The sequence below is a fragment of the Fulmarus glacialis genome, unplaced genomic scaffold (assembly GCF_000690835.1).
Source record: "Fulmarus glacialis isolate BGI_N327 unplaced genomic scaffold, ASM69083v1 scaffold18280, whole genome shotgun sequence".
Classification (NCBI taxonomy): Eukaryota; Metazoa; Chordata; class Aves; order Procellariiformes; family Procellariidae; genus Fulmarus; species Fulmarus glacialis.
In genome coordinates, this window is record NW_009187320.1 from 1 (window position 1) to 68,556 (window position 68,556).

A 68,556-nucleotide genomic window follows, 5' to 3' on the forward strand; every position below is an offset into this window, starting at 1 on the left:
ATATATAAAAAAAATACACACTGCCGGTCAACTTAACACACATGCGCACATGCACACACACACATATGTATATTGTACACACCCACCCAGTAGCAACATGTCTGATATCAATATTATATTTTGTGTACACACACCCTACATCTAGTAGTAAATAAGAAAATCCCTTTTATGGCAATTCTGCAGGCAAAAAAATCAATACAAAATACTTTGTTGTACAAAACTGCATTTTTACAAGATCAACCAACATTGTAACATACCCCTCAATAATGCACTACATCCCTACAAGAAAAAAGAATAATCAAATATTTATACAATTGTAAAAAAAATTGTAAGCTGCTCTGCAACCTTCCTTTGCTAAAAGTTAGATACATTACACCATTCTAGCAGCAGATTAATAAATAAGGATTAAATAGTCTATTATACAAAGCCATACTGAATGGCAGATTTAAAACCAAAAAGCTTTGCAGATACTTTCACTTCCTACACAAATCTTTTTTTTATTAAGAATAAGACTCAGTATAAAACAGGGAAACAGCCAGCACTGTATCTATATCTACAGAATATAAGGAAAATCCAAGGGAAGTAAAATATTTAACAGTTTATGGCACCTTTACTGCAAAACATTTTTTTAAAGGCTCTGTTTCCCTATAACTAATGAGTAAAGGGCTATTTATCTCATAGCTTTTATTAAGCAAACTCGATATAACCAACCACACAGTGGCAAGAGACAGAACCAGCTGTTCCCAGCTGCAAAAATGTATTGATTTCCACCTTAAAACAACATCATTTAGGTGTCAAGAAAAGAAACAGTAAGTCACAGTCCCGCTTGTACTGAGTTTCCTAACGCTTCTTTGTTCCTCGTGTGGCAAATTCACTCTGTTATTTGCGTTAGGTTACTGTTGCTTAGTAACTATTTTCATGTCCAGCCAAGATGTAGAGATTGCTGTGTGCAGTCGGATTTTCTGTTGGCCTGCTTTCTAACACTACCACTCTGCAATCAAACACAAACAGAATCCAAAATGGTTAGTGGCAAAATACAAAGCACATGGTATAACTACCAAGAAGGAACAAACTTGTTGGTCACAGGTTTCTACAAATTGGAGTGATGTAGGTTCTCCTAAATATCTTGGGTATTCTATTCTTTCAATCAGTTATCTCATTTTCCAGCATCACTTCTGATAAAAACACTAAAGCGGAATATACAACGAACAGAGGACTAGAAGCAGCTTCTTGAACCAGAACCCGCCCCTCTCAACCACAGAGCCACATGCAATGTGTTACAAACCTCTTCCAAACTGATACCCTCCACCTTGAAATAAGCTATGTCCTCTGCTTCGATTGGGAAGTTATCTCAGAGCCAGCGTTGTGAGGAGATGCAACCCTCCTATCATCTGCAGCCCGAATATGTTTATACCTCCTACATCTTGCGATAAGCATCAGCTACTAACCTAAACAGTTCTCCTCCCTTCTAAATATTTATCAGCTGATGGGTTCATAGGAACACTCAACCCCATCTCAGCCTTTGTCCTGCTGGATCATGTTCCTGCAGGCTCCTCTGGAAAACCTGTCTCTCCCTGTCTTGGCATGCTGACCGCTGTCTTCTACACATCTGTCCCATGCTGAACCTCAACAATCATCTCAGTGGCTGATATGGTCAGGCTTTTGACCTCCCCTCTCCCTTTGAACTGCTTAGCTCCTGCATTTCTCTGCACCAGTTCCTAGGACAACATCCTGTCATTTTTAAGATTAAACTTCTCTCTGCTTTTTGTTTTCTACCTGCGTATCAAATAAGCCAAATGTGTGACTTGAACTCTGAGTTGGATTTCTCAAAGGGAGCCCCTGTCTCAGGGTTAGCATTGCACACACTCCCCTCCCATGTCACATTCCTCGAAGAGTTTTCAAATGAAGTCTCACTCTTAACAGTCTCTGTCCCTGATCTTCACTTCTGCAACTCTGTAGTTCTTAAGGGATCCAAGCCAAAAACGTGCTACCAGATCTCATTCACTTGAATGGCAGAAAAGACTCCTGCTCCATTTGTACAGAGATAGAAAAATACAAAACAAAGGATTTGGCAGTTCAGTGAGATCAAAATGGAAGAAAATGGCTTCTCTGCAAAACTGCACACAGCAGAAGGACTTTTACCTCCAACCCCAAGAAGTGCTTTGTACTAAGTTGTTATTCAGACATGCATGTCTTCTATGAAAGTGCAAGCTGACCAGATGAGATGCTGCTTCCAATCCCTCTGTGTGTTTAGGATGCTCCTGTATTCACCAGCCCAACACAGAAATATGAGCCATTTAAAGGTACCAATTCCAGTACGCAAGAAAGATTCACTGATGGTGGCTCAGCACATACCTGGACTAATACATATGGCATCTGTACCGCAGTGGACCTTAGCAAAAGATCATTCTTGCAATAAAACGCCCCCTGCTCTGCTGGGAGTAACAGGGAAGGAAATTACCACTGCCTGTCTGCAAAAGAGGGATAACAGCCAGAAAAGGCAGAGTATGCATTGTCAGAGGTTGCACTGTGTTTGTATTTTTGAGATCTGAGAGTCAGCAGTGGCAAGGACCCTCCCTCCACTTCCAAGTGCAGGGATCAAGTACAGTGGGTCCTAGGTGACTCAGGTGCAAAGCAAAGACTTCAGCTGTTTCTTGTACAGGCTACCCCTCCTCTTCAAAAGAGCTAGCACGCTCTCACTCTCTTTCTGGACTGGGGATCCAAGAATGCAAGTACACAGAATTATGGATTACTTACAGAAAGCGAGTCAGAGCCAGGCTTCCCAAAGGCCAAATGAGGGAGCAGAAGATCAGGGATTAGAACTGATTTCTTGACTCATTACTATCTACTTCTACAGTTAGCACTCTGGCTATCTGAGAAACCACAAGTACGCATGTCCAAATCCGGAGACTGGGGTAGCTTCTCTGCTAAGGTTTCAAACCTGGAGGCAGCTGCACCTCTTCCCAGCCTCTGCAGCTGCAAGGAATCATCTGCATGTTATGGGTAATGGGTGAATTTAGACCACTGTGCATTGAAACCTGTATGCGATCTAGTTTGCTCTGCTATTTCCAGACCTCAAGGTCCAGAGCAGCAAAGATTTTTTTTAAGTAACTAACTGCCAAGATAATTCACCAGTTCACCAGAAAAATCCAAGCCAGAAGTAAGCTTTTCCAGAAGTGCACTGGGCACCCTGCTTACCACATGCCAAAGGCAGCTCTCATCTCTCCCTGCGGCTTATCTCCTCACACCATTTTTCTATATGCTTGTGTTTGTGTTCACACTTCTGTCTCTGCAGTGGAAAGTGGGGGAGGTCACAGGGGCTCTTAGTAATAATTTTTGACGCAGATGCAATCACTAATTAAATTTTTGGCTATTGCAGGCAGAAACAGTGTTACTGCCTCCCCCAGGACTGCCTACAGATAGATCTGTGGTGGGCTGGAAGCCAATTCCAGCTGGAAGCTAGAAAGCTGGTTTAAACAAAATAAAAGATTTATGTTTCTTCAAGGTGATTACCTGTCTGATCCCAGTAAGCGGAAAACCCTGGTTTCATCTGATATCTCCTGGGTAACCTGTAGAAAAATGGAGACATTTAGGTCCATTTCAGTGGCAAAATTAAATTTATTGGGCTGAGTTGGAAGGAAAAAAAAAAAAAAAAGAGATTAGTCTTTTGAAAAATTCAAATACAATTTAGTGCAGATTACAGGACTGAATCAGGTAATTTGATGCCAAGCAAAAAAAAGTTTTAAATTTCGTAAAATACAAGTTATTTAAAATAATTTTTGTATTGTAGACTGTTATCAGTCTAGATGACTTGATGGCACAGATGGAGTATGTTGATCAAATCTTTGTCAGCAGAGACTGACTAGCTTTCCCTGCATTTTCACAGAGGACGCCATCAAAAAGAACAGTGTTCTTTTTGAAAAAAGGACACTTTTTTTAAAGGGACACTTTAAATAAAAAATAAAAAAAAAAGAGTGTCTTTTTTTTTTTTTTTTTTAAAAGGGATGCTGCCAACTCGAGCTTTTCATCCAAGATCCAAGAAACCCAAATGCTGCTTACACCAGATCTCTACTGGCTCTGTGCAGAATGAGTTGAGCAGACTCTGATATTCTTGGGAACAGAGCTGGCTAAAGCATGTGAGCTTTACCAAGAGAAACATATGCATGCAAGTCAGAGAAAGCAACCAGCAAGCTGAAGGAATGACAACATGGAGCACGAGCATTAGCACTAGGGAAGAGGGGCCAAAGGATCAAGTGGTAAATAAGGAACAGGAAGAAATTAAATCTGGAGAGACTGGGAGATTACTTACTTCATCTGACTTAAAGCTTTTGCCCTGCATGCCATGTTTCCAGAAGGCCAGCACACTGTCTTGAAGGCACACTGCAAAGGAGAAACACAAAATCAGACCTGAGCATGGCTTATCTGAACCAGAGAAACCTGGGTTTCTCACTAGCAGTGATAATGGGAAGCATGTGGAGAAAAGTACGTGGTGAGACTTGGACTCCTGGTAGAAGAACCAAACTCCAAAATCACTGTAGAAAAACTGGATCTGAGACACACATTACTTTTTAAAGTGCAATTCAAAACATACCACTCAGACATTCCCTGTTTGCCAGGACAAGATAGGCATCTCTGGTTTTTCCTTTTCTCCCTTTCAATTCTATTCTCTGGATCTTTGTTTTCCTAATGATTCTGGAGAAAGCACCAGGAAGTATATAAACATGCTGCCAACCAAAACACTGTGGGTTGCTGGAAATTACAGATCGTTTGAGTTATTATATTTACTTCAAAATAGATGCAAGTATGAAAAATGAGGAGAGTCTTCCATTCAGGGCCAAAGAGAGAACACAGAAAGCTACCAGCTCCGAATGATTTAATTACCAGACTGCTGAAAATAATGGATGAAGAGCCTGGTGTTCTCTAAGCAGTGTTAGAGAAACATATTTTACACCATGTTTTATTTTCCTAAATCCTACTTGTTTTCCTTTACTATCACTTTGAGTCACATTTTGTATCTGCTTGGTATTAGCCATGTCCTAAATACACAGAACAAAGGCATTCAGCAGAGTCCTAAGCGCAATGTTTGTCACAACAGCCTTGGACTAATCTTCACCTGCTACTCCCCACTCCACCCTGCAATCAGAGAATGAAGAGTTGTTTAATACCCTGAATTCCCAGGAGACCACTTGGAGTGTAAAGAACCGCTTACATTATTCAATGTCAGCTGGTAAGTGCAAGACTTTGGGATAAATGCTTCTGTCTATGAATTCCTTCAGAGTTCAAGGAAAAGGCAATGGTCAAGTCATGTTATGCATGCGTCAGCAGAAGATATTGTATGATAGAAGTACAGCAGTTAATTAGAACATCTCAGAATTTAGGGAAGAATCACAGGCTTGATTAAAAATATCTTCCTTCAGGACGGGTCTGACATATCTAAATAGAGATGCTGTATGAAAGAATGTGCACTGCTTTACCAACTGCTGTTAAAATACAAAATACCTATGTCAAGAATCTTCTTCTAAAGGGAAGATGCCTGAGGAACCCAGAAATGCAAGTTGTACAGAACTGCTAACAAAAACAAGTTGTGTCTTTACTGATTTTGATTCCAGAAAGAAGTTCAGTTTCTGAGATACGGAATTATTAAACTTACATTAATTAGATACTTCTGAGAGCTTATTACAGCAGAAATACTTGCTTGACAATTACAATTCAAGTTTTAGAAGCAAGGCTGCTGTCCTCTAATAATCTAAAGACAGCAGCCTGTCCTCTAAGAATTAGATTCAAATACTATTACCCTGACTGTTAAAAAATGGATGTGCTATCACTTTAAATAAAATCTTAGCTTTTAGAAGACTACACAAATTTATGTATTACTAAATCATTTTTTCCTCCCCAAACGTTTTTCTCAGTGCTATGGAAACGACCAGAAACTAGTCAGCCTTTTTTTCAACTAAATCATGATACATCCTACTTATAAAACAGAAATGACACCAGATGGAAACACACGCAGATTTGACACACTATCTGGCCTTATTTTCTTCTGCATGTCAGTGGAGACAAAGAGACAGCCCACAATATCCTGACACATGCAATTTTTAGGGTCAGGCCCCACTGGGTGCACTAGACCAGTCTAGATTATTAAAAAACCTTCAACACTCATCTCTCTGAGTTCTTAGTCCTTGAGAGACAATAGAGAAGCAAATCACTTACCCACTGACTCAATGCAGAAATCAAAGCTCAGCTCGGAGGCCAGTTTCTTGCTTGACTTCAATTTCCCTTGTAAGTTCACAATTTTCACAAATTCTCAAGAAAAACAGAAAAACAAGTATTAAAACCCACTGCTGAAAAGGATTACTGACGTCTTTAAGTACGAAAAACTAATTTCATCTTTCAGGGACAAAAAAAATGCCCAAGCCTAACATCTACAGTATTTGCCTAAAATGAATCCAATAGTATCCTTCTCTCAAAATAAATATAGAAAACCTTCTTATACACTTTGTATGTTTTTAGACTCTACTGACAGCCTTCCTGCAAGTAACAAACAGTGCAGAAATGTGAATTCAACATAAAGGTTGGAAATTTAGGCAGACTAAGTCATTGCAAAGTTCTCATTGATGTATTTACCTCTGATGCATGAGAATTACGGTTATAATTACTGTGTATGATGGAGTGTTAGCTATTTGTCCTGCTAGCATATGCAACAGGCAAATGTCACTTTTTCCCAGTAAATTTTGAAAATTTCTGATTGGCATATATTTGAATTCTGATCTGTAATGCTGCATTACACTTCATTTTGAAAAGAAACAAGAATGATACACACACGAAGAGGGGAAGTGGAATCACAAGAATCAAAATGAAAAACCACTTATCTGAACTGTATCTGTTAGGAAATATTACAACACAAATTAGTAATGAAGGGAGAAAAATTAACTCGTGGGTAGAGTTAAAATCAACAACTGTAGCAAAACAAGTTTTGCACAAGGTGTAGTAAGTTGCCCAACAGAGACATGTTACTTACTGTCCAGGCAGACTAGGACAGTGTCTCTTTCCAGCTGTGTTACGTGAATGGCATCTAACTGCTGATTGCCTTGTGAAAAAGAAAACAGATTATTTTATATCACATCATAAGACTGATCGCAGTCTCCCCTCCCCTCAACGTCTCACCAATTGCTACAGCCTTTTCAGTACACTACGAGCCTTTTGCAATCTACAGTATTTGTTACTTTCTCAAAATTTTTTTAAGGCTATATGATCCCAGAATGTTCTGGGAGGAGTACAGGGCCTCAGGACAAACCCATCCGTTCAAAGCATGTATTTAATATGAAAGCACTACTGTTTATTGGCCTAAAATACATTTTATGTTACAGTTCAGCACAGCAAGTCAGCTTCCTTCATGAAGAGGCACAATAATGAATAAAAGGAATCATCAAGGGAATCTTCGCTCCCAAAAAAATGCTCTTTTCCCATAAATCCACATCTGGAAAGGTTATTTTGCTGATATTAAGCTAGATTTAATAGCTTTTCTAGTTTTTATTAATGAAGTCCTTGGTACAGCTGCTAAAAAGCAGTATTTAAATGTAAAAAAGTATATCCAACAGAGCCAGCAGAGAAAGGCATCTGCAAGATATCAACTAGCTTTTGAAGATAAAACAAAATCTTCTACTTATTAATAGCCAGCTGAAGATGACAAGCCTCCCCCAAGGGCTGGAGGACAGACAAGAATGCATTTATGTGAGTCTTTACAGAGGAGAGAAGGGGAAAGAGGAGTAAGCCTGCCCCCAGGAAAAAGTATGCAACCGCAAACGAGAACCCAATCAGCAGGGTCTGCATTACTATTTAAGGACATTTATAAAATAAAAGATGTGTCTAAAAATGAAGTCTTTTAAGAAAAAGAGTTTATACTGAAGTTGGCAGGTCATCACAAGAAGAACCTGGGATCAGCTTCAATATGCTTTAGGTAGAGAAGCTGCATCATTTTGCCTAGCCTGAAGGGTTTCCAAATGGCCTCTGAGGAATCCAATAGTTATCAGACAATAACATGGCTGCAAGATGGACCAACAGTCTTACCTGCACCAATTTCTGTAAACCACGAAGAAGCAGAGTTCAAGTTGATTGTCTCAAACTGAACTACCTGATTTGGTTCAGTACCCTTACTGATAGCTACGCAGACCATCGGGTACTCCTGCTCTGGTATCACTAGCATTTCAAACACATTCAAAGGGCTTGGCAAAGGAAAATCAAAGTGCTGGAAAAAACATAATAAGGCATTTGTAAAGTTTCCTTTTACCTTGGAAATAAGAAACCTAAAATAACATGCACGAAGTATAAAAGATATAGAAGAATTTTTCACTGCTACAAGAGTGCTTTTTTAAGACAGCATGAGCTGTGAGCAACATTATGTTGCGCGGAGATGTATGTTAGTCTGTTATTGCTGGTACTGGGTTTGATCCAACACTTGACTGACTTCAGTCACAAGATTTTCTTAGTCAAAATGTGTCAAGCCAGATTTTCAAGTGTTCAGAACCCACAAATGGGACTAGCCTGGGATGTACTTTCCATTACAAGTTCTGGAAAGGTTATTTCAATAAATATATAATGATTAAATGTTCTACACTAAAGTGAAATACTTACCTTTATTAACATGAATTTCTGCATTGGCTCATACCACTGTAGTAGAACAATTCCAGACTGCAATGCACCACACAGATATTTATGTCCTGTGTATGGATTTCGTACTATATAAAATAAACAAACAAAAAAAACAGGAAAAAAAACCCGCAAATGTTTTAAGTCCAGGAAGTTCAATGCATACTTGAAAAAAACCCTGCAGCTGTCTTTACAAATAATTTAAGAAATAGTATCAGTTTCACACTGGTAATAGCCTTCTGGCTTGCCATTCAAATGTCCACAGTGATTAATACTGTGCTACATTCCAGACAAGTTCAATTATACTTATAATTAATAACCACTGGCATTCTTTGAGTCCCAGTAAAAAGGCCACATGCTGAGCGGCCAGAAAAGCTGTAACACCTTCTTCCTGGGGCTGTGTGAGCAGAGGGAGTGAAAGGTCCAGGTCAAGTTGTGATTTAAATAAAAAAAATTCCCAAGCAGTGAAGATGCCCCATAACTTCTTGTGAGCTTTGACAGCTAATGCAATAATATGATGAAGGCTTTGGGGTTTGTTTTTTTTAAGCTCAGTTGGATACAAGACCAGCCTGACTTCAGGAATCATTTGTAAATACGCCTACTGTAGACACTTTACGTGAGCTAAATGGGATATCCCAAGTTTGAAAACTAGGTACTTTATACTCTGCTTAAGCATTTTTAAGAGTGTAAAGGTACACTCACACACAGCACTAGGGCCAGTTTTCAAAAGGACATGTATTTTGTAGAAAACACAAGCCTTTCTGAAAGTCAGTGAAGCCAAAGACAAACCTTGTAACTCCACAAGCTTTAACTCTTTTCTGGGCACTTAAAACTTGGGCGATGGCTTCACTCCTCCCCAGACTGGCATAATTTTTATTCATGTCCAGCCTTTTCTTTGTGGAAAATATTCTTTTCAAGTTAGCATCGCTAAAAGTTGCATCTAGGTCAAAGCTTGAGCCAAACTGACAAAGCAGAAAGGGTATTTGTGCATGTGCAACAAGTCTAGGATTCTGTAACAAGCGTTACACTCGCAGGCAGTCTGCAGGTCACAGTAACTAGTTGGCTTGGGTGCCTGCCTGAAGCCAGTGATCCCAAACATCGATTTACTCACTGAGAGCTTCAGCAGCTCTCAACGAGTATGTGCAACACCCGTCAGCTGTGTGCTACTGGCATTCTCCAGGGTTCCCCTTTGGATCTTGCTCTAGACAGCAACATTTCTAGGTTAAGAGCTGATATGAAAAATGCTTTTCCACTGAAGAGCATAAAGACCTCCACATTAATTAAAAGGAAAGCTATGCACCAGTTAGGCACAGCATTAAGAAATAATGTAGTCATACTGTTTTCTGAACAATGAATTAACTGTAAGTTTATTAAAAAGAAATGAGTTTAAGACATGCCATGCCCAACAACAAAGGCCAGGGAAAAAATTGCAAAACTGAACGCCTACTCACCTATACAGCATTTGTGGCATCCTTTTGTATCAGGGATCTTTGTTGTTAAGGCAAACTTCCTGGAATAACAATTACGGAAAAAAGGCATCAACAAGAGATGCCGAAGGCCCTTCATGCTACCAATTCAACAGCACAAACAGTATTTATGGGAATTTTCACTTGTTAATAATTGTCTGTAAGTGAAAGATTTGTACCTTGGTAATATTTTGTCAGGAAACCTATGGGTTTGAATATGAGCAGCTAATCCTGTTTTTTTGGCTTGTTCAAACAAAGCTATTAAATTATGGGAGTAGAGCTGGAATGTTTTCCCTGTAAGAGAGAAAAGCAGAATTGATATTGCAGCCATGCCTCCAGCAGAGAACTGCACATTTTACAAAAATGTATGTATAGAAAATTACCTTCTAGAGAAACAGAGCACGTGCGTCAGATATTTCAAGTCCAGTTATGAAGAAAAATAAAACAAGACAACAATAATATAGAGAAGACATGGCATTCAACTCAAAGTTCATTTCAGTAACATTAAAGCAGCTCTGAAAGTTAGTTTTATGTATACATTTTTAAAGGCTGTAATTATACACCAACAATTAATTATATCAGGACATCTTCTGTATCTATAAATCCATAAAAGTAGTGTTACACAAAATCTTGCATTTTTAAAAGCACAGTCCTACAATTAGTGTGCATGCCACAGTGCCTGTTTCCTACCTACAATGTCCTATTCCAGGACAACTCCTGAAAAATATTTTTTTTTCAAGAATCAGTCTGCTGGATTAGTATTATATTTCACAGCCACCTCATTCTCATTTAAATTGAGACTGGTTTTGTTTTAGGGTGGATTTATTTTCTGAATGTGGTTCATACCAAAGATGCTGCCAGGCTACAATACACTGAGAATGATCAAACACAGCATCTACATTTTGATAATGCACCTATGTTAAACCTTCCCTCATCTTGTTCGGACACATGAAAGCCATCCATATTCTGACTCTCCTAGCTCAGGGATCAAAGAAGAGGACACTGTTTAGATTCTCTAGGCATTTTCAGTCAAATTCCAGCCTTGGCAGAAGCAACTCTTGTCTGACAAATTCCAAGTGCTGAACCTTTCCAAACTAACTAAAAATAAATAAATTAAAAAAATATGGTGGGACACTGCAGACAACTGGCTCTACTACTTGTAAACGTCCAGTTTTATCTCTGAAAGTCTTTCACATTAAAACACTCTTGAAACAAAGCTTCCTACACAAACAGAAGAAATAATGCACAGTTTTCTACTTCAGTACAATCAAAATACGTGGTACTGAATTATGACTTTAAATACTTCTCTCTATTTGTAATTTTATTAATTTTCCCTGTATTTATACATACCTGACAAGGACATTAAGGTGTTATTGATAACATACAGCCAGGTGCACTTTCGGGGAAATAACTGAAGAAAGAAAACATTTCCATTAATAGAAACGTACAGGAATTTCTAAGCGTGGTTTTCTCTGCCTGCTCCACCTCTGCCACCGTTCCTGCAGGGATCAACACTGGAGAAAGGCCCAGCTGCAACTACATTTTCCCCTTTAATTCACTCTTTGGACCCTTGCTTAGCCCTTTTCTCTGTCTGAAATAGTTTTCATTCCTTCCTTCTTCTACCCCTGAAACTTTCAAACTTCCATTTTTCTTTATTTTTTAATTAGCAGCACAGAGCCAAAGTGCGACAACTGGCAAGACTGAATACCATATATAGAGAGATATAACTTGCTCAGGAATGACAGCCAGAGAAAGAAAGATAACATTATTTCAGAAACTTACTAAACCCCACAAAAGTCAGAAGAGGGGGAAAAAAGCATTAGTATTTTCTGAGCAACTTGAACTATTACAAAATCCTGTATTTTGTGGGACTTCCCTGCCTGGCTATTTGTGTTAGCCTGCTGCTTTGTAAACAGACAGTTCATGGAAAGTATTGGGACTTATTTTTGTTTGAGAGGGAAGAAGTGATTCACGGGGCAGCTAGTCTAGATTTGAGAAGATTTTAAAGTTAAGAACCACCTCTTGACAACCTGAAGGGAATTTTGATAAAAGTGATGGCAAATGACAGCATTCGGGAGTCTCAACAAAGGAAGGAATAAGGACAACAAAATAAGGACAAGGATTTTGTAAAAAAAAAAGACGACTAAATTTATTGAATAGTACTCATAGGTAAGTCCTCCCACAAGAAAAAAATTCCAGTAAGAAAAAAAAAGGAGTTCAAAGGATTAAGCTGTTTCTGAATGAGAATATTAAAAAAAGACAATAGCAGGTTGGTCCACTGAGGGAAGTTGTTGCAGAACACAGCAGAAGATGCTTGAATCAAGGCTCTGAAAAAGAATGATTTTACTGGTTCATGCAAATGTCCATCTAACCTAACATCTGTTTCCAACAGTCACCATAAAGTGACACAACTTCTCCTAAAAATGGTAAAAACATGGAAAAAAAGGTGTATCATACTGCATTTAATGCTCTGCCAGGCACCAAGTTCTTCAGCTCAGAAATCTGCTGAATCAGATACGGGCTTTATGCATTTAGTGAGCTTCAATGGATTTATCCTCCATAAATTTGTCCAGTCTCCCCTCTGATCTCAGGTAACTCCTAGCATTTGCAACTTCCCATAGCAAAAAGTCCCAGGCCAGCTATCCACTGTTTATTTTTAATTTGGCTCCCACTAGCTTCATTTAATGGTCCTACTGGAAGAGAAGGGGAATAGTTGTTCCCTATGAACCCTCTCCAAGCTGACCCAAGATGGGTAAATATTTCTTATTTCCCCCTCATGCCTTAAGTATCACAAATACATAATACAGAAATACTGAAACAAAGACACAACACTAAGGACGAAGAGGCAGTCACAAGATAAGCCTGAAGGAAGAAACATAAGAAAGGTTAAGATGCAAATCAAATTAACAACACAAGAGAAGTCGATAAACGTCGTAACTGGGAAAACAAAAACTGCATGACAGGAAAGAAAGACTACATGATTAACACAGTTAATAGCACTGGGGTGGGAACTTGTGCTAGAAGCAGAAGAAGAACACATTACACACTATTTCAACTAGATACACTCATGTCAGCAGGTCCCAACGAAGTTTACTTTACACTACTTAAGAACTGGCTCAAACCCCAAGGTCTCAGTAATGATTATATTCAAGAACTGATTAGGGCAGGCAACGACCTCAAGTACAAACACAGTACCTATGCCAAATACAAAGGGTGGTGGGAACTGCAAAATAGTCTGACTGACTGACTGGATATCCAGAGTAGTACAGGAGCAAGCCACATACTTTTTAATTACCCAGGGATAAGAAGAGCAGCTAGTGCAGACTTGTGCAGAACAGGCTGTATTTGAACATCTGAATTTCCTTCTTTAACAGGGTAACTGCCCTGCTGGGGACAGTGAAACAGTAAGATGTGAAACAGATATGAAGGACCTTGTCCTGCGTGCCATTTCCATGTGCAAAATAAGAAAATACGGGGTAGAAGAAATTGCAGAAAGAAAACACATAACTGGTTGGACATAAAAACAGCCTATCTATCAACAATTTGCTGTTTAATAGAGGAAAAAGCAGCCTGTAGATATATAGTGTCTTCTCTGGTCTGGTGCTATTCAGTATTTTCACTGAAAAACTAACAATGGAATAAAAGTATACTTCTGAAATTGGGAGATACTAACCTTGGAGAGACAGCAAGCACTCTGGAAGATGCGAGCAGAATTAGAAGTTGGAGAATGTTAAAAATGTTCATTTGGTGGGGAGAAGTCATGAAATGAATAAACGCAAAAAAGGAAACAAGTGGCATGGCAGAAGGACAGTTGTAAAGCCTCTGGGGTTTGTAGTGGATCACGCTTGACCTCTCCAAACTAAGGATGCTCTCACAGAAAAGGAAACTTTCATTTTGGGATACACTGGATGTCATAAGTAGACACTAGCAAGTTCTCTCTACCTACTACTGGCATATCTAAGCTTTCAATAGGACAAAAAAAACATGTGGACGAGTCCAAAGAAGACTGTTACATGAAATAATTTAGGAAAACGTACAAGGAAAGAGATTGCTTTGACTAACAGCGTAAAGAGAAAATTGAGGTAAGAAAGCCAGGGTGCCTTCAACAGCTGCCACCACAATTTTTAAAAATGTATTATAAAAGTAAGTAGTTGTTCCCCATGTCTACTGAGGCTACAGAATGATAAGCAACTTCATATTCAGCTCTATCCTATTGCACTCAGGTGCACCCTCAGCTCTGTTAACTTGAAAGGATCTTCTAATTGTATTGAATTCAAATTCCCAATTCTCACCATCAAGCCCTTTATAATCTTCTCTCGCTTTTGCCTGTGCCAAACTACCCCCTGACATGACCTTGCTGAACTGCTTCCCCTTTTCTTTTGTCCCTCTTGAGTTCTGGCCCCTAGCACAATACTCCCAGAAACAGAGGACTTTCTCCTCTTAAGCACAGATCTCTGTGCAGTGCCCGTTCTGTGAAATCATCTTTCTCTCACTATTACTCATGGATACACCCACCCTGCCACCTCTGCTTTCTGACCTGACCTGTGTCTCGACTGAATTTAACGCTCTTTAGAGGCCTGAAGTGCCTTTGTGAACTGCTTTAGAAACCTACAGGTATAAATCTCATTATCAGCATCCACCAACACTTCCAAGAATACTCTGCTACTCCTGATTCTAAAAAAGCAAATCTAACAATACTGCGATTGCATGAAGTGGCTTTGGAAAGGGTTAGAGAGCCCAAGAAAACAGAAGCAAACGCCTATTTATTGGTGATAACAATGCCAGCTAAATTAAATGGTTGACGGCTTTGGTAGCATCCAGTGGAGAAGCAATATGCCATCTAGTGGAGATAAAATGGAGAGAAAGGGCAGGTAATTGGTTGTCTCCAAGGAGCAGAAAGGTGTTTAATAAAATGAGAATGCCTTTGAAAGCAATGTTACATAAGCAGCAACAAAAAATTCAGGTAGGTAGGGGAACTATTAATTTTAGGACTTCAATTGCTTGTTTTGATGTGAATCAGTTTATGCCACAAAGCCTGGCATCCCATCTACTCCCTCTAACATCAAACTTTCTTGCTTCATAATATCCCTAAATCTATTCTGTGTTCAATACACCAAAAATCACCTGTTCCATTGTTGCTTCGTGAAGTTCATTCAAATTCAAAGTATAGATACCTTCTTCCGTGCCAAAGATAATGTACTGATCTAAAAATTTAAGAGAAATTGATTATTTCACAAGCTCATTACCACTTTGGCAACAGGCACGTTTAAAATACAAACCTAAAATAACTTTACCTTTAGTATCTGGATGTATCCATGATGTTGCACAATTAATCTTCAAAGGACAACCATCAAAGACTTTGGAAAAACACGCTCCCATCTGAAAGACACCAAAACTGAAACCTGAAACAAGCTTACAGTATAAAGTGTTTATTATATTCTGGCAGTTGGCCAACCTGTACACACCACTGCTCTTTTTTCAGACTTTCAGACAAACCTTCTCTAATATGCTTTGATGCAAAAACATTTTTATGTTCCCCAAAAGCTACAATGCAGCCTTCCAAACCTTTTCATAGACTTCATATACATTAAGAAATGCAAAGAGGGATCAGAATGATATGAACAATTTCAAGCACCTAGTGGGTAAGAACAATATTGAGTGCTTATATAAATGGCATATGAAGGGAAAAGAAGCAGAAATGTTGAAGTAATAACACCCTCTCGCATCACTATCACCTCTCCCCCTTTCTCTTTACTAAGCAGAAACTGCCACTGGAGATCACAATCCAGAGAGTCAGTGAAGTCTCCAACCCTTCACATCCAGACTGAATGGTGAAAGAAAGTTTTTAAGAAAAGGAAACAAATATAATGGATTCAGTACACGAAAAGTAACTGGCTATGAGATGCAGAAAATCACCCCAAGATGAGCTGGTGGCTTATTCTAGCATAAACCTTCTGACACTAGAGAGATGCCATGACAGCAGGCTTCCAATAACCCCTACTGCAAATGAGATTTCTTACCAGCACTTTCGGTGTTGGTGGTAAACCATTGATTGCTGGCTTCTGTGGGAAGAAAGAAAGATCATGAAATACCTCCCATGTACTGGTATGAAACTAGCTAGCTAACATGACAGCGAAATCTGACTGAGAGTCACAATACTTACAGGAAAATCTCTTTTCTCTTTTTTACGTGGCAGTTGAGGGATTTGTCCAGACCCTTCTGCATTTTCTTCAATGAGTTTTAGCATGCCATCCCCATTTCCTGAAAAGAAGCCCAGACACATTTTGTAGCTCACTTGACACAGTGAAATAGAAAATATTTTGTTGCCCTATTCTCTCTTCTCCCTTGTGTCTAGCAGGAGTGGAGAAGTGAGCTCTGAAACTTCCATATACACATCTCAGGTAGCTGAACGCTTCCAAGGACAGCTGGCCACTCTTCTGCGTGCTAAGCTACACAGTAATAAAGGCTTTCCATTATCAAAACAATCCCTGGGCCAAACACAACTGAGAATAAAGCCGTGGCAAGGTCCTCACAGATGATCCTCCCTGCACATTCGTTGTTCTTCTGCTATTCCTGCAGGCAACACAGGAATGGTATTGACTGGCTGAGTGTCCTTGTTTTGGGAAGAACATCTCCACCACATCACGGCTTGAATAATAGAATCATTTATGTTGGAAAAGACCTTTAAGATCATCAAGTCCAACCGTAAACCTAACACTGCCAAGCCCACCACTAAACCATGTCCCTAAGTGCCACATCTACGTGTCTTTTAAATACCTGCAGGGATGGTGATTCCCTGGGCAGCCTGTTCCAATGCTTGATAAACCCTTTCAGTGAAGAAATTTTTCCTAACATCCAACCTAACTCTCCCCTTCTAATAAGAACCAGCACACATGTAAAAAGGAAAGCTGCACCTCATGATCAGCTTGTGTTAAAAAAAGTTATCTACTGACAACAGCTGACTCTAGAACTGATTTCCTTTTACAGGATGCAAGTCACCTTTAGGAAATGTAATGAATTTACCTAAGTCACTGTATCTAGCCGTGAGCAATCCAGGGCTACTGATGCTGCTGGTCATACCAACAGGGGAAGAATCAGCCTGAGGTCCACAAACAGGGATACTCTGTCTCCTGTGAGCTGGCGGGGCTCTGTTCTGCGAGTCGGGGAAATGTTTTATTGTCTGACATTTCTCATCGTCTGGAAGGTTTTCCTCAGCATAACTGTTTATTCTCGGCTGCAACAAACCAAAGAGGTGAAAGTTACCTGGGAAATGGCACCTGGAAGCATAAACTTCAGACAAGTTTAATTCAAGTCAGACTGCTTCTACATTAAAAAAAAAAAAAAAATCAGCCTTTGAAAAAGACATTTGGCAGCAGAATAATCTAAGAGGTATTCCTTCTCTGATGGAAAATCACAGCAGCAGGCAGAATGCTGAACAAGAGGACATCCCACACAGCATGCTCTCTTTAGAGGGAACATACCTACAGGTCACTTTGTCTAGGGTACTGTACAAGGCCAGGAGTCCCCAGAGGTCGAGACCGTACAGACTGTGAGTCAGCACAAAATATGAAGCTGCACGAAGTCTGCTAGCAAATGGTATTTAGCAGAATTTATAACCTACTGAGAGCATCAGATGGAAGCACTGCAGAGGCTGCACAAGTGGGGTTTGCCACCTAAAACTCTTAAAAACCACCATCTCTTACCTTAGGAGGTAGCGGAGGTGGCCCTGCTCGCTTTAGTGTTGATCTACAATGAAAAGGTGCAGTAGTCGTCTTAGTCAAACCAACAACATAGACAGAATTACTGGAGAACACAGACTGTAAATAAGACAAGCTAGATGCATAGAAAGGTGGATCACAGCTTTGCATGAACAGGGTTAAACTAGAAGTCCAAGAGTGGGAAAAAAGCACGTTAATCTTGTTAGAAGTGTTGTTTTTTGATAAACTCATGTTCTTTCATAAATGCCAATGTTATAGAGGATTCTGTGGTAAAGGGTATTTGAAATTAGCAAATAAATATATGTTCAGGGACTAGTTCGGTGCAGTTTGCTCTGGATCAGACAAATGTTTGGGCACCAGAGGAGCTGCACATACCCCACCAGAGCTCTGCAGGAATACCTGCACCTCCTGTCACTACTGGGCCTGGCTCATGATTGATGGATTAATCAACACAAAATCTGCTTTAAAAAAGTATTAGGCACTTCCATATGCACTCAAAGATAACCTCAGGAAGGAGAGCAAGGGAAGAAAGCGTTGCTTTGCAGACATTCTCCTGACAATCAGATAAACAGTCAAGCGTGCGTTAGACCTTTGAGTGCAACCAGCCCTCACTTATTTATGAGTGGCAAAGCTGCCTGCAGCATTTTAAGGAAAGAGGTTTTGCCAGAACGCTGCCTGCTTTAGCGAGAGCCACACGGAGTAAACACAACTGTACATGAAGGAGGTCCACTCACTCTTCAACATCTTCACTCCCATCGCCAAATTTTGTAAGCAGTCCCCTAGGTAAAATGTTTATAAAATTAAGAGCTCTGCTCTAAGGTTGACAAGTGCAACTAAAACAATCGGTGATGTCATTTAGTTTCATAACAAGCATCTCCCAGCCCTTTTCAAAACAAAGTATTTCTCTTATTTACTGCATTAAGCCCTTTTTCATTTAGTATGGTCTTTTCCTTCCCCTCACCCCCCAAATAATCATTGAAGCTCTCTTCCATACCAGATACCATCAACTCATCTTTCACTTCCCTACCTGGTATTTTAAATATTGTTGAAATGCCTAATAACAGTACAATATAAAAGAAGGAAAAAAAAAAAAAAAGATGAGAACAGAGGAAGTTACTGGGAGACAAATGGAGAAAAGCCTTTACAAAGGGAAGTTTCCTCCTTTAGTGTTACATGCTAAAGACACAGACTGTTTCCCATTCCAGTGGGAATTCTTGTTTCAAAGCTACCCCAGGGTCAAAAAAGAAATTGTGACTAGAGGATCAAAGCAGCACTGAAAATATAATCCTGAAACAAACAAAAACTGATAAAATTTTGCAAAATGGCAGTTTTCAAGCTGTGTCTTAAAAAAAAAAAAAAAAACAACAAACTAAACTGCATTTAATGTAAAAAAATCTAAACCATAAATCTAAACCTAATAAAAAGCATTCCTTAGTGTGCTGTTGTGATGTTGTGAAGTCTAGGCTTCTGCATCTAGGAATCATGAGGTGGAAGAGGCAGTTCAGAAGCTGGCTGTCTCAGTGTTCAGCCAGGGACAGGCTCCTTCATGCTGCAGCAGCCCAGTGCAGTCCAAGTCTCTGCCTGCAGAGCAGACACCCCCGTACCCCACCAACTCACACATCCTTCCACAGCACACCACATCACCCACTGAGGAATGACCACAGGGGTAATGAACAGCACAAAAAAAAGCATATTATATAAAAACTAACCCAGCCAAATTTGGATTAATGTAAAATTTCCCTGCAAGTTACTTCTGAAGGGAAAGCAGCAGACAGTTGCCAACAGGAACTATTAAAAAATTTAAAGGAGAAGAAGTCCAACCATCAACAAAAACCACCTCCATAATACAGAAAATTTTAAAAAAAAGTAATTTTAAAATGCTACAATAAGGATGAGAAAAAAACAAGAAGTAAGTTCAATCACCAGGTACACATTCTGGTATTCTCTTTCCAGTCAAGTAATTCCCAAGTCGAAGATATCAATCACCATTCACTCTGATAAAAGGCAAAGGGCATGAAAAGCAAGGACCCCCCAGCACACATCCTCTCTGTACATCCCTGGTATTACTCAGAATTGCTGGGACAGAGCAGCTATGCGTTTCCTGTTTATCGTTTTAAACTGGAAGTGGTTTCCAAGTAAGCAGCACGGAGTCACCATCCAGAAACTTTAAGCCTGTCCTCCTTTCAATACTAAATCTGTATCTATTCACTGATTTATAGCCCTAGCAATGTTTGCTACAGCTACATTCATTCTGCTTTTAATACAGCCTGGTATAGACAATCTTAACGCTACAGAAACAGAATCAAATCAATAAGTCACTTTGCCGGGAGGAGCTTCCCTCCCTCCCTGCCTCTCGACCCCGCAGATTCCAGCTGTCTGCAGAAAAGCCAGCACTCACGAGAAGGGCTTTCAATCTGCAGCTCATCAGGGTCACACAAACAAACCGAGAGAGGAAGGAAAGCAGTCGCTGTCATTACTGGACAGGGAAAGGCAAGGCCTAGAGAGCCACCCCAAACTTTTACTACAATGGGAGTGAGAACAGAAAAATAGGTTGAACTTGAAAAGACCCCAAACACTGGCAATCTCCGTGACACGGCCAGCTTTCCAGGGGGCTGTAATGTCAGCTGACAGCTTATGCAAGACTTTATCTGCAAAAAAGCCAAAGAAATTCACTGTCTGCTACTCAGTTCCAAATAAAGATGGGAAACAGGCTCTTTTAGCTGAGCAATTATTTCAACCAAAACACCACCTTTCCACATCGGTCAGTACTACTGACTTTCCATATTCTTCACTGCAAATTCAAAGATTGCCTTTAAAGGCAGAATCCAGTATTTTGCAGCAAAAGGAAGCCACCTAATAAATTCAGTGCTAACTTGGAGAGAGTTGTGCTCCCTTCCTTCATGCCTGTTTTATCCCAGGGGAAATCAGTTATAGCGTATCTTTACCTAAAACATTTCACCCCAGAACACTACATGACTGTATTATAGATTACACTGATGAGACACCCACAGTAGAAGCAGTCGTGCCGTAGTACTGAACTTGGTAAAACTAAGTCTTCAGAACTGGTTTCTCCTTCCCTTTCTTGCACGGACCCAGCTGCAGGGCTGCGAACATGCTTTGCTACAGGATGTCACAACCACGGCCGCGGCTCAGAAGAGAAGTGCAAGACCAGCGGAGGATCCTGAACTCAGCCCTTGCAAGGTTACCAGCTTTGCTTCAGAAAATTGACTTTGGCTGTGTTATTTCAGTGTGCTGGCCATACATTTACACTTCACTTTCCATCTACAACTGGGGAGCTACAACAAATTTAAAACAAGTTCCTGCTTAAAAGAGATTAAACCCATTTCCCAAGAGAATGACCAACCAACTGCAGAAGGAGGACTGCATACTGGAGAAAATCTCCTTTAACTTTATGAATAGTAAAATGGATTAGGGCTTATGGTTTGATTTTCCACCATAGCTCAATTCTTCTTTCAGAGTGTATTTTCATATTAAGTCACAGAACTAAAAGATGTTTTTAAACTGTACTTACTTGCTGCTTCCACCATCAACAAAAGGATTCCAATGTGAAGCAAAGTCAGTGCCAGCTGCCACAACCTGAAGACAAAGAAATTTTAATTTTTCCCCTCCCTGTCAAACTGAATTACCTTATCCACAGCACATGAAGAGGCCTGGGAGATTCCCAAGCCCTGCAGAATGACCCATAAAAAGTAAAATAAAATTCCAAAGTAAAATCGGAATTTTACAATCAATTATAAAGCAACTATTGAAAAGCTATCTTCTTCTTCTACTCAGACTTAAAAGCAGCACCTGGAAATGATATAATGCCAGCATCGAGTGGCAATAAGTAACACAAAAGCAAAAATTTTTGGTGAAAACTCGTATTTTCCACTCAGGGCACTTCCAAGACACTCTTCCAGCAAAAGAACATACTGTAGCCGCCTCCAAACTCATATTAGATGCCATCAGCAGAGGCTGGGAGCGTTCCTGTCACTACGGCACCGAGGGGACCTCACCGGTAACAACATGCACAGATCTAATCAGTCACATTCAAAAAAGATGAACTCATACCTACCTGGTGAATTGGAGTACAGCTGTAAAAAACAGGAATGGGATTTTTCTGGAGTGCTGAGCAGTGATGTCTCCGAATCAAAATTAACGGCAGCTGTTGCTATTCACAACACTTATTAAAAAATGGAGCCCTTGTGTACACAGGCACATACTAATCCCAAAGAACGTTAATTAGCTGATCTGCAGTAAACTGCTGAGGGCTGGAACAAACAGCAGCAGCTCACAGGGGGCAAAACCGGCTGCGTGCGAGCTGGAGGCCTTCCAAAAAACAAGCAGCAAATAAACCCTGATGATGGGAAGATCAGGGACTCAATGCAGCACGGCCTCTTCACATTATCAAATTAGTAGGCACATGTCGTTTTTTTCGTCTGAGCACGACTCTCCGTACAAAGCATGGAGGGCAATTCGTTTGCTTAAAAATGTGGCAATTGTCTGGGGACCAAGAGTGGTCTTCTCATGACTTTATACTTCAGAAACATATTACTTAGAGCTGAACCACAAAACAACGAAGACACTATGATTTTAATAAATGAAGGAAAAAACCAAACTTGTCCTTACCATTTCATCCCGAGCTTCTGTTTCTTTCCGTAGAGGGGGCTCAAACTGCAGCTTATCAACTACAAAACATACATTTTCAAATTTAATACACACAACATTATACCAGTGCCCTTTCAACACTTACTACAGTGAAACGCATGTTGTAACAGAGCTAAATATTATGTACACAACACTTAATTTGCCTATAAAATATGATCATCACTTAAATATCAGAGTTATTGTCTAAATGCTTAAATTTGCAAATAAGAAAGAAACAGACCAAAAGTAAATATCGAGTCATTACATGAAAGTACACTAAAACATAACTACGTAACCACAGGTTACTTTTAATGCATGTGAAAGAGAAGAAAGAGGCTTTTTAACAGCAGGCTTCCCAGAAGTATGAGATACGAGATGCAGAGGAGCACATAGCATTTACACTACAGAAGATATTTGTCCAAACCTGGAGAAAGATCACTGCTACCCTCAAAATTTCAACTTAGACCCAACTGAGTAGTGTGTTAGTATTGTTTTTAAAAGAAAATAAAAGATTACATTAAAAGAAAATGCATTATGTTAACACGCACCCCGGTCAGGACAGCTATTGCAATCACAAGCGCTCCATCAGGGTCAAGAAAAGGTTTAACTTATGAACTTGAAACAATGTGCAGACAAACACAAAATGCTATGGTTTTTCTGTATTTTCTCATCACACCATGACACCCAATGTACTCATGTGAAAAGATGCCCTCCTAATTATCAACTCACTCTCATTTTTTGATGTTTGCATGTTATTAGTGTTTTTGCTATTTTAAGTAAGGCTGCATGGTCTGACAGAAATCACAGAGCTGAAAGGCTATGCTGGTCATGCAAGGTTTCCACATAAACATTACGATGCAGCAATGAGATGGAATGAAACAGCAGAAAAATATGCAACTTTTGATTTTGGTTTTGGAAAAATATTATTGAAGATTCATGTGTATGTGGCTCTTTCTTCTGGTTTTGTTTCTCAAATGTGCCAACAGCAGAAGAGACTTTCCAGAGTACACAACAGAAGAGTGACACTGACATCCTCCATCGGTAGAAGCAAACCAACACCACAAAATGGGCAAAGCACATCAGGAACTTACAGTTTATCTCCGATGCCGTTCTTTCTGCCCTAATGTTCCTGTTCGTAGAACGAATTGTATGGCGAATAACGGAGTGAGGCTGGAAGGGTTATAAATGGAAAAGCTGAGAAAAGTCACGTGGCTTTCTGTTGGATCTCAATCAACAATCAAACCAACAAGGAGAAAGAATAGCTGTTGCAGTCACACACTGCAACATGCACCGCGTTTGTCCTAGCCTTGCACAGCCCGTGCACCTATAGGATCCTTCTATACACCCACAGCATAAGCGTGACAAGCGTGTGGCAGTATTTCCTGGCTTCTCCTGCACGGTAACTCTAAAAATGGAGCTCTAAAAATGTTGGGGCAGTGCCTCTGTTAAGCTGCAATCTTACATTCCCAAAGCAAAGCAGGGTATTTAAACCATAGTTTTACCTGAAGACAGAAAATAAAATATGTTCTCACCTCAAAATCATCATCATCAACTTCACCGTAGTGTGTATGGTTGTCAGGATTATTAACTTTGTCCAACAGCTCAACTGCTAAAGATCTTGAAAGACCAGGCTGCCCTACAAAGCTATGCTAGAACCACAGAAAAGAACAAGTTATAATATGCAACTGGTATGTAACTTTCATTAATAAACATTAATAAAAATATAGAATGTCATTGAATTTTGCCTGCCTCCTTGGGGCTTGAGTATTTCTTTATGGCTAGACTTTCTAACACCTCCATAAGTATGGAAACACAACACTTCTGGTCACTTGTAAATTGGAAATTAAACTCTCAGTCAAACAAACATTATACCTCAAACTTCATTTTTTACATGAGTAGTTCAGTCAAGTTTAGGAAGGCAGAAATAGATACATGAACAACTGCTACATATATCCGTTTTCTCTTTGGGTGACTAGGAAGGGTCAATGTCTACACAGTTATATCTAAGAGGCTGAGACACCCACTTGCAGAAAGGACAAGGCTGAAGACAGAACATGAAGCAAATTTCTGTAATTGTTCCTACGAAAAACTGTATAAAAATCTTGATACTGAACAAAATCTTGCTACTTCCTACAGTTGACCAATGTCTCTTGCCTTCAGATTTCACCACCCGTGTTGTAAGATCAGAGAAAGAAAATTGTTCCAGTTTGGTTTCCTATTGATGTGTTGCTCACTTTGAAGCAAGAGATCTCTTACTGATGTCACTAAATGTTCCAAGCCACTTACAGAAAGGAGCCTGTCTGCTGTCGGTCTCTTCTTTGGATTTTTTGTAAGTGCTATTTTGACAAAATTATGGAATGTTGATGACCTTAAAGAAAAATGAGGTTTTATATTTAATTTTTCAAGAATATATTTTTGATTTTAACACAGTTACTAAACAGATCACAAAAGGGTGTGCTAAATTAGAATGTCGTCCAGGTACCTCATCTCAGGTTTGAATAACTACATTTCCAAGTTAACAAAATAGGAAAAAAACCATTCAATTCACGGAACTTGCATGGAAAACATTTTGGTACAGAAAATAAACCAATCACGTATGGTGCTATTTCAACTTTTTCCAGTTTCAGTTGTTACAGAATTAGGTATCAGAAATAAAAATTGTGAATTATGTACCCAGTAAACCCTCAAAATCTAGGCAAACCTACAAATTTCACTGTTCTTGGCTACAGGTAGGAAAATAAAATACAAAGTTATAGACAGAGACTCAACTTACTCCTAAAATGCTTTGTTGCTATTTCCAGAAGAACTAAGGTGACTGTGTCATACAACCTCTTTTTAGATCTGAATTATGACTTGATGTTATGACTGGACCTACAACTCTTCAAGCATTTGTGTTAGTATGCCTCTCTTGGGACAATATTAGCCCAAGTCTGTTTGCTTTCAAATCATGTTACAAAACACATTTCCTCTTCCAGTGTTAGCATCTGAGAAGGCGGCACTGGAGAAGTAAAGTGCGTTGGCTGGGGTTACACTGAGCAGTTTCAATACAGGAAACATGCACTTAGAAGTGTTTTCTTCCCTTCCTCTAGCACACATCTGCCCACCCAAACACCTCAAGGTAAAAAGATTGTACAGCAGCATCATGAGCAAAAAATCCTGCATACCGGGATTGCTTTGAGTCTCATAAATAAAATGTTAGTAAGTGTGGTACAAAATCCTGCAGGCAGTAGGAAGGTATCACAGGTTAAAGAAATCATGAAAGGATTAAACGATTACCTGTCCCATTGATAGAGGCAAATACCCTATAATAGGAATTAAGGGGAAAGGATAAAAATAATTTTTCTTCCTAGAACACACAAAGAGGATCCAAGGAGGGAGATTTCATTTCCCTCTGGATCACTGGCAGAGATAAATTTACATAAGTAGGACTGTCCTGTCCCTTAACGCTGGTTTTCTGCCATGTCAGAAAATGTTTGCTACTGGACCTTAACCCTCTCTCGTTTGCTTTCAGACACCTATAAAAAACAACTAGCTGTTTCTCAATGAAACTTCCTGTAAGCAAAATCACGTCTCAAGTTCCCGGGTTTAAAACTAGCAGACACTATTTTTCACTGCCTCTCTTCTTCAATAATGACAAGTACTATTTTCACATTATCTACAAAATATTGAACAAAGGAGAGGGTTTAACCTACCATTTTGCTTTTTCCTTTAGCTTTGGCGGCTGAAAATTACTTTTTGACATTAAAAACAAAGCCCTAAAGGTAAAGGAAGAATAATGTTATTATATGGTAAAAAATAATTAATTTCATTGCAATACCTAAACTTTAAATTAGTAGTTTATGGTAAGAATCATACCGGTGAAACTGGATTATAGTCTATACTATGTTAGAGAACAGACACAGTAAAGCTGCTGATTTTCTTATCTTTAAATAAAATCTTTTTCTTGCCATGCATAATCCTGTTAAACATAAGGCTACAGCTTCTCTAGTGATTTACTATCACTAGGTAGTAAATCTGTATCTGTTCTTAATCAGATTGTCGACGACAGTACAAAGTTTTTTAAAAAAAAATTTAAAAATTTTGGTTATAATTTCAATTGTAAATTTAAGACTTTAGCTTCAGACTGATGCCTTAAAAACAGACACGGCTCACGAAGAAAGTATGTATTTGATGAAGGAATCCTAGCGTGAGTTTCTAGGTCTGAGCTACAGAGAAGGTTGAACTATATTCTAACAGTCCCTGCTGGGACTGAAGAGGGTCCTGAAGATAAGCAAGCTCCCCAGCCAGCAGACCTCATCGGGTGAAGATCAAACATGGGTGGCTGAAGCTCTGCAAGTTCAATCGCTGTTATGCCAACTGCCCAGATATCGCAGAGCTGGTTATATCCACCGTTCTTTTCCACCGCTGCAACTTCTGGGGCCATCCTTTAAAAACAAAGACATCGTTCAATGAGAGCACCAGCCGCTTCTGAACAATCCCGCACGTGGGAGGCACAAAGCATGTCACATAACCCTGGAGCAGAAGTCCCCCAAAGAGCGTAAGTCAGGGAAAAGTCTGATGTCCCCCTCCCCTCACCCGGCATTAGGGGAGCGGAGAAGCACACAGAGGTGACGTGTTTTGCCTGAGGTCATGGGCTGGACAGCAGCGCTAGGAATAGAACCAGTCTCATGATTCCTGGTGAAATGCTTTAATGACCAGATAATCTTCCTGCCCTCAGTCCTCCTTCTCCAACAGGATAAAGAGGGCAGCGAACAATTAAAAGCCATTGTCTAGATTAAGCTGTACGTATGCATTCAGTCTATACCAAGAATACCGCCCTAGGCGTCTCAACTGCATCACAGTAATGCCAGAAACCAACAGCAGTTAAATTTACATATATAATCCAGTTCAAGATTTACAATGATATATTTGCATATTAAATGCTGTCTTGTACACACATTAATCAGTAGAGATGATTAAAAGACAGTTTAAAATCTGTTTTTCTTCACAATTCCTTCTGCACAGAAATTGAAAAGACATTGTTCAGTTTATTCACTAGAAGTGCAAGAAGTTACTAAGAAACTGAATGACCATTAGGTATCCAGAAAAAGGGGAGAATGTTCTGCATTAATACACTTGTGAGAAACAGCAATCCTGCCTCAAATATCAGGTAGCTTGTGTTACAGCAACAGATCAGCTACAATCAGTGCTTCCCAGACTTTTACCCTTTGGGCATTTTACTTGGAAGAAAGGGAATTTATGCAATTGCTATATATATTTAAAAATGTGTATGTATACTTCAGTGTGTGTATTTTAGAATTCTTGGCATAAATACAGACTTAGCTTTGCATACAATCAAAGCAATCAAAGTAGTTTATTACCAGTAAGGGGTACCAATAAATGATTTCCTCTTTGCAATGGTGGCTGTTATTTTTGCTGCTACACCGAAGTCAGCTGGAAAATAAAATTAACATAGACTTAGAAATCTCATTTTAAGACCCCAATTCTATTCTAGGAAGTATCATATTATGAAAGAACAATCACATTTCTCATCCAAATTAAAAATTCATTAAGCTTCCACTGTTAAGAGATTAATAATGAGATCAGCTCATGTCTTCACTGACATGACTTCAAACTGAAAAGTTTAGCTTCTACATACTTATTCATGATCCTGTTCCTCTCCTACCTATTTTTCCATCTCACATTTCAGCAACCAAGCAACCTCACAAAATTTAGTGGATATTCAATTTAATATTCAAGAGGAAAAACAGCATCATGCTTTGGAAACGGTACTATTTCTGTGTTACTTACGGAGAAACTGCGGGGGGCCATCTGTTCTCATTTCTGGAGACTCTGTCTAGGGGACAATAATCCCTTGCTCTCAGAGCTGCAGATAATCAGGTGGTCTTGCAGAGCCAAAAATCATTTAAGTCCTTTTTATTTTTATTGCATTTGTAGTATGATAGCTGGAGGATAACCGTGGGCAAATCTAACTAGCTTACCAGGCAAAAGGAAGGTGTCAGTGCATAATCGAACTTTAATGCAGTTAGTGGAATCTCCTATCAGTTTCAAAGTTTTACTCCTTTTTTTTTTTTCGTCTTCTTTAAAAAGCTGTACTTTCTTAGCCCAGCACTCCTGGTTCACCACAGCGGAGTAAACGTGTTGAACCACAGAGCTTTTCTGAAAAGCAGCGATGCAGCTAATGCACAACCGCCCTGATTCCAACACTGGACACAGCATCCCATTCCTTCTACCAGGATGGCTGCTCCCTACTTCCTGCAAAGCCCTAACTACATGTAGACTTCTGTGAAGTGAGGCATCAGACAAGCAGATAGGGGTTTTAAAGGCAGCGCAGTCAGGCAAGAGCCTGTTTGTGCTGCGCTAAATGCAAAGCGTCACTGTAGGAAGCCAGTAATACAGATCTCTTCTGAGTTTTCATCTGTAGACCTCAGAGCACTTGCAAAGGAGGAGAGATTCCTCTTCTCCACCTGCGTGGAAATGCCCAACGTCATACACTGGGCTAGAGGCACAGCCAGGATCAGACCCCACTTTTCCACAGGCTGCCAGGCTCAGGAGACGCTGTCTCACACAGTGGATCCTTGGAGGCTCTGAGGGAGAGCTGCCATTCAGGCTAGGAACAAACATGTTGATATCCAGCTAACCCCAACCTGGCAAATTCCAGGGAAACCTGGGCGGCTTCAAGGCTTGGTGGTTGAAAAAAGAAATTATCTGTAACTTCTTAATAGAATGCAAAACTTCTCATCTCATACGTACACAAGCCCATGGATATACACTTTCTATTGTCAACTATTGCCCCAAATAAGAATAAGAACATCCTGCAGTGCAACACCAAAAGGTTCATGCCACTGAGAACAGTATCTAATAAAATTGATTGCAACAATACAGGAGATGTGCTGTATTATGCTTTATCATTTGTGCCAAGCTCAATCTTTGCTGTGCATATCTGTTCAGCACAAAACAAAGCCTTACAAAAGCTGAATATTCTTCTTGGGAGGCATGGTCTCTACATTCTGGTTATTTTTTGTCTTAATGGAATGATAAAAGTAAAAGGCAACTTGCTAAATCAAAGTATCCCAGCTGGTACTGTAGCTTTTGATTGATCAAATTAAAACATTCCCATTTGCTTTCTGTCTTGTTATTAAACTCAGGCCGCTTACCTAGTTTGACATCTCCATGGTCTGTTAGTAGAATATTTGCACCCTAAAATATAATAAATAGAAAGTTAAAAATCTTTTATCAGGAATATTCTTCTGCACTAGAAAGTTTAAGGTAAGTTTCTTAAAGTTCCAAGTTACCTTTATATCTCTATGCATTTTGCCCTTCATATGCAAATAAGCAAGACCCTGGAAATAAAGAGAGACACAATGCGTCATTTTGCCATTTGTTAACATACTACAAAGCCAGTCCATTTAATACATTTAAATTACTCAATGTATTTTATTTGAAAGTGGAAAAATTTGAGATTTGCAGATAAGAGGTATGCTGGATTCTGTTCCTCATCTCTCCCAGCTCCAGCCAATACATGTGAAGACTCTTTAAACCAGTCATGGTGTAACATTTTACATAGATATATGTGTATTTTCAAAACAAACCTCAAGATACATCACCTTTTCCCTTCATTAAAATTAACTGTATTTTTGAAGTCCTGAAGGTTTCAACAAGCAGGTGTTTAGCCTTTAAGCTGCCTTTTCAGCAATATGAGTCCCTGCAGTAAGAAGTGATCAGGAACAGAACCGCCAAGCTGATTAGTTCACGGGTCTACACCCCTGCCTCTGGCAGTGACCAGTTCAGCCACCGCTTCAGGGAAAGGTGTGCACCCCCATGATTCTCTCACGAAATTATTCATGGAGCAGGGAAAGAAAAGTTCCTTTAAGGAACAAGCTGCCTACATCATCTTACCTTGTATTTCTACAGTTATTAGCAATCACAAAATGAAAGAGAATTTTAGTCATCTGGTTGCAGTATTTTTCCTCTACAAATTAACAGAATTTACTGCCACAGATCAAGCAGGCAGTTTAAAATATGCCTTTTTTTTTTTTCCTCCATTACTCAGCTACTTACCCTTGCTTACTAGGTATTAGCTGTTTTCTGCAACGAGATTCAAAAATTTGTCCTAAACAACTGCTGCACTGAATCACTGTGTTAGAACAATGGATGAAAATTGCCCAGGCAACACCATGGTCACAACCTGCACAGATCTGTCTTCCACAGTTTCCCTGAAACCAACAGGCTCACCGAAGAAACAAGAGCAGGACTGAGGTTCAGCATTTTAGTCCTGCAACGGGATCCACAGAGACGCCTACTCTTGTGTAAACTCCTTTGCAAATTACAGCAGAGAAGCGGCACTGCTCTGACAATGATTTTAAGCAAATATTTGCACTACGTTACTGGAGTTTCTTGCTAATTTTTATTTACAATATGGAAACTAACAGATTAACCCTGGTAAATTGGTTTCAGCCACGTTCCCAATGCTTACAAATATAAGTGATGGTAATGCAGCGCTTTCTGAAATCATCTTCTGTATCTACTTTCTATACAGGGAGCAAACACTTTATCGTATACCTGCAGAATTACAGTACCTGTAAAGTTTCTCTGCATACATATGCAATTTGTAACTCTGACAGAGGTCCTGTTACTGAAAACAAACATTAAAAAGTGCGTAAGTCTACAATACACAATACACAAATAACATTGTGAAGCAGCCAAAAAGTGGTATCTCCATGCAAAAGTTAAAGACCAATTTTACATGAACTGTATTTTACATTCAGCTGAAAAGAGGGTTTTGTTTGCTTCTTTTACAGAAAGGCCTTCTGTAAAAAAACCAGCACAATAACAGAAGACAATACCCACAGCGAGAAGAAAACCTGTTTTGACAGAAATCTAATTATCGTTTTACAAGTGACTTCATAGTAATGTAACATCCTGTATTCCGAGGAAGGTAAAAAACAATAAAAGTGACTTTTGCTAATTTTTTAATATTAGAAATGGCAATGTTCTATACTAGGTGCCTATGAGACTTTTAATTGTTTTAAAGCTATGTGTACTAACTGGCTGAAAAATAAAGCAAAAAGAGCTCTGGTATTCGAAAACTCCATGTTATCATTTAAAGGCAGAGCAAGTCCCCAGACTGCTTTTCCAACAACTCCAATAAATCACAGAATCATAGAATCATTAAGGTTGGAAGACACCTCTAAGATCATCAAGTCCAACCGTAATCCTTCTACAGAATCAACAACTCTAGATGAAACCTCAGAGAGGAAAATATTAATAAAAGAGTGGTACAGTACTGCACAGGAGCAAAAATAACAAGTCATTTCTACCCTTTAAAGATCAAATGTACAGATCTCCCAGTAAAAACTGCTTCCTCACACCATGTACAGTCTTCATATCCAATTAGCATGATTTCTGGTCATGAACTTTTTTCGAGGTCTTTTTTCCACCCCTTCAGAAAGCAGATTAACATGCTTCTGCATATGGCATTCAGAGACACGGGCTGAGAGAAGCCAAGACACAGGTGAGCTCCCAGTGTACAGCAACCGCAGCTACTGAAGAGCTCTCCACTGGAATAACTCAAGCTCTTTGGGTCAACCCCCTAAGCATCATGGAGAAAAATAAACAGTGTGATGATTAAAAAATAAAGCATGTTCCGCCCTAGAACGACAGGGTATTAGCCCAAAATGACGGTCACCATATTTGAGAAATGCTCTCAACAAAATCTGTTGACCGTAGCCAAAAAACACTGTTCATGCCCTAAGAAAAAACATGTGCAGTGCCTGGCCAGTACCAACCATTCCGCATTAGTTTGCTTGTCATTTATTTTTCTTCTTTGCAGAAAGCTTCCAAAAGGTACAAATAAGTTTCAAAGTACCATGGTAAATATCTTGGAGGGATCCTCCACCGCAGTATTCCATGCATATCCACAGCTTCTCTCGGCTATCAAAAGAAAGTTAAAACACAGGCATCAGAAGCTGATTGATCTGTATACAGAACAGAGTTAATAATGATTATTTAAAGTATTTTCTATTGGTCTTGATGACTCTTTGTTAAAAATACACATTCTGATACATGACTAGCAGTTACACGTTTTACATGTTATTAATAATCTGAATATAAACTCTCACCTATCAACAAGAAAATTTTACGCCAAAGTCACTGAGAAGTCTCTAAACGTTATCAGACTTAAAAGGTGTTGCTTTAACTCTGACCTAATTGCAATAAAGAACATGCAGAAGAAACACCTCAGGTTTATCTGCTATCAGCAAGATTACATCAGATAAGACTGAAACTGTGAGTTTAGTGTGTTAAATTGAAATTACCTAATTATATCTAAACAACTCTTCATGGCCTCCAAAAAGGGTGCTGGGGATTTAGAAATTTAGCCATTTTGTCCCAGCTGAAGTCCATGTGGGCTGTACTTAAGATGACTTAAAAAATGCAGCCCTCCAAGAAATCTAAAGATGAAGCCTTGTAGAAAAAGACCAAACAGGTGAAGTGGTGATATATATTCCCACAGAGCCAACTAATAAATGGCAGAGTTCCACAGAAATGGAAAATATTCCCCAGCTTTCTGTATAACATTTAACGTGTGCACTTGAAGATGCAGCCAGCTGGCATCACCTTGTTTCTGCCTCTCAGTATGTCGCATCTGTTACACCAGAATTATGAAAAATGTTATTACCAGCAGCTCAGATTTAGTGTCTTGCTCTTACAACTCACTGGCTATACTTCCACAGCACACAAGACTACCATTAAAGAAAATATCTAAAAGCAATTCTGCTCTAGATAAATAATGAGCTAGTTTTATATTAGTGATAAATGTTTAAAATCTGCCCCGCAAGTGAGTAAGATTGGATATGTTGCAAGAGTCTCTAGGGGAAAAATTTCTTTCTATTCCTAGTGATAAAAATGTTCCGGCCTTTTGGCCAGCAGAGAAAACAAAGTATTAGTCACTTTTCTCTCTTTTTTTTTTTTAAAAGCCAACTGGGAACCAAAGGGAATTCAACCTAGAGAAGAACATTGAGAGAGGATATAAGTATTAAACCAGACCGAGCATTGTCTTAGGAAAGAACCAGCAGAAATGCAGGTCTAAAAAGTAGGGTTTACCTGAGATAGCTCCCAAAATAGGCGACTATGTTGCAATGTTTGCATTCTTTAACCATATATATTTCTTGCTGTATCAACGAAAAGTCATCTCCTGAAAAACAGGAAGCAGCCACAGTTACATCACACACAACTGAACATTCAAAGAGATCTGAAGGTATGCACATAACTCATAAAAACAAGCCATAGACCTGGATAATTGCTAAGCCCTTCACGAGGGCTTTCCAGCACACCAGCCTGTTCAGCAAGAGTTACCTACATACACCATCCTTTCAGTTTCCATTATTTACTACATGCTTTGCATGAGACACCAATATTTCTTGAAGACCAACAGAGAAGTGCTGGCCTGGTGGCCTGAACATGATCCATCAGTTAAGACAGCTCAGCACGCACCGAGAGTGCTTTGAAAAAGAAACAAAGGGATCCCATGGTAGGATGGGGAGCACATGAGAAAACTCCGGAGCAGCCCCTCTATAGCCGACAGATAGCCCCAGCTGGAGCCGATTCGGCTTTATGGGGACACGGTGCTCACAGCACAAGGGTCCCAGCGACAGAAGGAAAAATCTCTGCAAACTAATTCCAGAGTCTCCTGCCTGAAACCAGAAGAGATCACATACCATAGGCTTTTTATTAAAAGTATTTCATTTCAAAACGACTCTGATAGAGCATATGGCCTGCACGCCCACTCAGCCACCGCTGACTCAGAAGAGAAGCACAGAGTCCTCAACACGGACTGCCTTGTTGTGAGTGCATTTTTGGATAAGGACAGCTACATAAGCACATTTGCACATCCTAAATATCCTTTGCAAAAAAAAAAAAAAAAAATCTACTGAAAAATATATTATGGCCAGAGCAATAGCCTAGTATGTTTCTGACTCTTTAAAAGGTTAAAAGCTGTCATAAATTAAAAAAAAAAAAAAAAAATTATAGATGCAATGAAGCAAACTAAACTATCTGAGAGCTAGGAAAAACACTGGTATACTTTTATTAAATCCCATTGAGAGAATTTCCAAACAGAGGATGTTCTCCCCAAAATCTAGAGCTCAAACACCGCAGCTCTGCCTCCCTGAAGCTTGGGGCAGGCTCACACCCAGCCCAGCGCCGGGGCTCCTACAGAGGCACGTATCAGCTGGCTTCGGAGGATCAGCCTGAACAGCAGTGACACATCAAATAACATCAGCACGGCCTGACAGCCTCCCTCTGAAGAGCAACATTGCAAAAATCAGCCTATTAGGCCATCCTAGACGTGTGCCTGCTTTGTGATCGTGCATACATATACATTACTACCTTTATTCTTCCTTTGGCATGAACAAAACTTCTGTAACAGCTCGCAAGACACGAAAGACTAGAATTTAGATAAAGGTTTTAGGTTTTAGATACAATCCTGCTCCAGACAGTATGGTAGATATCATGTTCTCTCAAGGAAAAAATTGCTTTGTATGTTTATTTTTGTTTTAAGTTTCACTAGTAAAAGTTGTCTCCTACTCTCAAAGTCAGGGATGTGCAACCCAGAAAACACGTACTGCTTTGTACTGCCCCCCTTAATTTGTATGATTTTGACACGTCCAAGAGGTCTCAAGCACTGCTGTAAATTCTCTTTGGATTCTTCACGTGTTCATTTAACGAGTAACAGCATAGCTAATATTCTTAATAGCCCTTTAAAAATAGATGGTTTTATTTGCTATGCTTTGAAGCAACTTCCCTGAGCAACAGTGTCACTGGCACCCGCAGGACCCACAGCGGCCAGTACTGATGTACAGCCCCACGGCATTTACAATCCCTTTGGAAACCCCCGCTCTCCATACATACACCGGTACGTAGATGATGTTTACAGATATAGCAAAAGAAGTGCCAATTTGGTATAACGATTTCCAAATGATCACAGCCTTTATGTCTCAATGATTAGCAGACTTTTACTTAAGAAAATAACTACGAAATACAAGGGTAGAAGGGAACACACTTGTATGAATAGAGACCTGACTGATTTCAGTAAATCCTCAAGGGCTTCTTGAAATTGAATTGTGTGGAGAAACACTTCACCGGGGCAGGAAAACATTAGTAGAAGAGTTTCAAATGTCAAGAGTCTTTTTTTAAACATAAGTAATTTTTTTTTTTTTTAATAATGAAAAAAAGAAAAGGTAACATGATTTCCATAAATTTAGCACAGATTTCACACTGTGCTTGCTTTACGGGCTACCTTTCAGCTACAACTTTGCTTGAACTCATGCACCCTGCCCGTAAGTGATAACTATGAACAAAGGATTTTTGAGTTCAAATCAGATGGATTAATTCCTCCCATTTCTCTGACAAACTTCCTAAGGGAAATTGTTGAATGCTCACTGATAACTAACTGGAGCACTTTAAAACTACGGAAGTTTTTCAAGAAAATCAAATCTAAGCAAGTTTTAAGGCAAAAGCCTCCCACCCCACACCAAAGAAGGTACTGTCTGTCTCTAACGCTACTAGCTGTCCATGAGTTCAGAGTATCGAATGCCAAATATCCATGCTCTCGTCTTGAACTGCCATCTTCAAATCAAGCAATCTTTGATTTGTCAGAAGCAGCATTTCAGAACAGCCAGATACTGTCACATGTGAAAATCATGATCAAGAAGCTTTCCTGTAACAGGAAAAACTTGCAGGCAGCAGCCGGAATTGCCTGTCGATAGCACATCGACTGGGCTGCCTAGCGTGGAGCAACAGGAATGTCAGTTCTAGGAACCGTGGCTAATGGGGAAAAATTGAAGGAAATACGGTGATTTGGGCTAGAAAAAGACTGACAGTAGAAAAGATAACAACCTTCCTGCACATAAAAGATATCAGGGAAGGGGGGAGAAGGGATAATCCATTCTCCAGTTTTATGATAGGACAATTAGCAATGGGCTTAAATTGCCTTAACCTACATTCCCTGTACAGATGAAAAGCTTTTCCTACCGGAGTAACATCGCAGCACTGAACCCAAAAGCATGGGAAGCTGTGAAATTTCCCACCAGTGAAAAAAATGGAGAAAACACTCAAAAAGTACCCATCAGGAGTGACTTAGGCTGATCCTGCCTGTAGTAGAGGAAGACAGAAAAGATGATCTCTTGATTTGCAATTAATAAATGGAGAATCTATGCAAAAAATGGGGTTACCTACAGAAAAAGGACAAAAAAAAGATTTGGAAGAGGAAAGGGGGGTGCAAGCTGAATATAGACAGGGAGCTGACAGAAAAGTAGCAAACAGATGGGATGAAGAGGAGTAGTATCCATGAGAAAAGTTTGGCTAAAATATGTAGAAAATGATTCTTGAAGATCAGACACAGAGATAGGAGAGAAGCTGTATAGTCGTTCAAAGACGACAAGAATGAATTCAAAACAAAGGAATTCAGAGTTTCCAGGCAGCTGGAGTATTAATCTTGGCAAGAGACACTGGAATAGGGCAAAAATTAAATATCCTTGGATAGCATGAAAAAAAAGAAGACAGTAAGACAAAGAATTTGCAGAAAATACTTCATTGAGAGGGAGGCAGCAAGATAAAAAGAATTAGATCAAAGGTGACGATATATCCATACAAAGAGATTTTCATCTGTTTTAGTCATCAGAGATTGCTTGATGCTAAATAACACGGAATTGGAAAAATGTACTTTTTGTCTACTCACATGTTTGCAATTATGGGTTATGTGGCATGCTGAGCAAAAACGTCGTTTAGGGAGCTGCTGTAAATCACACAAGCAGCGTGGTGAGTCACTGCAGCTTGCTACTATTATGTAATTTTACCTCTGCAGCGAGACACACAGGACACAATAGAGCATTACAATGGAATATTCTCCTCCGATCACAGCCCGTGGTCGAGGCTGCTCTGCTTGGCACAACCAGCTGCTTGTTCTCCAGCACAGCTGGCAGGGAGGAGACTGCTGAAAATTGCAGCCGTATCATCGTGTGATGCGATCAGATCAGATTTCAGAAGCTAAGCAAGGTAAGGCCTGGTAAATGCAAAATAAATCCGTATTTAAATGGGAGATCATCAAGAAAACTGACAGCCCATTAACACTAGTGAATTATTCTACTTGCAGACACTACTTCTCACCTACGTGGAACTGGCACGTATAGATGTCCTGCCAAGTTGTCCTAGATGGAGAGCATGTGTATGCTGGATCCACACACCCCGCTCTGCAGCATGGGAAGGCTCTGATGGCTCTAGTGCCTATCACACAGCGCTATTAGGTCTTCTGAGCATGCCTGAGCTTGATGGTTTTTAAGCAAGTTTACTCCTGGTCGTATTTTCATGTGCTCCACCGACTGCTTTGAGTGGTCCCATCCTGCAAAAAGAGCCAGGGCCACTTTTCACAACTCCTCCTGGGTCAGCTGTGAATCACTTTATTGTCCAAAAGGCTCCTCAGGGGAGAAATTCATAGTTACTGTTTTAAATCGGTTCATTCTGCATTACTTCAGTGCTGCATCACAGGGCTGATGCTGTGCGGGAACAGAGGGAGGGACGGGCATGCAGCGTCCAGGGCTCGCACGCAACTGGGAGGAGGGAACTGACGGCATTCGGAGACATTCATGGTGTCACCAAAGGGTGGGATAGAAGCACTTATTAAGAGGCCATATCTTCAAGGTGCCAGCCAGCCTGCCAGCACTCCTGCCCCGAGCTAGTGCCCTCAGCATGCAGTCCTCACGGGCCCCAACACACCAGACGGACACGTCAGGCTGCCTGGCAGGAGATGTGACGTGCACTCCAAAGCCTACCCGCCCAGCCTCTCTGGGGAGCTTGACTGTAGATACTTTGCAGACCTGGGATTTTTAACACTATAATTAACATTTGTTATTTAGAAGCGAGATGCCGTTTAGCAACAGGACTGGGTGGACACTGCTGTGCGGGACGCTGAAGGATGAAGAGCAGGGTCACACCATCGCTGATGAGCCCAAACGCTCTCACTGTATTCGCAAAACTCACCAAGAGATGCCCGCCTCTTGAGTTAGCAAAAGCAACTATTGCCTCTGCTGGGACCATTCCTAAAATGTTTTTTATTTCAACAACCTGAGTTCCTGAACAAGGAGAGAAAGCCCCACAGGAGTGACAACTTTGCAGAAAACTTTCACCCCATTACACAAACTCCACAGCCAAGCAATATCCACAGGTCATCAGCTCCTCTGCATTGACTTCCAGACATCCCCATGCTCCCCAGTTCTCAGTCACTCACTCCAAATCACTTTCCTCAACCTCGTGAGGGTTCAGTCTCTGCTGATGAAAGGGATGGCTTTCCCAAAACACAGGTTTTTGCTTAGATTGGAGTTTTGCTGCCAGTCTTTCCCCTCTATCCTCATCAAGTTTAACTCCCGAGACATTTTCCAATCCCCATTTAGATAGCTTGACACACAATACAACTGAACAACAGCCCCAAAATATTTTGGGGGAGGTGGAGAGGATGCAAGGCATTACTGTAGCATCCCAAACCGTAGCTCTGACACATACAAAACTCCTGCTTTCTTCACCACTCTGCAGACCTGCATTGCTCTTTACCAACCATTTTGAAAACTGAGAACAATCCTTTTGAAGTTTCACATCTTTAAGAAGGGGAATAATTTAAACTGCACTCAAGCATCTGAGCTGTTTTATCCATACTTCTTTTCTCAGGATTCAAGGAAACCTGCAGTCTGACAGAAAGAATTTAAATTCCCCAAACTTGAAGCTCAGAAACTTGATTCCAAGCAGGAAACAGCTATTTGGAAACAATGATGTTTCCACCAGCAAATTTTATTGCCAGGCATCTAGCTGCCAACTGCTAACCACTGATGGTACTGATTATCTCTCGATTGATACAGAATATTGCTGATGGCAATGCGCTGCCACAGCAGCACGAGCTCTGCAATAAGTAGCACACAAGTGTTTGGAGTGACTGGTCTAACACCAGAATCAACTTCCCCATGTACGTTCTCTTCTGCTCTGCTTGGATCCTATTTTTGAGCAGCCATCTCAACATATAATCTATATTCCTATTCCTTAACACTTTCATCTCTTTTCTTCTCTCCTTGCCTTATCTACTTACTGTTGTACATTTCAGCCTTTCATGATCCCATATTTACTCTCCCTTCTCACCTCTGCCATCTTACTATTGCTATTTTTCATGTACTTTGTCAAATGATGTGTCCTCCCAATTTACCCCTTCGCAACCTGCCTTCACCCCAAGTGTCACGCTCTGCCTTACCTTCCAACTAAAATGTGTGATCTTTCAGCTTCTTTCCCACTCCTAACACCTCCTTCCCCCACCACAACCCCTTCTGCTGGCCTTCTTCATCCAAGAAACTCTATGTTGTAAGTGAAACACTACATGGAAACATGAGCTCACCCACTCTGGATACATACATTTCTGAAAGAAGAATAGCAGATCATAAATGCACTAGAAGTATGCAAAGTAAAATTAGACCAGGTTTCAAGAAGTTAAGTTTAATTAAAATGCCGTGCACTCTACATTAGAAGACCACGCTGTTTCTGTTTTGCTTTGTGTACGCTCCACAGGCAGGCTGAGCAGCTGTGCGAGCCTGCGGCAGTACCACCCGGGACATGGCACGGCACAAGGCAACGTCCAGGCTTTAAGAGCACTGGCACACTTGGAAGCTCAGGCATTCAGCTCTAGCTAATTCCTAGACAGATGCAGCGGCAGTGTAATGAGCTGCACGCCCAACTCTCCCAACAAAACGGTGTTGGTGTCCCCCAGGCTATAGTGATGCCAGCCCGATGCCACGGGAGGTGACAGCCAGGAAAGGAGCAGAGGAATCAGGAGCAAGGGCTTCCAGCAGTGTCTGACCAGCCACTGTTCAGCGCATAAAACCTGTGTCTGTTTAAACCACCATGCACAAAGGACACGATCCCAAGCCAGGTTACACAACACAAGGCTGTGAAGGTGTAAGCGGCACTAAGAAGTTATTTTCGTATTTCTTCAACCCCAGGCGCTGCCAACAACGGTTCAACCCCTGCAGGCTTAGTTTAAATAAGGCTCAGGCTTGTTCTTCTCCATAGCTCAGAGCATCTCTAAGGAATTTATTACACAAAGAATAAGGCTGCATTGCTGCATTACCCTTCTCCAGTCCCTAACGCACCCTGGACTGACAGCGCAGCTCCGCTGTGCTGCAGTCGTGGTCCAGAGAGGACAAACCCCCATCGCAGCCTGACTCAGCCCCACGGCTGTGTTCCTATGCGGAATATGAACCTCCCCATCTGAACCACGAGATACACACCAAATGTAACGAACCAGACCTGGATTTGAATGTACTGAGCACAGTACCACACACCTTTGGATGACTATTTTCCCTTGTACAAAGTCACTTGAACAGTTCTACCTACCAACCTGAAATAGGTAACTGGCTACTTCTGGCCTTCACAGGAATCTCACAAGGAAAGCACAAACATTGGACCAAACGAAAACCAGCAATGAGATTCCTCTGTAACCTTGCAAAAGATACAGAGCATGAAAGATTACTGCCAGCCCTCAGAGTGTCAAAGGTCTCTGAGGGCACTGTTTATCATTACAGCAGTATTTACAATAGACATTAGTAAATTTTAAAATATTTTGTATATTACATTTTCCCAGGGAGAAAGTTCAGCGGCAGAAAACTACACTGGCAAATAGTTACCTCTTTGTATTGACTCCCCTCTCAATTCATCTGCTAAACCCATAGAAGGAAGTGGCTTTAGTGTTTCAGATGGTTTTGGCTTCTACGCTGCTGAGTACAGTTGGATTAGTTTCTGAAATAGAATTGGCTCCCAAATTATTTGAAGCATTTGCACTCAGTGAATGCTGGGAAATGTCATTAGCGTGCCATAATACTTTTGCCTAATGCTCTCCAAAGTCTATGCCAAAAAAAAGTGAAAAACACTGTCTATTTTGATTTTAGCAGCACAGCTTAAGTAACTGTGGTAGCAGATCTAGCGTACTGCCCAAAAATTCAAATAGATTAATGACAGTAACCTTCTAAGTAGAGAGTTTATTTCCTTTGTCTGGAGAACAGACAAAGGAAGGTAATAGCAGATGAAATAAAATAGGTATTCATGTTGAGGTCTCGGCTGCACGTTGGAGTCTCTTTACCTACGAACTCACTCACTACCTGCAGTAGTGAGTAACACGAACAAACCACAATTCATTCCCACCCGCCATTTCAGCAGTTTTGCTAGGTCTCCCAAAATACTGCCATCTTATTGTGTGCAGTTTCTTGCAGCTTTAATTCAACGCATTCCTCACCTCCTCTGGGGCACTCTTTGCTTCAGAGTCTTTTGTCTTCTGTTCCCAATTCCCCCGTCTCTGTATTAATCAAGTGTTGAGTTTGGAGCTCTTATTTTTCCATCTGCTAATTAATTCCTATCTATGAGCCACCTCCTCCTCCTCTCCAGAAGATGCCGTATATAACTCACAAGCCTTTTTCTCTCATGACTAACTTACGGCATTCATTACCAATCTTTTTGTAGTTGTGCCCTACGGTCCGACAGAAGCTTGTGCTGGTGCTTAGAGAGGCTGCACTCCCCGGGGGACCACCACAGCTAGCTGCAACAGCTTCTGACACCGGCCTGGTCCAGGAATTGATGGTGCTCTGCAAGAACAGTCCTACAAAGCTATTCAAAACCCTTAAAATTAGTCAGAACATTGAAGCAGGGAGCAGCTGATTTACTTTTTTTTTTTTTTGATCTGGAAGATTTTAAACAGCCATGCCTTCCTGCGAAGACAGTAAGCTGCTGCACAGTCCAGCCACCCTGCAGAGGCAGCAGACATCCCAGAGAACTACAAAGAAATAAGTAAGTAAACAAATCCTGTGAACCCTCCTTAAAAACAAAACAAACCCGCAACAAGATCTCTGCCAAGAGGCTGTGGGTGTACACGCCATGGATGGAGATCAGGCTGGCAATATTTAGAAGAAGATGTATTAAAAAAAACCAAACAAAAAAACCCTAGAAGAAATCACTTCCCTGTGGCAAGTCGGACCAACAACATAATGAAACATGTAAGACATGGCCATCAGTGCTAATTAAAATGGGATTCTCAGTAGTGGTGACTTTGGGCCAGAGCCTTGCACTTTTCACTGTAGTGCTTAGGCAGCACCAAGCAAAGGTAGGGGTTGCTCAGCCTCCGGCGGTTCCTGCTCTTCCCTCACCTCTAACGGCAGAGGATTTGGCCTCTGCTTCAGTTCAGTTTTCAAAGCAGTTCTTCAAATTCACAATAAAAATACACCTACTTCATTTGGATCAGGTGCAGCGACATGAACACTCGAGGAAGCCTCTTACTACATTAGCAATAGGTTAATACCGTCCTTTTTCCGTCATTAAAGCATTGCTCTGCCCCACTGTAGACCTGCTGGGAGATAAACCCAGCAGCGGCTCGCTCTCCTCAGCACCACTGCCCCGAACACTGGCCACAGCGTTTCATGTGCTGCTGAGCAGGGGCTGAGGGATCCCCACTGTGGTTTCCACTGCATTTAACATTGCCTAATTAGTCTTATCGCTGCAATCCACGTACATAAAACCAGCCCTGGTTTGTTAAGGAAAGGTTAGTAGTCACAATCACCCAAAGGCAGTGGTTTTAGCTTCTCCCCTGAGCCTCGCCACGCTTCTTCTACCTTCAGCCTTCAAAACCACCTCTTTGGTGTTTTTGGAGGATGCCAAAGAAGTATTTAAAAACAGACCACACAGGGATGCTTCCCCCAAACACCCTCCCCACCTCCAGAGATTTATGGCTCAGAAAAACTTCTCAGTCATAGATGGGATCTTTGTATTTAATAGTTTTTCATGTATTTTTCTCTCATGTAAGTTTGTACAGTTGCTTTTTGTACCTATGTAAACACAACTTAATACAATGAGGAGTTTCACAGATCTTGCAGAGAAAACCACATTTCCTTGTTGCTCGGAGCCTGCGATCCGTTCGCTGCACCCGCTGCCTCCAAACCCACTGCGAGCTCCGTCCCCTCATCTGCTTTCACCTAAATGCACATTCCGGTACAAGGGACGCAGTAGCATGGGGATGGGACGAAGCATGCCAAGGGCCAAGAGAACTATCCTGCCCATTGCTGCCTTTCAGCTCATAAAAGCAATCCCCAAACAAGAGGAAAACCCACGCTATGCACTGCATCAAATCATCACAGGGCAATAGGCAGTTCTGCTCCAAAGAGGTTACCGCCTAACAAGATCAAACAGCTGAGGATTGAAAGGACTGCTGAAGGAGTCAAAATGGCTTGTAGAGGTCATGCTGGTGGGAGTTAAGGCCATGCCCGAGGTCTTGCCCATGACCACCACTCCCTAGGTCATACGATCATTAATTCTGGTGTGAATAGGCAGGTTCAGAAATTCAGGACATTTATGTAATAGAGACTGAGCCGCAGCCACTGACATCTGAACTGTGTTGTGTGCATGAAGCTGGATTTGCAGAAGACCTTGCTGACTCTAGAAGATGAGAGCTGCAACGGAATCAGCGGCACCACCAGCACAGCTTGGCTGCTCTTTCCTTGTTTACCTGCGCTGGTACACTTCAGTGGAAACTTCAAGAAAGAAGGAAAAGAAAAGCTAAAGAATCAAGCTGAGCCTATATTTTCATTTATTGACCGAATTTTTTCAATTTTTTCCAACTAAAAAGAATGTTCAGATTGCAGGAACTTTTAACTGTTAAAAAGGATAATAAAAAAATCACTTGGAAATGAACAGCTAGGCTCATGAGAAATCTTACATCAAGCAGTCCAGAGGGTAACTACTTTTCTTGGATGTGGGAAACCCCAAATTAGTTTTTCTGTGATCCCTTTACAAAAGAGACTAGCCATCACCATGAAGACAAGGCAACAGAGTCACTCTCATGTGCTGTCTAAATCAATTCACATTTAATTTATACTAAAAGCAAAAAAGTATATGAAAAGTTTCAGCTGAAATCCTTAAAACCACCTTGGAATGCCTTACAGGTTAATAGGGAAACCAACATCCCATGAGGAGGGAGACACAACTGCTGGTCTTCATTGTAAATAAGACAAAGATGGATCTGAACTCCTCTTCCCCTATATTCTCTAACGACGTGATAGATGGGGACTCCTGCTGCCTTCCTCTCCCACTTTATAATCGGCACTTCAGTCTCCCTGATAATCTAGCTCGAGAGGAAGAAAACAAGGAGTGAAGCCACAAAAGCACTCCATTTTAGAAATGTTCCCAGCCCTTTTCCCCCACACCCCATTTTTATTTTGGTAAAAACTACTTTGGTGAGTTAACCCAAATTCATGCATAGTTGATTGACCATTTCAAAGTGGCTGAAATAGCAAAAAAAAAAAAATTTGAGAGATTCCATGCAAGATTGTTATCTTTTAACAAATGTTAAGGAATTTTTGGAAGATAAAAAAACCCAACTGTAAAGACATTATCACTCTTCCCTCAAAGTTTTGATCTGGAATTTCACAACCAAGAACTATGGGGTGAGGCACACACATTAAGAGTTGATCCTCCTGTCAAAGGTTTGAAAATTATTCTTCAAGGGTAACAGACATGTTGGAACAATTTAGCTGGCCTAGAAGTCAGCTGGACAATACTAAACTTTCATGAAAAATGAACATACTTACTATTTAAAAACAGTCTCCTCTGAAACTTTATTCATACGGCTAAAAGAAAAATTTAAACACATTTGGTTTCTAAGACTGATTCTCCAATTATATACCACTGGTGAGAGTCCTCAATGGGAGAGGTACAAGTGCTCAAGCTGGTCAGATGTCTTGGGTAAGCACCGTAGTTCTGAAAAAGTATTTTTCAAATACTTTTCACATTTAATATAAATACGGATTTAATATGAAGCTGGAGGAACTACAAAATACAACAACTGAGACATCGCTCAGGGCTCAGTTCCTGAGGGATGCATGTTTGGAGAGACCAGGAGAAGAGAGGGCAGCCCTTCCGCTTGTCAAGGACCTACAGACATTAGCAAACCCTTCGTGTTTAAGAACCCATGATACCTCTCGACCCAAGTGACTGAACAGAACCAAGCAATGACAAGCAAATGACACAAGGTATTTTCTTAAGCAAGAAAGAGGAAGACAGCACATCCACCTCACTTGCTAGCAATACACTGACACTGTGAGCTCCTCATCAAAATGACAGTCTTTTAACCCGTCCAGTCACGAACAGATGCTGGTGTTTAGGGATCGGAGCCATTTCAGTGCCGGTTGTCACAACCTCAAATCATAGGAGACAGGTTGGCAGGGACCTCCAGAGGCCTCTGGTCCAGCCTTCTGCTCCAAGCAGGGCTAACCACAGAGTCAGGTCGTGTTGCTCAGGGCCTTACCCGGTCAACTTAAGAAAATCTTCAAGGACAGAGATCCCACCACCTCCCTGGGCCCTGCCTCAGAGCACAAACTCTCCTAGTGAAGAATCTTCCCCATGTCCAGCTGGACTCTCCCTTGGTGCAGCCTGCGCCAGCTGGCTCTCACCCCTTTGGTGGGCACTCCTGACGAGAGTTTGGCTCCAGCTCCTCTTCCAGTCCATCGTGGAGGATGGCGGTTAGATCCCTTATCAGCCTTCTTACCTCCAGACTAAAAAACACTCAGTTCTGTCAGCCCCTCTTATGTCCTGTGTCTTTCCAGATTTTCCTCCATTTTTCCTGCCTAAAAGACTCCCTGCATCATTCCATGCAGCACTCCAGTCATGGAAGCTATCTCATCATGTCTCCATAAATACTACTACTTTGTAGCTCTGTGACTGTACGCTAATTTTCAGTGTCCCTTAATTGCTTCATAAGCTACATGTGTTACTCCACAAGCACTGGATGAGCACACATTCACAAGAGGAGCCTCCCTCATCCCCTGTCCCAGAGAGCCAGGACCCTGAACAGGGACAGCACAGGAGTTCAGGCAAACCACAACCATGGAGACTAACGTGGCAAAGAGATACAGAAGAGGACTACACTAAGGAGGGATTTGAAAGGTTTGCCAGCGACCAAGTAATGAGAGATTACTTCTTCGAACAAATACAAGATCCTCAGGTGGGGCTGAGTATGACTGAGGAGATAAAAAGCTCCTCTCCTCATTTCCACTCAGGACACAATTTCTGATTTCAACTCTCTACGCAGGACTTGGATTAGGCTTCAGCTCAGCAAATCTCTCAGGCAGCAAGTGAGCTTCTCCTGCGTCCCCTGCTTTTAGGAGTGGCCGAAAATGCATGGGGAAATGATAGTATGAGCTATCTTCCTCCCTCAGCACAGGTTAGAAAAAAGATGACACATCAAAAAGCACAGGGCTCTGTTTTTTCCCAGTACACCTTTGGTGGGCATTAGCATCACTGCCTGGTCCCTTGCCCCTTTCAACTCACACAGCCTACCAGCTCCCTACTGTCTCAGAGCTCACAATTTACCATCTGTACTTAATCTTCTCTTTATACTAACAACACACTGTAACTGCAACATCTTTCTATGCAACAATCGATAAGGCAGATAAGAACAAACAAGGAAATAGTGAGCAGGACGTGGCCAAAAGTAATGGTACATACTGTACTGCTTCCTGTCATCTAACCGCTGAAACTACAAAAAACCCCAACACTTCTTTTGTCTGGAGCTTCACAGCCTTGTGAAAATAAACATAAGGAAAAAATGAAAATGCAATTCAAAAATACAGAAAAGAATGTAAAACTTACCAGGCTCTAACTTGATTATTTTTACAGCAGCCAGTTCTCCTGTATGAAGATTTCTAGCCTGAAATGAGAGAGTTAAGACATATTTAATTACACTGCAAAGGCATCTCACACAGTCTTGCAAACTGTGAAAAGATACGCTATGATGTCATGTGTTACAAATATGGCACAATGCAATTAGCTGAGTGCAACCTGGGTGAGGATTATCTGGTTTTGGTATTAGCGCAGCATCAACCTAGTTGGAGTTGTAAATTGTTACTGGCAGATCCTTTCGAGACTTTAAAAAACCCCAGCTATCTGCCAGCAAATGAGAGTTCATGCCTCTCAAATACCATTTTTAAGGGTTGTTGAAGCTGAGAAGTTTCTGCCATCCGTGCTCTCTGGGGTGGTACAAAAGCTGTGCTGCTACACGACTGTCAGATCATGGAGCACGCAGTGCTCAACCACCCATCTCATGGTGCTAACGGATGGGTCACAGCTCCCTGCGAACAACTTAACCCTGAAAACAAACTCCTTCCAGCAGACCCTGACAGAGGTGAGTGGTCCCCACGACCCTTGAGAAGAAGAAGGGGTAGGGAGCTCCAAATAAGCCTTTACAGAACTGTCCTCTCCGGGTATGCTGTAAACTTCACACTGAGAATTCAGTGCTGGAGGAAAATGTTACAGGAACCTCAGATATAGAAAGCCTTAAGAGGGGAGTTCATTAACACTTTTAATTCTAGTAAAATGAGCTCTAAATCACTCTGGCACCATCACCAGAGCTAAACTGTATTATTTTTGACACACAGCCTGATCCAATTAGGCACTGTGGCATTCCCCTTTTTCTGATCATCCAAAAGTTACAGGAGTCTAAACCCAACTGTTTCATTCTTACCCTAACAAACACGCAGAGTCTTCTGAACATAGGAAATCTGGCTAAGAGGTAGATTATAGAAAATTGAGGGAAAACTGGATTAGGTGAAATCGATTTGGGCAGTTACTTAAGATGAGGACGCAAAGCAAATTTGCCCCTGTGGACTGAACTGAAGGAAGCCACTACGAAACAAAACACTCTTCTCTTGCATATGGACAAGAAGTAGTCTTAATTTAACAACAGGTAAAGCAAGAACTTGAAAGATGAGTGCCTCAGTTTCCTCAACACTTGGTCAACCTTCCAAATTGGGAAAGGCTTTCCAGCCAGGGAAAAAAAACCCAACCAACAATAATTGCCCTTTCAAAGTCCTGTAGTGCTCAGCCAAGAGATGGGAGTCAAAATGCATTCCAAGGACATAAATACGACTCAACTGAAGTCAAAAAGGACCTGAACAACGGTACAACAGAACCAAACATCTGAAGCCAACAGACTAAATCACCGAAGACAGAGAGAGATAGTTATCTGTTAACCACAAAGGAAACGTTTACCACTTCTTACCTTCCTACCAGAGGTGTTTTTAGACCACAGCAAAATCACTGGTATCCTTCAACATCCAGAAGGAGCATGCATCCAGGCATGAACAAAGGATTAGGACCTCTCTGGTACTGTTACACCTAACAATACCATCATGAAACACAGATGTTCCCATAAGAGACCAAGCACTCTATCTTGGTGAAGCCAGGGCACCTCCACTATCCATGCTTCTATCTACAAGCAGCTAAGCTGTTCAGATAAAGGAGACGGCACAGTTTCCAGAAGATCACCTTCATTTCTGAAGTACAAAAGAGATCATACTCCTTACAGATATTCCTTTTCCATATAAGCAGTAACTGCCACTGCTACTGTTATGCTGAAGCCTGAAGGAATGGATGTAGTCTGCCAAAGGTCTTTGGTACACAGACTGCTTGGCAGGGACTCGAAGGTTCAGGCTGGAGGAGATCGCTGCAATTACTGGCTCTCACCTCTCACACACGACAGGCCATACAGCCTACCAAACTGTGTCCTGCTGCTATCCAATATTACCATTAAGCTTTTGCACATAATCTATAGCCTGGACATGGACTATTTTGGGTTCAACCATCGAACTTTGTCTGCTGGAATGGAAAGCTCTCCACCGGGTTGGTATTTATGAACTAAACACATCAAGTCATCTGAGCCACTCGCCTTAAGACCGGTTTTCCGGTCCTACAGTTTAATCTTCGAAGCGAACACATTCTCGAGTTGATGACACCAGGATCAGACATGCTCCTTAACTCCTATCGTGCCAGCACCAAAGGCAAAAATGCTGAGTATTCCCTGATCCTCAATACCTTTGTTTGGAGGCTCACGGCTAGAGGAACTGTATTAGATGTTCAGTCTAGACAGTCGTATTGCAAGCATGCAGCAAATTACCCAAACTGCTTCCCAAGAGATTGTCACCTGCCCGCAAATGCGACTGACGGCTTTTGTTCCCTCATCTTGGATTGCACCAGCTTTACATGGGTGCACACATCTCTCTCTGCTGTCACTCTTGTTTTTTAAACTCTTCTCTTCCACACCTTTCTGTCAGCTAAAAACTTGATCAATAATGAATTACTGTCAACTTGCACATCATTAAAAATTTAAGGCAGCGAGGGCTCAAAACTGGTTCTCTGTGGTATATAGCTAGATAGGAAAACTGTCAAATAAGGATTCCTCAAATCATTCTGAGACATATTACTTAAAGAAATTCTCAACTCATTTCCTATGGGTGACTACAGTTTGCATTGTTCTACTTTTTTAAAAACAATTGTGTAGTATCAAGGAAGTCACAGACAGGAATGCACTACATCAACATTGCTGGCTTTGTGAATCAAACATGAAATTTTACTACAAATGATATTTGACAAAAATATAAGTTCTCCATAATTTCCCTGATGTGAAGAATCAGTTAATGATCTATCAATTTGTCTTATTGATATACTTCTTCACTGGAGCAGGGGGAATTGAAGTGACGCTAAGAATTTATAGTTCTCCTAATCATCTTACTTACATTTTTAAAACCTAATAGCAAAATATCTGCCTCCTTCCCGTCCCTTGAAATTTCCACAGTATTTCAAGTCTTAATTCAAAATTAGCTGAAACCAACCAGACGCCAGGGGAGCTGTTTTTCCCTGCACACCAAGTAATCCAGACCTGCCAATTAACAAGTATAGCTGCTGTTCAGTATCTATGAGCTATTATTGACACAGCAAGTTATCATTTATATGCATTTATCACATAAAGATGACATCTATATCATGAACTTTGATGGTCTTTCTGAATTCTAGTATTTCTAATATTTCAGTCTAATGAAAGACAAAACCTGTTAGATTTCTTATTGTCTTTAATTCTGCTGGCCTTGATTCCGTCAATATGTAAGGAAGCCTCCTAAGAACTCATCTGGGCACTGAAGGCTAAAAGACAAAGCTCAGCGTTTGCAGAGCTCCCTCCTGCGCTGGAGCCCACATCCCCATCAGCAACATGGTCCGCTTCCCACATGAAGAAGTGGAGCCCAACTTCCACGACAGATCAGGGGGCTTGCTGTAAGACTTTCCCCGAGAGGAAGACAGAGCTTTTGCTATCTATTAGTGCTGATCTTAATCTTATTTAATGAGACTCAAAACTGAAAATTATGTTCCACATTACTCGGAATGAAAATTAAAACTACAGGATCTTGGCAGAAGGATTGCAAAGCTCTAACAGAAAATTTTACCTACACAAGAATGGGACCAGAACAAGGGTATATTTGAATGAGGTGGGCCACACAGTCAAATTTATTTTGCTCAGTGTCATATACAGAGTATATTTACTGAGAAAGAAGAGCTAGGCAGTAGTCTTTTGGTCACCTCTTCTTCAGCTGTCCTATAGCCTGCTATAGGATGAGTGACAGCATCCCACTGAGCACAGCTCTTCCAGAATATTTTAACAGCTAAATACTAATACTACAGAACATCACACAGAGTCTGTGTTCAAAATAAAACAAAACACAAGTAATCCTCTTTTTCTGAGTATCCCGTTGCATAGTTGTAGCGACCTAGGAGACTACATGTCACTAGTTTAATGTGTCAGCACAACAATCGTTACACTTTTTTTCCCCAGCATTATGTCAGCATAAGCCAACACAACCCAGATTCCCTCAAGCATACACACAGCTGTACCAGAGCAGATTAAAAGTTCCTTTAAACCCATGGTCCTGCCTCAAACAGCGGATGCTTCAGAAAGCGGTTAAGAGCAGACCAAGCAAATGGTGACACTTTCCTGATGCAGTCTCCCAGCAACTGAATCGGGATCTGCACGGTGCCTTCTGCAACACGGACTAACTGCAAGCAGAGCCCGCGTTAGGCTGTCAATCCAGGAGCAACACACGTTCTTCCAATCTAGGCACAACGTCAATGGCATGTCCCAACGCCACACTCAAAAATGAGAGGTGCACTATTAGTAGGACTGGGGTTTTGAGGAATTAGGAGAGTTTTAGGATATTACACACAAAAAACCATCGGGTTTTCCCATCGAGACTTAACTTTCTTCTCAGAACTGCATCAAAAAGCTGTCGTGGGACAGTGGAACCCAACGTGACACCCGTGGCAAGCCCTGTGTACGGTGTTTCCCACCACACACCCAAGCAATGCATACGAGAAAAAACATTTTGGGTAGGACACTTTCTGTAGCTAATGACCAGAAGTAACACAGAAAACTGGTTTTAGAACCAGTTACACACTCTGCAATTTTGTTTTATTTATTTTTAAGAGTGCAAGCCAGACAATTCCACCCCAGGGGGTCCACAGTACTAAGCGGTGTGAGATGGACAAAAATTGGAGAATCATTTCACTTGGACATCTGAATACAAGTTTATGTGCTCAGACTCCTTGTCCAGCCACTTTCTCCTTCAACACCGAGGAACAGAAGGGGAAGATTAAGACAGCCATATCACTCTCACAGCCTCCAAATTAGTATATTCAATTTCCATGGTGAAATCCCCTCCTCACCCCAATGTAGTTGTCTGATCTCCAGCCTTGGATCAACAGCCCAATTCACCGGAAGAGCCGTTTGTTCGACCGTGTCTTCATTTAATCTAATCATAATTGCAGCTCCTGTGGCAACCCTCCCATGCATCCCCATCTTATTCATTCCTTGCCAAGCTTCACTCATCAGTGACCATGACGTTTTGCTGTTTCAAGTGCTGCCTGCTTCTCCTCAGTTACTGTATATACCTTGAAAAAGTACCCTAACCTCCTGCCCCACAACTGAAGTAGAAGTTTCTCATCTGCTTTCTAGTTTCTGACGTCTTACATTTTATAACTCTTAACCTGCTCTATACGGTTTTGGAATTCCCATTATGCTGCATCGTTCTTTCAATATCTCACAGCATCATCAAACAGACCCCTGAATTCACCTACCTACATCTCTGAATTCACATCTACCACTACCTAGAGCTCTCAGCCAACTAAGGTGACCCAAAGAAATGTCTCTCACTAAATCCATGAAAACAGATTCCTTCCTTACACGCAGGAAGCACAGTAAGTATTTTAGTTGTGATTAAAAGAGAATCCAAAACATTATGGGCGTCAGGAGAATAAAAAAGAACAGGATACCTGAACAAACCAAGACTAGTGCGTATACGTACCAGAAGGTAGGAGCACAGAGACCTTGAAAGAGAAGATGGGATCTTGAAGATGCCACCACAACCAGCCCATCTGTGGAGTAAAACTTCAGCGAGCAACTGCCACAGCTTGGCACAACCACCAGATCTTTCAGCAGCACTTCAGCGGTGAGCTTTTCTACATGAGGATTTGGGTTTCACTGCTCAGTGTAGTATCCCTCTCCCACACAATAGAAATACTCCCATGAACATGCCACATTCCTGTATGTAACCCCATTTCAACTTTTTTATCCTATGCTCAAACTGGTCACACATAGAGGTGAGACATTTCTGCAAAGGAAGGACTTATTTCTCAAGATGAGACCCGTGATTCCTCACTGCTGTTCCCAGCACACAAGGAGAAGCCCTCAAGAGCAACTCCAGGATCCTGAGGTCTCACGCTACGTTGCAGCCTCAACAGAGAGACCTGCCATGAAGGACAGCAAGTCCTCAGGGGGCCTCGGTAATTCTAACACAACAATTACTTTTGGGGGTTTCATCATTTGCTTGGGGTTTTTTTGTGAACACACAAACAAACATCCATAAAAATCAGTACCGAAGATGCAATATTAAGAAATCTGACAGGAACTGCCAGACTGGATTAGGTTTCTGATCTGCTAGTTTACCCTTTATCCCTCAAATAAGCAGCAATTGATGTGTTAGAGAAGTATTTGACCTTGGTGGATGGCAACCTGTTGGTCTGTAACAGGCTTTGAATTGTGTCCTAACGCAGAAGTTCAAGGAAGTGTTCCTAGTGTTTATCGTAATTAACTATACAATTTTGCTTACTCTTATGATTTACATAAATCAGTCTGTCAATTTTAAAAAATGCTCTGCAAATAGAGCTGGAAATCAGGCAGCTAAAGCAAAGAACAGCAATGCTGGACTTACTCTTAATGAATGGAAAGGAGAGGCTTGTACTTCTGAAACACCATCTCTACCAGCTGAGTTTAACACCCAGACTGTAGAGCTGGGGATTCATTAAAAGTCAATACATAACCGGAAAGCTTCTCAGAAAACCCAGCCTAAAAGCAACAAGAATTAATCCCCATTGTGTGAGCCTAGAATTGCTATCCTTCACAAGGATACCGCAACCTTTTGCAGTCCTGTACAACGTTAGGAAAGCACTTTTGTAAAAGAAATCAAACTCTCTGAAAGCTCTGAGAAAAAAAATCCTTGAAAATTTGCAGGTAAAGGTTAACCCAAGCAGAGAGGCCAGTTCTGACAGCTCACTGCTGAACACAATCTCCTGAAATGCTCACCTGAGCAGCACGCTGCAAAGAGAGTAAAAGGCTGCCGTTTGCTCAGAGCAGATGCAGACCTTGGTGTCAGGATGGTGCACAAGCGGGAGAACTGCCTGCACTGGCCACAGAGCAGCTGCAGAGCTCCTCTGCCTGGGCTCCAGCCAAAAATAGTAGCTCCCACTATTGCTTTCCAGTTTCAGACTGAGTAGAGAGCGTGCTGGTTCCTGTCCCAGTACCAGGCAGCACACCTCACAAGCATCCTCAGGAGACTCGCAGAAATCGTATACGACTCATGTATTTTTTCCTGCATTCCCCTGTATCTTACCTTCTGATGGATGCATGTACCAAGCCCACACAGGTGCAATTACTGCAGAGTTTTGTGGGGTTTTTTCTTTTCTTTTATATAAAACAAAATAAGCAAAACCTACCCAAAATTCCCCACAGCCCCATCCTGAGAAAACCTAAACAAAGTACTGGACTGAATAAAGGCCACCCTGCTCAGTGCTGAGAGCATCTCCGCAACAGACGCTGAACACATTTTTCTCCTTCATGCGGGAAGGTCTATGGATGGATTAAAAATGCAGAAGAAGGAAGAAAAGAGGCTAGCTTAAAAAAGAAAAAAAAAAAAGGTGGGACTACTCTTGTCAAATATTAATGCAAATCTTACTGAATGGGCTGAGATTTGTGCCAGACAGAAACAACTGCCTTTCCCATCTCGAGTCCTCACAACGCTCCGTTCATCACCCAAGGTGTGCCAGGGCAGCTCACCCTGATGCAGATGTCCAGCTAGTCTTCGCTGCTGGAAAAAGACACCTAACAGCAATTTCTAATTTTCAGGGCTGTTGCTCTTTTGGGAGATAGAAACACCTGGAGGCAACTGTTCACTCCGCAACCTTCCAGCTGGATTTCCGAGATGGACAGCAGTACCACGCTCCTTTATAGCGAAGGGCACAGAGGCTTTCAGAAACCATTTCCCTAACCTATTTATAGATTCAATACACCAAAAGAGAACCGTCTCTTACAACCATCACTGTTACTACTTTTCGGGATAAACCAAAAATAAAGATTCACACGCTAATTTTACTTTTTCTATGTATTTCTGAATTTCTTGTGACAACTAGTTTATACTGCAGTGGCACTACGACGAGAGCCATCGCTCTGGATATCAGAGCTGAATATTGTACAAAAACAAATATTGATTTTGTGGGTGCTCTCCAGATGGGCACTGCTACTCCTTGTCCTTCAGACGAGGAACACGCATCAGTACAAAGCAGGAGGCAAACTTCACAGCTGTCACTCCCTATTTCCACATTTACAGCACTTGCAGTTTTCCTTATTGAAGGAGCAGAACCCAGAATACACAAAATTACCAGAGTTTAAATAAATTCCACATTAAAACCTGAAACCCAGTGCAGCAAGATCTGCGACTGGCACTCCTAAGCACAGCTATAATGCAAATAAGGCTTAAATGTATTTACTTTTACTGGCAGTTGGTGAAATTTAGATAGTGTATCTCTTGCAGATAAAACTGGGAGGAGGGGAACCTACCTTTCACTCATGGACTTCAGACACTTTCTTACTCAAGGCCAATTAACTCAAGCAACAAGGGATTAAAAGCTCATTAATGATGTTAGGCCAACTCCTTTTATTCCAGCACAGAAAACTAGCAAAGTGGCTTTACAGTTCTGCTATAGATCTCAGCGGCCACTAAATCATTTAATTCTCATTCCTAGCAATAACTACTGAAGGACAAAGACCTACGGCAATAAGGATAACAATAATAACAAAGCAAAGATTAGTGCGTATCTTCACAACATTTATTTAGGAAAAAAATATAACAAAGAAGTCAGCTATATGCTTCCAAGTAGAGGTTGGTTATTCTCCTATGAAATTTTCTTGGCAGGTCATCATTTGCAAAATATTTGGCATGATCCTTCCAAAATTGAAAAGTTAAAGCTAGAAACAGACCCTGGCCACAAAAGTACTATTTAGCAACTAATGCGGCACAAAAGATACAAACAAATACCACATGAGAAAAAAAGAAAGAACCCAATTTTGACTCAGTTGGAGCAGACCGCTGGCAAGAACCAAAACACAAAAGTACCTTTTCAAGTTACAACTATGTGCATTAGATTGTTTTGAAAGGCTACTAGAAATAGCTCACTTTCCTGAGGAATAATATACATTTTTTTAATGTAAGATCACACAAATCAAAGAATGCCCATGAAGCTGCTAATATACTTAAAACTGAGCAGATGTCTAACAGCTTTACTGGCCAGGGTATAAAACAGGGGAAAGAAAAGAAAAAAAAAAAAAGGAAAAAAAAAGATACCCTCAAACATATTATTAAACTACAAACCAAGATGGATTTTAAAAGTGTTTAGTCACCAGAAGATAGGAAGAATAAATGTAAGACAATTTTATTTTATTCCTACATTGACTGCATAGACCACGACACAGAAAAAAACCTCCACACAGTATTATGGAGTACAAATTCAAGTAACGTTAAAATATTAGACATTTTATCAGCTGCAGGGGAATTCATTTATTCCTCAGAGATGAAAGAACTAAGAAATGTGTCAACCAAAATATTTGAAGCAAACCATCTATGTCTCTTCTTGCCACTGAAAAGAAAAATCCGTGAGCTGATCAGACACAGCACTCAGCCTCCTACCATCCCTACCACGTCAAGACAGCACTATTAACCCCACCTCATGCATAAGGAACTCACATGGTAGACACCAACTTTTTTTAATGTCAGGGAAGCTATGAAGAACTAGTATTTGTACATAACAAGGGCAGAACCACTAAGCAATATGTCATAGTCACGCAGGAAATCCATGGCTGGGGTCCAAAGCACTGGACCGTGCTTTCCCATCACAACAAGGAATCTGGCTTTCTAGGCAGGGAGGAAAAAGAAGTTTCTGAAGGAAAAGGCAATGGCTTGCCCTTTTTTTTTTCTTTTTTTAACTAAGCCACTTGTGTTTCATTAAAGAATTTTAAGACCATCATTTTACTTTTTTGACACCGAATAAAAAGAAACTTTTTACTGCTTTGCTTTGTAACCGTGAGCTAACACACAATAAGATGTGTCTCTTCAGAAAGGCAGAACTCAGGAGCTGCCATTGGCATTCTAAAGAGGAGAAGAAACTGCAATTCAGAGATTGCAACTCTTATACCATTACTATCTGCATGCAACTCCCTAAAACACCAGGAACACTTTTGGACATACTTTCAGATTAGTCAGAAAAAAAAAAATCCAAGTGTATGCATTTTGCTGGGGCTTTTGTTTCTTTTATTGAAGCTATTTTGCCTAGAATTGCAGTAATTCATGCTGTAATTAAGCCATGTGTGCAAGCTCATTTTTAACTACAGAGTGTTTGGGCAAACCCCCCTAGCTTTTCACGTCACACACAGGCTCTTCTGCAGTACCAAGCCTTCCAAACACAGGGTACAAGTCTGTATCGACTCCTTTTCCTTATTGTAATTTATTTGAGAGAATCTAGAGAGGTGCAGGTGGAAAGTGTAGATTTAAGTAGAAAAATCTAACTTCAACAAAGCTGTTCAGTAATTGCCTCCTTAAATTTCAATTCCTCAGAGATGAACTAAGAGTTACAAAACTAAAAGGAACAAACCATAAAGTTGTCTTCATGAAGAAAATAGGTCTGGGTGTTTTGTTCTTTGTGGTTGTTATTGTTAAATAAAACAGCGACCAGAATAGAAAGAATGAATAAAGAAAGGGCTGTGTAAATCAAAGAAGTTAAAAGAAAATTAGTTTAAAATAGGAGCAGTGAGATTCTTCTTCTGTCCTAAGATTTAAGCTTTGGTTTGCACCTGTACTATATCAATTGTCACCTTCCTGGGGTGGAAGATGGGCAAGACATAACAATTTCCTCTCAATTCCATTTGTGTACATGTGTATACACACTACAGTGTGTCTGCTTCTTTCTGACTACTGGGATGGCACCACTGTTTAGCTGTTTCTACTAGAATGAAACCCAGCATTTATTTACAATCTTAATTTTATATCTTATGATTATGAAATACTGATCAGTAATATTTCTAACTCAATAGACAATTCAAAAATCACAGTCTGGAATTCTGTTGAAATGAACACAAATCACATTTTAGTAACTTTTTAATGAGGAAAATTAGAAGTTTTAAATGTGCTAGATACATGAGAAAGGTTAAGTATAAAGTATGTTTTGCACTTATGCTGATTAAGTAAAGAGAGGAAATATGCTGCCATTTCATTACAGATGATATCTTTCACAATTTTACAGCTATCTTATCCTCTCACACCTTATTTTTAACCAGAATGGAGGCGAGAAAATTACGTTTTTTGTTTTTTTTTTTTTTAAATTGTTTTCTCAATTTTGACTGATCCACTCATTTAAATGATGTAACTTGAAAAGAAGAAACATATTTTTTTCTGCAGGTTAATCTACAGATGTCAAGCACCAGTTTCACTTCAGTAGCTTGGTTTCAAGCACTTGGCCAGTCACTTCCTCACTTCGCTGGTTCAACTTTCTTTAAAACATGGACCAAAAACATGCCGCTCGAATAATATGCATGCTACAGAAATTATAATATTACAGTAAATTAGGCCTAATGATTTAACTGGAATTCTAAAGAAATAAGTTTTTTTCTTTTCAATTTTAATATACTAAAGAACATCTTCCATCTTGCCTTGTTCCTCTTTGCCCGCCTGTCCTCCTCCTCCTTTCAAATTCCACCCCTACAGCAGCTTTGCTGCTCAAGTCAGCACAGTCAGTCCGTACTCAAGACATCCCACTGCAGGATTTCGACAAACCTCAACACCCACAGAGTGAGAAAAGGAAAAATTTATGTTCACGTACCCTAAACAGGCGGTTGGTTGTGACTGCTGAAGCGACGGCAGATCATAAAACGTTCTCAAGATCTCCCTACCCATCCTCGTAACTCCCTTTGTCCCCTGTTTGATATTGTGAGCCAAATTTAGAAACAGACTCTCTAGACAGGAACTGTTTGGCAAAGTTTTAAAGGCACTATGTTAATCAAAACGTTAGTCATGCCTCTTCACAACAAACCAAGAAGTAGAGAACTGGAACTCAAACAGTGCTTTAAATTTAAATGCAGACACGCCTGACACAAAACGAAACAGCATTATCAGAAACTGCTTATCCTGCCCCATTACTGACCCAGACTCCTCCTAAATACCTGCTGAAGGTATTTTGACTATGCAGATACACCCTGTCCAGCCTCAGAAACCCTCACCCCTCGTGAGCAACTAACGCTACAAAGCGATGCCCAGGTAGCTGAGCCTAGTTCAGTTGCCTCCCCCCACGTATCGTATCATTATCCTCTCCCCTGCAATGGAAACCGTCCTCTTAAGGCAGGGGACATTTGAAATGGCAACGCTTCTTTCACAAAAACAGTTTTAAATGAAAAGGGATCGCAGCTGTTTAAGAGAATCTATCATTATGTTTAAATTAGCAACCCCTCTCTGACAGACAATACAACTGTGAATACCTGCAAGTGACACATCAAATACTCTCCCTTACCCACCGTAGATCAAGTGCATCAAAAGAAAAATTTCAGCTGCTGCTGTTTTCAAACCCCTCGCAAATACAGCACAAATACCCAAACCTGTTAATCGCTGGAGAGCAATGAACACTCATCAGGCATTGCTTCCTGTCAAATTTTAATTCTTTAAGTTTTATCATGACAAAGTACATCTACAAAAGATGATATGGCCACACCCTTATTCTACCTACCATGTTTACATTTCCGTGCCTGTGCAAGAGACTTTACCATTTATCTTCCCTTAAGATTAAAGACAAATTTCCAAAACATCTTTGGGAGTCTAATGATTATAATTCAACTATTATCTTGCATGTCTGTACATTAAACAATGAGTTAATGCAAATGCAACACAATTCCATATTGTTTCAATAGCAATGATCAGCAAATAGCAATGATCAGCAAACAGCCATACACACAGGTGAGAACAGAACAAGAATACAGCTTCTTGGAATGGGCCATCACATTAAATGTAAGAAGAAACGATGCCTTTAACGCTGCGCAGGAAAGAGCTACACAAAGAAAGCTCAAGAACGATTTCTTACCAATAAGCCAACAGAGCCCCCCTGCAATGACCTCTTCACTCTCTGAAGATAAACAGCACCTGCCTTTCTGGAATGTCTCAAAATTCACATTTCAACAGGCTACAAATCCAGCTGTTCACACTAACCTGAAAATACGTTTCATTCAGCTTTCTGGAAATGTCCAGCCAAATCTTCCTCATCTCTGTGAAAACATGAACCTTCTATACACTATAGTCACACCGAAGACACAAAAATAGACTTGGGAGAAGAGTAATTCCAGCATGCCGAAATATCAAATATGGCATTAAAGATGCCGTTTTGACGGATCAGTTCAGTAAATGCAGCCGTTCTGGCCTCCAGCACTGTGGGTCAGCTCAAAGCTCTGAGGGATATCCCTGACTGCATCTTGCTTGATCTTTTTACTGTCTTCAGGAGCAGAGAAGTCAGCAGAAACACACATAGCAACACACAGGATAACAGACTAGCGAAAAGCACTGGGAGACGCTAAGGCTTTGGAACAAAAGCCTTGGGACTTCTTATTCTCCGTCTGTTGCAATAAATTTCAGATTTTTTACTCCCTGCTCTTGATCTACTGACCAGTGTCTGCTCAAACCATGTCTTAGCATCCCGCAGTCTCAAAAGTGAGCAACTTCGTGAGATCTGTGATGCTAAATGCACTAGCCCCACAATTCGACTAACCTCTTGACACAGCAGAGAGGAACATGCCGTCCTGTGTCCGACAGCCTCTGTTAGTGGTCACTGACTCAGAGAGAAGATGTTAGCCCTTTCCCTAATGCCCCCCCGCCTTCCTAATGTTTCCATGTAAGCAAGTCCCCACTTGAATCCCTTTCCTTGGAATTTGATAGGGGCAGGATGGAAACAGCACCCACAAAACAGATTTGCCCTTGACCTCCAGTCCCAACTGAAGGAGAAGCCAGGAAGCAATTCCTTTGCTCATCCTCCTGTGCACTATTTTCACCGAAAGCACGAGAGCTCCAGAGACACAGTCAAGCTACAGCTTCTTGGCACGGCATTTTCCATCTGCCACAGGGGAAGGCAAGCTTCGGCTCTTTGAGCAGCTGAGAAGGTCCTTGCAAACACTATCCACCATGCTGGATAAAATGACGTACTCTAATGCTTGGGTGAAGGAATTTAGAAAGCTGAAGAGCAGAATGGAAACCTCTCTGTACCAAACGCTGAAATTTTCCCCCAAACAATCCAGGAAGGAAGAGCAATTTATCCAGCCTCTGTACGCGAGGAGCTCCCGACAGCTCAGACCTTCACGTGACGGAGACATTTCCTGCGGGCAGCAGCAAGGGAACACATGAGCAGGCAGGTCTGGGTCTCAAAATGATGCCAGTAGGCTAAATATTATCCAACAGATGAAGATACTGATTTCGCAGAGCTGGTTAGGTTGGCATGGAGTTAAAAAGTGTTTCACTCTCAGTGAAGCCACTTTGCTATTTCGATAAACAGAAGGGACTCCAATTTTTCAAACAAGCCACTCTTGAACAGATTCCCTAAATGAGAAAAGGGAAAGGGGGTGGGAGATGCATGACAAGTAAACGCTGTATGGTGCTGCCTGTGTAAACATGCTCTCCGGTCTAGCAAACCACAGCTTGGAGAAAAATGTGGTGGTACATAATACAGAGACCCCTTCATTATAATCAGACAGAGTTAACCTGTCAGAAAGATTACTCTACTTGGTGAGGCCAAATGGGAAGTTCAGATAAGTGATCTCTGCAATACCTCTTCCACAGGTATACTCTGCAAAGAGATTTGGGGAAGGCCTGGTGGAATAAATTGTCTTTTGCTATTTTTCAACTACTGTCAGCGTCAGGTCTGCCTTACTTACCTACTCCCATTAAAAGCAAGGGAGCATCTGCTTTTATAGATTACAAATGCAAAACCTTGAACAAAATACCCTGCCCTTCTCACTGACCTGTTACTGGAATCCCAGAATGCACTCAGGACCACCAAAACTGCCATAAACCACAAATTAAAGGCTGCCGCATTCACCAAACCTTGCTGAGTGCTCTTATTGCTAGGAATCCTTCAGAAATTGGGAAAGAACTATTCTAACTTCTTGAAGAAATATAAAATCTGAAATCCTAACAAAATGGCAAAGTGTGAGAAAGTCTTGGCAATCTAAAATGCGAGGCATTGAGGTTGCCTTGAGTTGATGAACAACTTTTTTGAATATGGAGACCTACCCATTTTGCACTGTTCTCAAATGGAATCACCTTGGGTTGATGCTACCTCTTCTTTTCACTCACAGCCGTAACCAAGAAGCCAGGTGCCAAACATGAATAAAGGTAGCAAGCACATTTGTTTTTCCAGCTGCAGAGCGGACGGACAGTTGCTGGTGTCAGCGAAATACGCTGGCAAACTCTGTCACGGCCTTGCTAACAGGAAGAACTATTCTCTCCGACATGGGTGATCTGTGTACTTCTATCACACACCTCTGCCGATGGAACTGGGAATCACTCAGATACCCCATGCTATAAATCTTGGACGCATTCAACGTTATCCAAATGTGTTGGCAATGAAAACGACCATTGCATCTTCTGGAGACAAAGATGAAGTAGATACTGGTATGCAAATGTTCCGATCTTTGATCTGTTCTTCCTTCTCACAGATATCCTCTGCTGTAGGGAGGGTGGGTGGCGTGTGTGTTTCAAAGGGGATACATGAACTGCACTATTCACTTCCTCTGAATGGATATCTTGCATTGAAACGGAGCTCTGGGGTGGAAGGCAGAAAAGGCACAGCTCATATAAAGCACCTCTCATGTTCCAGACTCCTCTCCAAAAATGTGTGCAACATGCAGGGAACAAAAGAACACGCTCTGGTTAACTCCTTCCTGTGCAAGTCCGCAGGACACCTCAGCCTCCCTCACTGGTTGCACCACAAATAAATGAGGATTAACAAAATCATCTACTCAGCATAATGTCTCTTGAAGGATGAGTCCTAGACAGTAATACCGCAACTGAAGACTACATCAGAGACGAGGCTGGTATGAACATGACATTAAACTCAACAGAACAGACTCTCAGATCCTTCTTGGCTTAAGAGACGCTGGGTACAGCCTTGGTACTAGCCGATGGAAGCACACTGAAAAGTTGCTACCACTCTTTCTTTGGCTCCTCTGAGGACCTAACCTGGGAGGACAACTCTCTTCAAAAGAGCTGGAAAAGAAATCAGTCTTATTTTTAAGATTTTGGAGTCTACCTGCTTTTGAAAGTAAGAGACAGGGAGAAACAGACATAGGGAGAAACACTCTATTCCCACCACATAACCTACCATTATCAGAAAACATGAGCAACAGGAGGTAATATTTAAAGCTAAACATGTTCCACGACAAAGACAAATGCTTAATAAGAAAAAAAAAAAACTTACAAAGACTACAAATGGAAAAGCAACAGCATCTCCCCAACTTCCCCCCACCTCCTAACAGAGGGTGTCAACAAACCACTGAGATTCTTAGTTCTCAGCAATATATATATATCCTACTGACTGCATCCTAAAAGAAAAGTGTGCAATTTCCGAGAAGAGAAACTCCACAGCAACAAGAAGAAAACTCAACAGCGCTGGTTCGATGCCATTCTAAACACCCTTCGTGTGGAAAAACAAGAGTACGCAGAGTTCAGGCATGGCTACAGCAAACACTGCTAACCAGAAGGCTTTGATATGGAGAGGAAGAGTGGAATCCCCTGATGTGACAGATGTTTTATGGTAATTTATATGTGTAAGCAACGTATATTTACCAGGGACAGAAGTGCTGAATCAGGGATGGCCAATCCAATTGGTCTGCAGCTGCCAAAACATATTTGTATGAAGTTAGGAGTATGAGATTAAAAGCTATCATAGCCATAACTGTACTCTGGTATTAAAACAAAGCCTTAATACTCCATTCTTAACCTGTTGACTTTAAGTAGTAAAACACTTTAACCAGTAAATTCCATGATCTGTGAAATTAGACTGAGATTAAGAATTATTTTCAAAATATCAAATACCTCAACAGTCTTTGACTGCACCAGGAATTATACTCCAGAGCTCTGAGAATAAGGCACTGACCACACAAGCAGGGCTGAAACCTGACTCAAACTGGACAGAGTCCCATTTTTACGGCAACTTTTCAAAAAAAAAAGAAAAATTTTTTTTTAACCATATTTGAGCAAGAGTCTCTGTCTGCCACGATCCAATTTCATTGCTCGCTATTTTCCTGCAGCAGTGATCAGTGGCAAACCAGTACAGGTTTCTTCCAAGTTAATGCTTTTACCTGGTGCAGGAGATTTTAAAAAAAAAAAAAAAAAAATCCCAAGAGGATAAGAGAGACTGAGCAGGTGACTCAAGGAGGAGTGAAATTTCCATGATATTTAATAAAAATGCATCTCTTGTTTACAGATAGTTTCTGCTATTGATTTGGTACATTTCTCTTCCCCTGTGCTTACTTTTAAAGAAAGCTACTGTAGTACTGTTCACAATCCTGCTTGGAAAAACCAAAACAAGACAGCTTTAGAATTGCTGTACAAGATCATATTTAATCATCGCTTCTCAGTGAGGACAGACATCCAGCTATTCATCCCGCAAAAGCAGTCTGCAGAGGGTGCTGGGCTGAGCAAATACATGATCTTTCAGCTCAGCTGCCAAACAGAGCGTTCAAAGAGACAGTATACATAAACCATCCTTTTGTTCCCCTTCTCCAAAATCGAAGACTAGTTAAAAAACTCTGTTTGGGGCACTTGCATTAAAAACCACAAAAAGCCAAGCCCTGTGTAGCTGGGGGAGAGGAAACACAGGAGGTAGTAGTGAGTTAAGTCTTTTGTTCCCCAGCAGAGTCGACAGACTGACGGTGAAGGGACTCACACATGTAGAAGGCTTCAAATTCCTTTTTATATGCAAGGGGTGGTGACCCCGCATCTCTCATCACAACAGAGACTATTCTTTCCCCTAGATCTCTCCACCAAACCTATTGCGAGTCATTAATAAGGAGTCAAATAAAAACTCTGTGCAGGAAATCTCAGTAAGATACAGCTAAAGTAAATTATTGCTCTAATACAGTGCTTGTTTTCTAAGTCCCTTCAGGACACCAACATCTACAAGTACATAACCAAATGACTTGATGTTCTGATGCAACCGAATCCCACAAGCTAACCAAAACAGGCCAGTCTTTACATATTCCAAGTACTTCCAGAAAATACCATGGACTTGCAGAAACACATGCTTATAGAGCTGATGATGTGAACTTGTTATCAAAGCTAGTCTTATACAAATTAGACAACAAGGCACTACTGAAAAGCTGCAAGTTCACTGACAGGTCACGCTGGCACGCATGAAAACTCATCAAGACCTGGGATCTAGCCACACTATGGGAGTTTACCTGGGATAGGATCTAACGGACCACTTCCTAGCGCTGGAGATTAAATTCCATTTACAGTTTCTAGTGGCTTTTAAAATTTCCTAACCTAAGACACTGGTCAACTGGATGTTTCTGCATTAACAACACACACACAAAGTCTATTTCAGCATGACTGTGTAGATACATGAACAAACTTACCTCATTTTTAAATACTGCTTTGAGACTTTCATGTATATGACCAAGGAGGGCAAACGGAAATCTTGCCAGGAAAGCTAAACTAAAACCTCACTCTCATAGACCTCGCCTTTGCAGCGTTAAGGGATACGATGCTGAGGGTGCTAACCATTTGACAGAGAGTAGGGACAAAAAAAATACTGTCAGTGTATTATTAAGTTCCAGTGAGTACCCGATCTTTGTTATTACAGCCTCTTTCAGAAGTCAGCAATTTAAGATAGCTTGATACAATGCTTTGAGAGATAAATTATTCCAATGGATTAGAATTAGCTTAACAGTAATATCCTCTATTAAAAAGAAAAAAAAGCTTTCCCAACACAGATGAGAAAACTAACACATTAGGACTGTAATGGAAAGCATATTTCCAAGACTGGTAGACCCAAACTTGGATCTACTTACAGGCGCTGTGAATAGATAAGAAAATAGTTTATTTACGGATGGTTTCTCCCCCACCCTGAAATGCATTTTCAGGGGGAAAAAAAAAAAAATTAAAACAACATCAACAATCCAGTACTTATTAGCAACCCTACAATCAACCATTGTGTGCCATGTGACAGACAAGAGAAAAAAACCCCACGAACACTAAGAAAACACATTTCAGTTTTAAGCTTCCATAGTAGTAATGAAAAGCAAAGTGGGTAGGAGATTTTTAGAAAGGCCTTAAATATTCTTCTGCTAATAGTGAACACAAATATTTGCTTAACCTCCGCCTTCAACATCCAAAAAAGAACTAATTACTCCAAAAGCTACCAAATGCCCCAAGAAGAATTTGAGGCATAAACCACCACCACCAAAAAGCATCTGAGGAAGAGGCAGATCTCCCACAATGAGAAAGGCTGTCTCATTCGGACATCCTAAAAACAACTGTGCTGGAGACGCTGGTGACTCATTAGTAGTGATGGAGCAGAGAAACCACTTGAAGAGGTGAGAGGAAAATTCCATTTTAATTTAAGAGCACTCTCTAGCAAACCTTGCCCGAAGTCTGCAACATAACAACAATCAGATATTCACTAAGAAATGCATTTTATAAACACTACTGACAGTCCTCAGCACGCACAAGATGTGCCATCTGTGCTAAGAAGAGACTTACCACGGACTAAGAAAAATAAAAGTACGATGTTTATACATTAAGTCCTTTCAAGAAAAAAGGTTTACCTTAGTTACTTTTAAAATTAACATAACATCAATTACTTTAAAAACTAATTTTGCTTTGCATATTTGTCATAACAGCCAGTGCCATCCGATTCAGTATTCCCTTGACACAGTTCCTCCCTGTTGCAGGGCTTTATAAAAACAAAGAGCAAACCAATGACCTAGAAACAAATGTAGGCTCTCAAACTACTTTAAACTCATTAACTTTATACTTGTTTTAGACTCATAACAACGCCCAAAAAGACTGCCAAAGACTTTGATTTAAATTTGCCAGGTTGCACTATGAGAAGGTTTGGGTTTATTCCCACCTGGAACTGTTTCAGGAATAGAAGGCACATTTTTCATAACCCAAAGAATGGAGGTGGGGGGGAGGGTTGTGTTGTTTTTTTTTTTTTAAAGGAATATGTTTACATGGCACAGACCAGAGCCATGCATTCAAACCAGCTCCGGAACCGGAAGCTCTATGACATGTCAGCACAGCTCTCCGCTAATTACCAGGATAATGAGAAGCAGAATTATTTCTTTTTCCACAAAGAGCAAAGAGATGACACGAAAGTACTTCTCTGCAACACAACTAGTTATTTCTCATCATGCTGCCTTGTACTGTGCAGGCATACCCAAACAAACTAGCTCAAGGTATGCTGAGTTTCGGATTTATGAAACCTGAAATGTCCTTTTAAAGAATTTAGTGCTAGATTGCCCAGCAAATAAGTTGACTGATCTGTGCACAGCACTCTAGGAGGGGGGAAAAAAAAAAAAAGAAGAAAAAAGGAAGGTAAATATGCATCATGAAAACTTTTAAAAATAACTCCCCGAGGCCATAAGTAACCATTTCAAAGGGGTGGTGGGAACAAGATCCATCTATAAAACTTCAATTTGAACGTTAGCGAAGAGCCCTCCCCCAGCATGAGCAATTATCGCCGCCTTTCATGTGGCAGAGTAACACACCTTTTCTTGTACGGTTGGTTGTGTCAGGTCTATTTTAAACACGCTCAACAGCATTACAAAGTAAAACATCACAGCCGCTCATCCCATGCAGCTGAAAATGCAGATTGTCAAAACACAGGCCGAAAACTTTACAGCTTTCTTTATAAGCAACCCAACCCTCAAAGCTGCTGAGCATCCCTGACCTTTGGGGAAGGGGCTTGTATCTCCCAGAGAAGCACACAGAGAGGAACGCTCCATGCCTACGCCTTCTGTTTCCCATGGCTGTGGTTCTGGCGATGCGAGCACCGGTACGCACCGTTTCAAGAGCATCTACTGGATTTGCAGCGCTAACTCTACCGCGAGCTGTAACTCTGTTCCAGCTTCTGAAGAGCTTTAATCTGCTTCTGCCTTTTGCATGCTATTATTAACCTCAGGGATAAACTTGCACCCTTTTAATCAGGTGCTTTAACTGATGCGTTCTGGAAACAGGTACAGCAAATAGATATCCTCTACCTTCTTTGGCAGTAACGTGGAAAGTATCACCCGCAATATTCACCAATTCAAACCTCTAAGAAATCTGTGAAGGGACCGGTAAGACGGACCCTTCTCCAACACTGCAAGCGGAACTGGATGCTTTTAAATAAAAGTGTTAGACGGGGAGGGAAACCTCACGCTTTGTCAGAGATGCCCCGAGCCCACACGTTTTTCAGTCGAGCCCGGCCACGCCGTGAGGAGAAGCCCCGGGGCCGAGCCCGGCGCGGCCTCCACGCACTCACCTTGTAGACATCGCCGTAGGTGCCGCTCCCCACCC

The 68,556-nt window shown here is 40.9% G+C and overlaps 1 protein-coding gene across 2 annotated transcripts; it reads right to left on the bottom strand.

The window, feature by feature from the left end:
• Positions 1-903: 903 nt before the first annotated feature.
• Positions 904-47,243, bottom strand: MAP4K5 (mitogen-activated protein kinase kinase kinase kinase 5). 2 transcript variants are annotated; one of them, XM_009574802.1, is made up of 31 exons: positions 47,192-47,243; positions 33,581-33,671; positions 32,346-32,410; positions 31,057-31,112; positions 29,773-29,820; positions 29,635-29,677; positions 27,838-27,910; positions 26,770-26,901; positions 26,170-26,232; positions 24,764-24,845; positions 24,010-24,126; positions 23,569-23,647; positions 22,460-22,518; positions 21,363-21,427; positions 17,816-17,858; positions 17,193-17,346; positions 16,276-16,373; positions 16,133-16,174; positions 15,407-15,491; positions 15,237-15,316; positions 11,463-11,523; positions 10,496-10,498; positions 10,292-10,406; positions 10,098-10,156; positions 8,632-8,735; positions 8,068-8,245; positions 7,019-7,087; positions 6,211-6,303; positions 4,310-4,380; positions 3,514-3,569; positions 904-991 (listed from the first exon to the last, which is right to left on the bottom strand). In XM_009574802.1, exons 2-31 carry the CDS (start codon positions 33,634-33,636, stop codon positions 904-906), a joined length of 2,337 nt encoding a protein of 778 aa, XP_009573097.1. In that variant the 5' UTR covers positions 33,637-33,671; positions 47,192-47,243. The 2 variants fall into 2 exon arrangements, with proteins under 2 accessions (XP_009573097.1, XP_009573105.1); XM_009574810.1 differs by lacking the exon at positions 47,192-47,243 and adding an exon at positions 35,114-35,132.
• Positions 47,244-68,556: the final 21,313 nt, after the last annotated feature.

Excerpts from the sequence above, each read along its gene's own strand:
- MAP4K5 (XM_009574802.1), bottom strand. The coding sequence starts at position 33,636 with ATGGTTAAAGAATGCAAACATTGCAACATAGTCGCCTATTTTGGGAGC. Across the intron at positions 24,127-24,763 it reads CAGCAGACAGGCTCCTTTCT|CATAGCTTTGTAGGGCAGCC; the intron begins GTAAGTGGCTTG and ends CTGTGGTTCTAG. Across the intron at positions 17,859-21,362 it reads GTTGATGGTGGAAGCAGCAA|ATCAACACTAAAGCGAGCAG; the intron begins GTAAGTACAGTT and ends TTTTCATTGTAG.